The sequence below is a fragment of the Papaver somniferum genome, chromosome 10 (assembly GCF_003573695.1).
Source record: "Papaver somniferum cultivar HN1 chromosome 10, ASM357369v1, whole genome shotgun sequence".
NCBI classification, from domain to species: Eukaryota; Viridiplantae; Streptophyta; class Magnoliopsida; order Ranunculales; family Papaveraceae; genus Papaver; species Papaver somniferum.
In genome coordinates, this window is record NC_039367.1 from 93,348,971 (window position 1) to 93,421,059 (window position 72,089).

At 37.8% G+C, this 72,089-nt stretch overlaps 4 protein-coding genes across 5 annotated transcripts; 3 read left to right on the forward strand and 1 right to left on the reverse strand.

The window, feature by feature from the left end:
* Positions 1 to 6,743: 6,743 nt before the first annotated feature.
* LOC113315959 lies at positions 6,744 to 10,698 on the reverse strand. Its single transcript, XM_026564197.1, has 3 exons — positions 10,624 to 10,698; positions 7,497 to 9,172; positions 6,744 to 7,389 (listed from the first exon to the last, which is right to left on the reverse strand). Exons 1-3 carry the CDS (start codon positions 10,696 to 10,698, stop codon positions 6,744 to 6,746), a joined length of 2,397 nt encoding a protein of 798 aa, XP_026419982.1.
* Positions 10,699 to 29,034: 18,336 nt separating this feature from the next.
* LOC113315960 (F-box/kelch-repeat protein At3g23880-like) lies at positions 29,035 to 30,381 on the forward strand. The gene has a single exon (XM_026564198.1). The coding sequence runs from the start codon at positions 29,035 to 29,037 to the stop codon at positions 30,379 to 30,381; it is 1,347 nt and encodes a 448-aa protein (XP_026419983.1).
* Positions 30,382 to 46,315: 15,934 nt separating this feature from the next.
* On the forward strand, positions 46,316 to 47,100 carry LOC113315961 (F-box/kelch-repeat protein At3g06240-like). Its single transcript, XM_026564199.1, has 2 exons — positions 46,316 to 46,361; positions 46,466 to 47,100. Exons 1-2 carry the CDS (start codon positions 46,316 to 46,318, stop codon positions 47,098 to 47,100), a joined length of 681 nt encoding a protein of 226 aa, XP_026419984.1.
* Positions 47,101 to 50,785: 3,685 nt separating this feature from the next.
* Positions 50,786 to 52,583, forward strand: LOC113319259 (S-adenosylmethionine synthase). 2 transcript variants are annotated; one of them, XM_026567525.1, is made up of 3 exons: positions 50,786 to 50,948; positions 51,074 to 51,118; positions 51,226 to 52,583. In XM_026567525.1, the coding sequence occupies exon 3, from the start codon at positions 51,236 to 51,238 to the stop codon at positions 52,409 to 52,411; it is 1,176 nt and encodes a 391-aa protein (XP_026423310.1). In that variant the 5' UTR covers positions 50,786 to 50,948; positions 51,074 to 51,118; positions 51,226 to 51,235; the 3' UTR covers positions 52,412 to 52,583. The 2 variants fall into 2 exon arrangements, with proteins under 2 accessions (XP_026423310.1, XP_026423309.1); XM_026567524.1 differs by lacking the exon at positions 51,074 to 51,118 and having other exon boundaries at positions 50,787 to 50,948.
* The last annotated feature ends 19,506 nt before the right edge of the window (positions 52,584 to 72,089 follow it).

Below are 72,089 nucleotides of genomic sequence, written 5' to 3' on the forward strand. Positions count from 1 at the left end.
ATTATGCCGCGGACCCTACAGAACGCTTCCATCTCTACCTAGGTGGCGGTCCCGTCATCCGGATTCTTCCTCAGACTTGATGGGACGCTCCCACCAGAAGAGGGGCCCGAGGAGCTGGGCAATGCAGCAGGAACGGGACGACGAGGGTAGTTCTTCACGAGACCATGTTCATTCCTTAGGCCAAGCTCTATCCTCTCCAGCATCTTGTTCGTCTCCTCAGCCAATTGACAACGAGCCTTATGTTTAATAACTGCTGTCCGCTGTCGGGCTTGGGATAATAACGAGGATAGCCGATTCACTTCTCTGGAAGCAGCACCAACGGCCTCCTCGCGGGTGGCTGCTAAATTCTTGAAGTGATTGGTTTGTTCCTTTTGCTGTGCTAAGGAAGATTGAGCCTTTTCAAGTTCTTCATTTGTGATGCGAAGCCGTTCCTCGAGCCCTGAAAAAGACAACACCACGGAGTTAGCGTAGAAAACTAACAAGATCACACTCGATGAATTGGGATTATACCTTCGACACAAGCCGAAGCCTCTTCATATTCATTAACAACCGCATCTCGCGCTTCATCAAGATGATCATATTCCGCGGATAATTTCTTATAGTCTAGTTGAAGGTTGGTGAGAGTAAATTGACAGGCATCTAATTCTACCTGCTTCATCGAGTCCATATGACGAAGGTGGTCGACCTCTTTATTTATCTCTGAGACCCCTTTGCTGAGTCTATACATGCACACTTCAAGATTCCTCTCAGACTCAGCAAGACGGGCTACATCGGCACGAGACGCGGAAAGAGCATTGCTGAGAGCATAGACTTCAGCACGAGCATCATCTCGTTCCCTGGCAAGACCAAGCATATTATCTTGGACCCCTGAAAGAGGAATGGACCGCGCCGTCTGTAATTCTTCTTCCAATAGCTGAATCCTAGATTCCAACAAGGAAGTACGCTCGCGGGATTCCCGCAGATTATCACTGGTCCACAGCAGTGTGCCATCAAATAAAGCACGATCATGGTTGTACAGATTTTGCATGTCGACCATCTGAACATGCCGCGCGCGCCATACTTCAGCCCGAGCATCCCATTTCCTAGCCTCACTCTTAATCTTCTCAACCAAATCTCTAATACGAGATTTTTGCCGAGCTCTTTCGTTTCGAAGCCATACCAACTCGGGGATGCCACCCACTGGACATAGGGTGGGGAGACTCAGACAGAACAACTAAGAGAAAAGAATGACGACAAACGGCGAAGGAAAAGGACCAAACCTGTGAAAGTGGAAACTTGGCTACGAGTTTGCTCTAACTCAGCGCGCACTGCAATAAGTTCTGAACGAAGATCAGCCTCTGCTTCACCCAGTCTTTCTTTCTCCTTGAGGCTTTTCTTCAGCTCTTCTATTTCCACCTCCGCCGCAGATAATTCCTTTTCCCGATGACTAAGCTTAGCCTCGAGCTTCAGAGATTTTGCTTTAAAGAACTGATATAGCACGTGGTTGCAATGCTCGCTCCTCATCATCTACACATCAAAATGACAAAACATTATTCAACCGAAGCGTCCTATTCTCACGAACAAAAATGTACGAAAATATACCTCCAGCACACGCTGTTGCGGGAAGCCATATTGATACCCGTCGGCAATAGCCATCATATCGGCAACAGAAGTAGGAGGCTCCGGCACGAGGGTAGCTTCGGGAAAGGTCAACCTTGTTCCCCAGGCTTCAGACACCTGCGCCTTCGAAGACATCTCCATCATACGACGGGTATACGCGGTTGATTCCTTTTCCCCAACAACCACAGGAGCAGGATGAGAGACAAACAGAAGATTCTTCTCCTTGAACCAACTCATGATGGCATCCTCACCCTCAGACATCGGCGACTGGGGAAGACTATCGGCGGGCGCGTCAACAACAGATTTTCCTTTGACCGACTCGACCCCCTCAGCATGAACGTTGGCATGTTCTCCCGCGCCTACATGCACAGCAGGCTCCTCCGCACCAACACATTCTACAGCAGCATCACCATTACCATCACCACCAAGAACATCCCAATTGTCATTAGGGGAAAGTAAAGAGAAGTCCTCGGGAAAATCGAGGGCTTCGTCAAAGAACTCCCCCGTGGAATACATCCGATCGAAAGAAAATTCTTGAGAAGTGGGGAGGGTATCCATGACATCACCAGCAGGGACGGAAACATCCTCGATGACAACATCATCCGCCACTACACCCTTGTTCCTTCCTCCATCACCGGCGGGACCAGCGAAGACCTCTTCTTCGGCATTGATAGGGGAGGTACCAGTACGTTCCTCCCCATCTGTAATCTCGTCCTCGGCAAACTCTTCGTTCACAGGACTAGTAACTTCTTCTTGGGCCTCAACCTCACCCACCACCATAGTAGAAGACTGCTTCGGCCTAATCTTTGTCTTCTTCAATACCTGAAACCGACACCACAAAGGAATTATTCTTCCCGTCCGATGGAAGTTATAAAAACAAAACACAACTACAATCTGCGTACCTGAGCAGCTGAGATATTCTTCGATGGGAGTATAGCACCGGAACCATCCTCCTCGTCTCCCTCTACGACATCCAGGGCATAAGGAAAATTCATGCCCGCAAAGTTCAGACGCCAGGGGCAGAAATCTCCATAGCGAGCGGGAGGAGATTCGCGCGGCTTACTATTCTCGGTTGGCCTCCATCCGCGGGAACCGGGAATCCAACCGTAAGCCCACGGACCTACTATCTCAATGACAGTGGCGTGCCACTCGTAGTCATGATCACGCTTGATCCTTTCTCGCGCGGGGAAGAGTTTCCGACGATTGGACGCCTCCGTGCCAGGAACATACTTCAGCTTGGCATCGCTGACCTCATTTAATAGACGAATCTCGCCTCGGGGAGCAGGAAGATTCCGAAGGCTGACACTCCACGGCTTGCGATTCCTGCTATTGACGTAATCACCGAAGGAGTTATTAAAATTCTCAGGAGTGTACCATTCCTTCTCCAAGGGATTGGGGACGTAGCAGGTCATCGACGTTTCCCCCTTACTCCGCAGATAGCATTCCTTCAGGGCGCGGAGATAATTCCCCGATAACTGGGATACGGAACGGCTATGAGTACTTGTGGAAGAACCCTCACGACTAGCGAGCACGTCGTAGTAGAAGGAATCACCTGATTTATACAACGGCAGCATCAGACCAGCCTCGAAGGCCCCAACCGTCGTTAACAAGTGAAATTCATCGAATTCGTACTTAGAGATCAGCTCATACGTGATATCATCCTCGGGGGCATAAAACCGAACCCCGAAGGCTTGGAGATCATGCTTCTCCTTGAATATTTCAAGATCGATATGCTTGAAGGTTACTTTTCTCTTGCTAACAGAAACACTGCGTATCAAGGGAGCAGCCTCTTCCTCCTCGGCGGGGCCGGATGAGCTAACAAACGCTTCAGACGCTTTTCTCTTCACGGGGGGATTCTTTGAAGATCCAGCCGCAGGAGCTACGCCCTTTGTATTCTTCCCATTCAAAGTTGGAGAAGACCGTGGATGATGCTCGGGCACTAACGAACGTAAAGGAGGAACGTCAAAAGCAACAGCGCGGGGAGGAGCCTGCGTACTCCGAGTCTCTTCACGAGGACGCACCATTGAGTGATTAAAGACTCTCCGTGAGCCAGACGGAATTATCGGAGGAATCTCTTCCCGAGAAGACGAGGCTCTCGCTCCGGAAGACACTCGACTCCGACGAACATCATCTTGAGACTCTCGACGCTGAGGAGATCTCGACAACCTAGAATCAGGAGTCTCATAGGTAGGCCGCGGACGGTCAGACATGGCTGCGGAAAGAATAAAATCAAGAACAGGTTACACACAATAACCAAAAATCAAAAAACACATTCATAGCAATACAACCACGACAACATAGCAACCCTAAAATTAGGATACAATCTCAATACTCCACCCTCGAAGTAATGACTGCCTTAATTTAAGATGAAGAACAGGGGCAAACTAGTATGAAAGCATCAGAAAGAGTTCTTCATCACAAACAAGGAACAACAATAGCAGAAAATTCACAATTCAACACGGCATAAAACAGTGAAATCAAGAAAAACTCACCGGCAAAAACAGCAAGTAGAAGAAACAAACAGGGGAAGATCCCAGGTGCAATAAAGACTGACAGAAGTTAAGATCACAGGTGCAATGAAGACTGACAAAGATTTTAAGGTCACAGGTTTAATGAAGGCAGGTAGGAAACTTAAAGGAAGAATGAACTGAGAGAGTGTTTAGGAAGAATGAAATTAAATTTCCTCTCTATCCTTAAAATACCCGAAAGAAAAGAGGAAATTAAGGGAGAAATAGGAAAACGTGCCCGTTACATAAGCAGTTAATGCACGAATAAAAGACGTGCCCAAGTATCTAGGAGAAGTTATTAGCAGTGAGAAGAATGTGCGGCGATAGTTTTTCTTCAAGGCACCCATTAGTCAGTTAAGCCTGAAGAAAAGGGGCAAATTGTGTACACATATATCTCACCATCGGACACGTGTATACAGAAAGGTACGTGGAAAGCATGCAAGCCAAGACATCAAAACACGATGCGTCGCGAAGCACCAAATAAACCCCTAGGAGTTGCTTTATCTCATCCCCAGAAGAGGAGCTAAGATCAATGGTGGGGAGAAAGTCAGCTGACACGTACTGACAGGGGCAGAAGACACTTGTCTGACACGAGCAGACCCCTCAACCACCCGCATTAAACACTCTGAGCAGCGCACGTGTCGACCGACCTATGGAACGAGCGAAGATGCCTCCACGGGATCGAGGGGGAAACGCAGACCTCTGCGTTATGGACACAAGACACTAGAAGATAAGGTTCCAACGGTCTTCAGAGATGGGTCCCACATTCCTACCTTATAAATACCCAATCTCCACAAAGGGGGAAGGGGATCGAAAAAACATCAGGAAAGAAATAGGGAGAGAGAGAGAGTAGCAAAGGTAAGGAATCCCATAGTGGAGAGAAATATGTAAACCCCAAGTCATTCAACTATACGTGTAACCGTGAATAATATAGCAGAACAACAAACCCCGTGGATGTAGGCCTTAGTGCTGAACCACGTAAACCTTGGTCTTATTTACATTTCAGCACTTTACATTCATTTAGTTCCGCATGCATTTACTTATATATGTTGTTTTCCTTTTATATTTGTACCCCATGCATAATCGCTACGCATGGGGAAGATGGAGGAGGCCATGATAAACCCGCGGGTTTTGAGCCAATGAACCCACATCAGGGTATCATCATCGTAATCTCTTTAGACTTTAACAATTGATTGCGGGCACTCGGATCCCGCGTAGTTCGTGTGTCCACAAGTTGAAAGCATAGGAAACACAAATCACCAAACACACCGCGAAAAAAAAACAAAGAGAGCTAATCCATCATTTGCAGCTAATAAAAAAACATACCCAAATTGAAACAGCAACCTGGTTCGGTCCCGTCCGGCAACCAGATCCGGCACCTCAGAAAGTAACTATTCGCGGCTAATTTGATGGAATGGAAAAACCTCGGTCCTAGAAAGATTTGATCAGAAAATGATTCGAAAGATCAAAGATGGTGAAAACGTTTTTTGGTGAGTCGACTCATAAACTTGAACCTGATGCTCAGACGGAGAATTTTCAGAAGTAGAACATTGAGAACTTATTTTATATCTGTAATTTTCTTTTCTTTTCAATCACATAGCTAACAGTTTTCACCTTCATCGTAGATTCTGTTCGTTTGAGTTATGTTGTGAAAGGAAATATTAGAGAGAGAAAAGTAAAGGTGTTAATGGATATTTTTTTTTTTTTTTAAACGGAAAAATATTATTAATCATCATCAACATACCCGACAAATTTCATGATTCAGTGGATACCACGTACCCACGACAAATTGTAACCTAATCTCATATCAATAAAATACATGCTTCAAAAAAAAAATATTCATGACGTACTCCACAAAACACACTCAGGACAAAAAAGAGTGTTACTGAGTTTCACGGTATGCCACATATGGCTGGCTAGAAATGAAATAGTGTACAAAAGGGAAAGATAACATCCAAGGAAAACATTCCATATCATAATGATAATGTATGAAGAGTATCAATGAGCACATGAATATATGGCTCCGATCATGGCCAATGGACCGACAATTGCAAGATTACAAAGGAAGAGAACGACTACTTCAATAATCTACATAGGATGGACTCCACCGGAAATAAATTGGATCAAGGTAAATACAGATGACGCATCCAAAGGAAACCCGGGACCGGCAGGAGTAGGGATCATATGCAGAGATAGTGAAGGGAATCTGCTGAAGGCAATGGCAGCACCACTGGGGATAACCACTTCAATTCAGGCGGAAACATAGGGATTACTACTTGCGGCAAGGATATCTACTCAACACCAATGGCAGAAAATCTGGTTTGAAATCGATTCGCAAGCACTTCTCAGTCTAATCCAAAAAAAGGAATCAATACCATGGTACCTAAACAACATGCTAACAGAAATCAACTCGCTCGTAAGTCAAATACCAAGCTACAAAATCACACACACTTGGAGAGAGGCGAACCAAGCAGCCGATGGATTAGCAAATAAAGCGTTCACAAACCAAACCAACAACACAACTGCGACAACAACTAATAGCTGGGAATTCACATGCCCATCCTTCATCCAAGAAATTGTTTTTAATGATAGGATTGGAACAAAATATCCTAGAAATGTAACCTCAAGTTTTTTACCTTAATGAAGTGGTGAAATTATTAAAAAAAAATCAACAACAAGGAGTTTACAATCATAGGATGGAAGTCTGGCAACAAGCTGGGCTCCAATCCCTTTATTGAGAACCACACCCATCGTATGAAAAAGAAAATCTCCAATAGAAACGTTCTCATCATAACTAGCCATATAGTTTCGCAACCTTTTCAGGAACTCCTCAGTATCACTCCCTAGCCCACCTAAAGTCGTGAAGGCAAGAACACCAAACCCCAACTTCTGACTCGTACATTTCTCCAAATATTTGGTCCTCTTTTTCGCTTCTATATTGTCCATAGCCCGACCAAGGACAAAGTTACACTCCCAGTTGCCAGTGAAGGGGGAAACCACCGTGACATCCAAGCACATATCGTAGCCGTTATCCCTATCATACACAAATATATTCGCATGGCATAGAGCCAAACCATCATCCGAAAGGAGCCCCAAATCCACCTCCTTTCTGGCAGAGATACTCGCACGATAACAAATGTCTGCGAAGGTGTCACGGAGTACGTCATGCATGTATTTAATCCCAACCCCTTTCTTGCAGTGCCAGGCGTGATCCCCAAAGATATCCATCCCAACACCACAAACAGAAGACAAGTCTCCATTCTCAATGAGAGGAATCCCAAGCCTATATTGCAGAACAACACGAAACTGCTGGCCCCAATTGACTGATTATGCCCGTCAATAGGAATTTCCAACAAGTAGTCCTGAGCATGGTTAACTATGTTACTATGCCAGAGAGCTGCATCCCGTTTCGACATGTTAAACTGAAAGGGTATGTTTTTCTTCACCGCATCAAAATACTTGACTGCCAAAGAACTCATAGAGTGGGGGGCAATATCATCAATGCATAAAAAAGAATCACCAATACCACATACCTGTTTGAAAATTGTCAAAGCGTGCTCAAAACTGGGACTTAGGCCCGACACCCCAGAGTGCCTCAAGATGGTGCCCTGCTGAGATCTCGTCTGAAAACAAGAGGATAAATAACAATATTGCTTAGTGTCCTCCATAGTGTACACCACCAAACCACCATCTTTGATAGGAAGCGTAGCTAATCTCTGCTGCAACAAACCAAAACCCGGCCTATCTCCCGTAACCAAGTGCCTAAGAAACTGTCTAAGATGGTCATCAAAAACCACATGCGCCTCATCCAAAAACTTAGGTTTAGTAGTACGCATGGCGAAATATAACCTAGAGACACCATAACAGTTCCTTAGAAAGAGCAACTCTCCTTGCGGGTCCTTCAACTTCTGCACATCATCAATCAAGGAAATGGTCTTCTGTACCCTCTTGGCAACCATGTTTCTGCAAAACTGGGGGTCCCGGCTAACTGGTCCACCTAACAATTTAACACCATCAGGGGGACGATGTATGTCAGGTGGAAAAACACCATCATCTAACCCTCTACTATCAACCGAAGGCCAGAAGTGCTCCGACTTAGAGACATTGAGATGCAACCCCAAGTGAACACCTTCCTGCCGGATAATGTCCAAGTCCTTGGCCACCATCAAAGTATCTCCGACTATGGTTCCATCATCTAAATACCAATCCTGGAGATCCAAGGTGCACCTCTCAGTGATCATATGTATGAGAGGTTGTAAAGTCAAAGCAAATAACATGAGACCAAGAGGATCCCCATGTTGAACTCCCTGAGCAGAAAAGAGAGTTTTATCCATATAATATAGCCTAGCGGGAGACTCATAAAAAAACTCCACCCACCTCGAGATCGAAGGACAATGCCGTTTAACCTCTCTAATCATAGCAGACCTGCTCACCAGGTTGAAAGCATTAGAGAAGTCCACCAGAAGCATAGACATGGAAGTAGAGTCACCCTTGACCTCCAAGAGCCGGTTAACTGCATGAAAAATGGATTCACCACCACAGGACACCCCCACACCAAACTGGTAGTCACCAAGATAACTATCCATTGCTTTACCTACATGAGAAGCAACAACCTTGGAAACCAGACATCTCCAAATAGTGCCTACGAAAATCGGACGGATGCCCCCACCAGGTTTAACAAGAGGCGTGAGGGGTGCGGAAGCTATAAACTCACCCAGTACTTGTGGACAACCCCTTGCGAGCCAAATGTTCACAAGCTCCGTAATGGAAGTAACAATCTCATCCGACACAGCCGCAGCGGCCCCTCCCAAAGCATCAATAAGGTGTTGGGCCCGAAGACCATCTCTTCCACACGAGGTCCCTCTAGGAAAACTTTTCAGCTTATTTAAGACCAAATATTTAGATGCGACGAGGGGTGCATGGGCAACTGGTGTAGACAGAATCAGAGGGGGTGGCTCGTATGGATGCTTAGCTTGCAACTCCAGCAAAGTGGCTTCTTTATAAGGAGCAACGCCACTTGAGTTCAGAGTGCGAATGGCGGCAGTGTATAAACCATTATCAATTTCCTACGACATACCTGAAGATTAGCCTTTTCCCTGTCCTCCTTTGTCTTAAGACGAGCTGCTCTTTTCTTTTCTTGTCTTTTTTTTTCTTTTTCAGTATGTCGTTGAGTAAGTAACCATTTTATTCTATTGGCGAAAATCATGTAAAACAAGTTTTGCAATTTGTTATAGCTCATGGAATAATCGGAGGGTCCGATGGGAGTGAGTCCCTTTTATGGCCACTTATTTTTAAAATGAAGCCTCATATAAATGTGCAATTTGATAAAAAAATATTGGAAATATTGGTGTCCACGGTTACATTTTCACTTGACACAATTGTCCCTCCTTTTTAGTCAGGTAACTATAACTCCTTATGTATCTTATTTTTTGGAGGTATAATTGGAAAGCAAACTTTAATATAACATATCTGAAAATCCGTTCTTTGGAATTTTACAAATTTTATATCGTTAGAAAGATTATAAAAAAAAAATCTATGTAATGAGTACAAACAACAAAATTTAGAGTTTTTACCAAAAATTCGGAGGTGTTTATCATTTTATGCACAATTTTAGAAAATTGAATGCATGTCAATAAACAAACCACCACAAAGGATGCATAATACATCAAGCAACCATATTTTGGTTTATGGGTCAACTAATTTTCCGTTTCAGAAAAAGTGATACTTTCAAGTTCCGTTTCAGGGAAAGTGATACTTTCGCTCATTTTCGGGGAAAGTGATACTTTCGCTCCTTTTCAGAAGAAAGTATCACTTTCTTCTGAAACGGAGCGAAAGTATCACTTTCTTCCGGAACGGGGCGAAAGGATCACTTTCTCTGAAACGGGGCGAAATTATCACTTATCTGAAACGGGGTGAAAGCATCATTTTTTTCTCAAACGGGGCGAAAGTATCACTTTTTATGAAACGACGCGAAAATATCATTTGTTCTGAAACGCGGCAAAAGTATCACTTTTGAAGATATTGAGCATATATTTTTCCATTTTCCTGTGGTTGTTACTATATTTTTTGGCTCTCCTCTGGGGTGCAGAACTGAGCATTACTTCGGTAAGAATAACAAACAAATTATAGCAGGTTGGCTTGCTGAGAAGGGTAATTATGACATCTTTAAGATTGGTAATTGTGTAATGTGGCTTTATGGAAGAATATGAATGAGAAGGTGTTTAATAACGAAGACCAGTCTATTCAGAACATAATCAGAGAAGCTATATACTGGTTTAATCGTACAGTAGTTATCAAAGACTAACCTACCTGTGAGTCTGACGAAAAAAACTCTAGAGAGCTCTCCCTAACTCGGAGATTGCCTCAGTGATAAATCGGAGTGACTCATCAAATTTTATAGTTTAATTCCTTTTCTAATCCTTATTTTCTGATACTTTTGTTAATTTTGATCTTCTTTAATCCTCTTTTATTACACCTGAATCTTCTAATGGAATATTTCATCTTTTTTAATGGGTACAGGTCTCATTGCTTGAAGGTTTCTTGAAGCTTGAGTGGTTTTGCCTATTCTTCTAGTAATCTTCCATGGATCCATGTTCGATATTTATTCCCCATGCCTTGATTCAGTTATTACTCTTTATATTGAATACTGTATTCCGCATATCAAATCAGTTATTATTCTCACACCTTCTTTTTAGGGTTTCAAGACAAAACAACCGTGTTTCACTAACTCATATTAAGTTATTGAGTTGTAAGAACACTTACAACAGGTGTACGACATTCACCGGGAAAATGAGAGGCAGTATTATTGTTAGAGCATTGCTCGGTCGAACTCGCACATTGCTATCTCAAGCATATTTGTCAATGTTAGTGATCAAAACTATAAGTCTTGATTTATAGTCTACTATAGCTAAGTCTCGGACTAGGATAAAAAGTGTAGTTGAGCTCAAGGACTTCATGGCGATTCATCATACAAGTAGAAGAACTACTCAAGGAACCGGTGGAACTTCTCGACAAAAAGGTATGTGAAAACTTGAACTTATCTGTCACTCAAAAGTCTATCTACTCTAACTCCTACTTCTTGAGACAAAAAGTCGTATGCTATATATATAGACTTAGATTATACACATTTGGTATTTCGAGCCGAGTATACCTCGCCTATCTATATCTCGAAATATGTGTTGGTAAGCTTTTCGCTTCGACCAAGTTTATCTTTACCTAGTGACGAAAGTCATGATATGTTTCAATCGTCTTGAAAATTGCTTTGACGAGAAATGGTGTAACAACTATATAGCGTCCTCTAAGAATGTTTCAATGATTGAAATGAGAGTTTAGATTACATAACCAATGATGGACATAAGCATTGTTGTGGAAACACATTTATGTATAAGTCCTATTGCTTGAACCAAAGTTTGCGAACTTTGTTGATCAAGAGAAACCGGAAGAATGGCTAGTTGCCAAGTCCGCGAACTGCCGAACTTCTCATCCAAGAAATTCTGCTGGAGTTAACAAACTAATTGCGTGAGCTAAGTCCGCGAACCCAGTCCACGAACCGGCGAAGTTCTCATCCCGAGAATTTCTTCGGGAGTTTGTAAACTCTGCCGGTTGCTTAAATCCGCGAACCTAGTGTGCGAACTTAAGAAGGTCATATATCTAAAGATCATTTCTGAACTTAAACTTTAAAAAGACTAAGGAATGGTTGATATGAAATGCTCATATGGCTAACCTTTTGGTTAACTATTGTTGAACCAACAATGTACACGTTTGGGTACGGTTAACAAACCTAGAAGCGTGCAGTTCATTTGCGTATAACAAGCTAAGTTTTCGATCTAACGGTTGAGAAATATTAGCTTGAATCTAAATCAGGTTTTCATCTAACGGTGAATATTGATTGCTTTGTTACCAAGGCAAAACCCTGATTTGAAAGACTATGTAAATGAGACATCTAGTGTTGTGCAAAACTAATCCCCACACCTTAAATGTGATACTAGTTTGCGTACTAGAGTCGATTCTCCTTTAACCTTTGGTTTTCTTCTTCTAAAACCAGGTTAACGACTTAAAGACTTCATTGGGATTGTGAAGCCAGACCGATACTACTTTTATCGTAGTTGTGTGATCTGATCTTGCATCTTCTATCGTACGAGTACAATCAAATTTATTGGCTTGAGATTTGATATCTTCGATAGGCAAGATATAAAAAGTAATCAGAAACATCTTCGTCTCAATGTTTGTGATTCCACAACATCTTGTTTCGCTACCATACGATTAAGATTTTTGTGAGGTGATTGATTAATCTAGGCTGTTCTTCGGGAATATAAGACCGGATTATCAATTGGTTCCTGTTCACCTTGATTATTATCAAAAGACGTAACAAAAACTTTAGGGTTTTTCCGTGGGAGACAGATTGATCCTTTGATAGACTTGTCTGTGTGAGACAGAGCCTGCGATTTGGGTCGTAGCTACTCTTAGTTGTGGGTGAGATCAGCTAAAGGAATCAAGTGCGCAGTATCCTGCTGGGATCAGAGGCGTAGGGAGTACAATTGTACCTTGGATCAGTGAGAGGCTGATTGGGGTTCAACTATAGTCCAGTCTGAAGTTAGCTTGGAGTAGGCTAGTGTCTGTAGCGGCTTAATACAGTGTGTGTTCAATCTGTACTAGGTCCCGAGGTTTTTCTGCATTTGCGGTTTCCTCGTTAACAAAATGTGTTTGTGTTATTTCAGTTTCCGCATTATATTGTTTTATCTTTATAATTGAAATAATACAGGTTGTGCGTTAGATTAATCAATTGGAGGATCCGACCTAACGGTTGTTGATTGATATTGATTGACACTTGGATATTGGTCTTTGGTACCATCCAAGTTATTTCTTGTATTTGATTAGTACTCGCAGTTTCTGTTTGCGGAAATCAAATCAAGAGAGAGATATAAACTCGTTGATATACTTTTAATTGATTGAGTCTTGTTGTTTCTCTTAAAAGTATATTTGAGTTTGTCCACACAGATTGCTAAGAGAAATATTGGGTGGTGTTGTTAGACCCCCGCTTTTTCAATTATTTTATCCCTGTATTTGCACCTCGTTCTCTCCTCCAAACTTTTTTTTTATTATTCCTTTCTCTTTTATTGTTCTGAGATGGAGACTAAACTATTGCAAGTCCAACAAAAGATGGATGTTACATCGATTATTGATAGATTGAGAGATTTAAAGGAACCAGAAATCTCAACTGAAGATCTGATACAGGGAGCGGTGCAGTTCAAATTTATCTTTTTAGGTAAACTCTACACCTATAAAGTTTACTCGGTAAGTGATTTGGATAAGGAGTTTAAAAAGCTCTGGCCTAAAAGCAGAGATATTTACATAAAAAGGAGGAGAATGGTTGTCTTCTCATAAAGTTTCATACTCAAGATGATTCTGAAGTTGTCCTTAAGTTCAGACCTTGGTTTCTCGAAGGCGAACTCCTTGTTCTAGAGCCATGGAACCCCCAAACACCTAGGAGTTTGGTTGACTTAACCAAACAACTCTTGTGGTTACGTCTCTACAACATACAACCAGGTTTTGGAAGTTTAAATATTGTTCATGGTATTGCTTCTGCTATGTGTGAGGTCAGGGAATTAGATCCACCAGATTGCATAGTTCCAAAAGGAAAAGTTCAAAAAGCCTTAGTTTTCTTAGATGTCAGAAATCCACTTTGCAGAGGATTCTGGATGAAAATGCAGCGGGTGAAGATGTGTGGATAAGACTATACTATGAAAAGCAACCATTTAAATTATGTGGATTATGTTACACAATAGACCACAAGGAGTTGGAATGTGAAACTATAGTTGTGTATCTTCTTCAGCAACAGAGAGGTTATCTATCTTCTACTTCTTTAATTGATCCACCATCATGGACTAACCCGGATATCAGAGGAGTCAAAACTGGAAATCAATTAGAAACTGTTGAACAAGGTGATCAAAACACTAAGGAAGACAATCAACTTCAGAATATTCAGAGAACTGAAGGTACAATGGTAGTTGCTGATTTAACATGCATGCATGCAAAAAATACAAATCTTAACTGTGTGCAATTCAATTTTTAAGTATCCAAAGATTCAATCCATTTAAACGAGCAGGATGCAGATAATACTATAAGAAATATTCCTTCGGATTCTTCCTCTCCAGTAACTGTGGTTGGCTGCAACTCTCAAGGTATGATACAAGTTCGAATGTTAAACAATCAAGAAACTGATAGTGTGGTCCATAGACAAGGAAAAAAATTTGAATTGAAGATGGTGGTCCTAGTAACACTAAAAATATTGATCATAACTTGTATCATAACCTAGGAAAAAAATATACTTGAACACATGTCGGAGGAAAATGTGGCAGAACAACTACAAATTTTTAAAGAATCTATGGGTCAGAAAGGTGGATACATGTGGAATATGGATCTAATAAAATCATATATGGAATTAGGGGAATTGGATGTCTCTTTTGATGATTTCAATGTTAGTAACATAGATCCTGATACACTCCATTCAGAAAATGTCTACAAGGAGCCTCTCCAACAACTGATTAATCAAATTGAGGATAATCTTTCCAGTTATAATTCTACTAACTGCAATATAGATCTGTCTGGAAACGAGTGTGTCAATTTGGAATTGGATTCTCCATCTCCTGATTCTTATCCTACCTTCCATGGAACAGTTTCAGAGCAGAACCACTCTAAAAGCCGTAAAACAACAAATTCGAGCACTGTTGGCCAGGTACCCTCTTATCCCACAACTTTTCATTATCATTATTTACCTGTCCTTTATTATATATTCTGCATCTCAATTCATAAATTCAATTTAGGCAATCTATATTTTCAAGTTTTAAGTCCTCAATCTTTACTTTATAATATAAATCATATAATCATCATGAAAATTTTATCCTGGAATGTTCAATGTCTTGTTGGTAAATCAACTAGGGACAACTTGAGTAATTTAATTCGTATCCATAACCCAGACATTGTCTTCTTGATAGAAACCAAGATAGGGATGGATAAAGCTAAATCATATACTCAGTTTTTAAAATATCCTAATTCCCACTTTTTTAGTTCTATAGGACTATCTGGAGGCTTAACTCTCCTTTAGAAATATGGCTTCCCCTGTGACATTGTCTGTAGCAATGATAACATGATACATCTTATTGTCAGTTCAGATCCATCTAAACAAGAATGGATTCTATCTTGTGTTTATGGATCAAGACATCAAGATCTTAAAAAGCGACAATGGGAGTTTATTAAGGAGCTCAGTGAAAATGTTTTTCAAGCTTGGGTGGTTTAATTTAGGAGATTTAAATTTTCACATCACAAACTCAGATGCTTCATCTAGTGTTACTACCATGGATAATTGAATTTTTAGTGTAGTCAATAATGCAGGTCTAATAGATTTGGGATACTCTGAACTCATCACACTTGGTCTAGTCGAATTAATGGACAAGGCCCAAGAAGAGCTAGAATTGACATGGATGTAAATAACTCAAACTGGATTAGGGATTTCCCTGACTCTAAAGTCAAACATTTTCCTTTTCTAGGTTCAGATCATTGCCCTATACTTCTTGTCACTGACTCATAGGTAATTAGACCTAGAAATGCTTGGAAATTCTATAGATGTTGGCTACAAAATCCAAATGTTTTGGATGTTATAAAAGATGCTTGGAATTGCTCTAATAAAGATAACAATATTCCTCAGAAACTCAATATTACAAGACAAAAGATCTCTAAATGGAATAGAAAACAATTTGGTTGCATTGATTTTCACATTACGCATATGAGAGATCAGTTATCTACTCTTCAATCTCTACCTTATAGTGATGATACTTCTTATAAGATACTCCCTTCGTCCTAGTTTACTTGCCAAAATTGGTTTTTGCACACAGATTAAGAAATGCATAAATAGTAGATTTTTTTTCCAAATTTATCCCAAGCTAGTATTTAAGATACATAGTTTTTATATATCTAGTTTTTTTGTCTTTACTTGAAAAATTCAAAACAAAGGATATATATAGAGAGGAGAATTTAAGATTGTGTATAGGAAATAGAATTACACAATTCTCAATACTACGACCTGATTCCAACATAGGGGTAAATTAGGATAAAAAGTGGAAAAATATGAAAATGGGCAAGTAATTTAGGACTAAAAAAATCCCCAATTTTGGCAAGTAAACTAGGACGGAGGGAGTATATCTCACTATACAAAGGCTAAAGCATTGGAAAAAGATAGAAGCTGATTTCTGGCATCAAAAATCTGGAGACAGTTGGTTGAAAGATTTAGACAATAACACATCTTATTTTCATACTTTGGCAAATAGAAGGAAAGCTCGAAATCATATATCAGCTTTAAAGGATGAACATGGACAATGACATAATTCACCTAAGGAGTTGGAATATATTTTGACTAAACACTTTTCTTCTATTGCTCAATCTTCTAATCCAATTCTTTCGGCAGACTCCTTTGAGATCATTTTACCAACAATTACTCAAGCAGACAATGAATATTTATTATTTGTTCCTGATGAAAATGAAATATTAGAGGTGCTTAAATCTATGCCTAGTTGGAACTCTCCAGGGCCGGATGGATTTCAGGCAGGGTTCTTTCGAACACAATGGTCTACAGTTGGAGAAGATGTAATTAAATTAGTACAATAGTTTTTCATTACAAAAGAAATGCCCTCTTCAATCAATCACACAGTTACTTGTTTGATTCCTATAACTTGGCATCCATCTTCATCAAATGATTACAGGCCAATTGGCCTGTGTAACATCATCTATAAAATAATCTCAAAGTTAATAGTTACTCGAATGAAGCCTTTAATGGATAAGTTAATGCCTCCTACGCAAGCTGCGTATGTTCCAAAAAGATACATCAATGACAACATTGTTATGGCTCATGAGTTAATACATTCCATGAAGAAGGCTAGGAAGAAATTGGGTTTGGTAGCTCTTAAATTAGACATGTCGAAGGAGTTTGATCGAATAGAATATGCATTTGTGGATCACATGCTGAATGCTATGGAATTCTGTCAAGAATGGAGAACCATCATACATCAATGTATTTCAATTACAACTGTTTCAATTCGTTTGAATAGTAATCTTTGTAAGTATTATACTCCAACTAGAGGTCTTAGACAAGGGGACCCCCTTTCCCTTTATCTTTTTATATCATCTCTATGGAATATCTTACAAGATCACTTTTAGATGCAGAGGTGAAAAATAAATTGCGTGGAATTAGAATTGCAAAAAAAATCAATTTCCATAAACCACCTACTTTTTGCGGATCACTGCATTTTGTTTTTTTCAAGCTGACAAGGAAAGTATGAATCAAGTTAAAATTTGTCTGAGAATTTTTAGTAATCTTTCAGGACAAATGATTAACTTCTGAAAATCATCATCTTTCATTGCAGGAGATATATCTCAACAAGCCAAGCAATCCATTCTAGACCAACTAGGAGTCAAGCAACTTTGTACTTCAAATAAGTATTTAAGCTTGCCTATTCTTATGGTAAAGTCGAAAAGTTACTCTTTCAAATCTGTTAAATATGCTAATGAGAATAGATTTCATGGTTGGTGCTCTAACACACTTAACCAAGCTGCAAGATCAACTTTGGTCAAGTCAGTTCTGCATTCAATTCCTTCTCACTATATGAGTAATTTCAAACTCCCGAAAAACCTAATCCAAAAATTAAACTCAGCTCAGAGACAATTTTGGTGGGGTCATAAAACAAATAGAGGTCTTAATTTAACTGCTTAGAATTCTTTATGTACTTCTAAATATGTTGGAGGTTTGTCCTTCAGAGACTTAGAGAAATTCAACATAGCTTTAATCACCAAACTTGCGTGGAGGTTGTGTACTGAGGAGGATAAAGAGTGGATTAAATTCATGAAAGCTAAATACTCACCATATTGTAGATTTATTCATCTTCAAGAATCCCCAAGTAATTCTTCTTGGATTTGGAAGGGAATAGAAGTAGGTCTACAATATGTCAAGCAATTTCATATATGGAAGGTTAGAGACGGAAAACAAATTTCAGTATGGTTAGATAAATGGGTTATAGGGTTGAATGCTCCTCCGACTCCTAGAGACACTTATCTAGAATCTGCAAGGATAGTTTATGTTTCTGATCTAATCTTAAAAGACCCTAGAATATGGAATGAAGAATTAGTTTGGTCTTTATTTCCAGATGAAGTGGCAGAATTAATTCTCAGAATGTAACTAGTTCAACAAGGTTCATATAACTTGTATGAGATCCAAATAGAATATGAGAATTTTCAGTTAAATCAACATACAAAGCACTAACACAACACAGTCATGTAAATTCTAGTTATACCCAAATTAGGTGGAAAGGTATTTGGAAATCTGAAGCGCCACATAAAGTCAAATTTTTCATCTGGAAATGTCTCAGGGGAATAGTTCCAACAAGAGTTAAACTACATTCATATAATCCAACCTTGAGGTAACATGTCCTAGATGCTCTCAATATGCTGAAACTTTGCAACATCTTCTCATTGAATGTGATCACTCTAGGTTAATATGGTTATCAATGAATATACGACTCTACAAGCACAACAAGTTAAAATCTGCGACTGGATTGCTAGTTGGTTTTAGACAGATTCAACCTCTTCAATTAATTCAGAGGATAGACAATTATGAATTCTGACTCTCATGATTACATCTTGGACATTGTGGAAAAACAGATGTGCCAAGGTTTTCGAGAACAAAAACCAAAATATACTTTATACAGTTCACTCCATAAAATCTATGGTGAAACAATGCTGTTCAATTGTTAAGTTGCATAAAAACAAATCACGTGAAATTTGGGAACCACCTCAACTTAATCAGCTTAAAATTAATCTAGATGCCTCTTTTGATGATGATACTCACTCTTTTTCCATTGGCTTGATTATTCGTGACTCATCAGGGCACTGCAGGGGAATCAGAGGCAAATATTTCAATGGAGGAATAGATGCAGAGCAAGCGGAATGTATGGCCTTGAAAGAAGCTATCATATGGGTCAGAGAAAGTGGTTTCAGCAATGTAGTCTTGGAAAATGACTGTCAGAATGTTACAAACTCTATAAACACCGCAAATCTTTGGTTCACTAGATGAATCAAGGCCTTGTAGATGAAATAAGGCATATGCTATATTTTGCTTATAATATTTCGGTAAAGCATGTAAAAAGATCTTCAAATACCACTACGGGAAAAATATACATCTACAACTGAAGATTTACAACTCTTCGCTAAACATCGTAGAAAGTCCTATGTTTTACAACTGGTTTCAAAGGAAGAGTTGTCGTATATCATCACTGCCAACCCTTAGGAAACAAGGGGTTGCGCTAAGAAAAAAAAACGACAACTCCTTAAGCAAAAGAGTTGTGACGATATTTAGCTATAACAACTCTGTTCCATAAAGGAAGTGACTAAGACTATCATAATTTTTACAAGAGTTGTTGAAGAAACCCAAAATATGATGATGAAAAATAGTGTTAGAGGGGAGATTTGAACATGAAACTACTGCATGGAAGTCTAGATCATCAACTATCCTTAAAGTTCACAAGTTTTGATTTGTTTTTCTTTTTTTTAATAAAAACATATAACGACACTTATAAGTGTTGTTGAATTAAAAATATAGAATGTTGGAAAAAATGAGGTTAGAGGGGAGATTCGAACATGAATCTACTGCATGGAAGTCTAGATCATCAACCATCCTTATTGTTCATAATTTTTGGCTTTTTTTAATAAGAATGTATAACAACACTTATAAGTGTTGTTGAAGTAAAAATATAGAACGTTGGAAGAAATGAGGATGTGGGGATTTGATCCTCATCCTCCTGCATAGAAGTATACACCACTAACCATACCTACACTATCACATGTTCTGTTAAGTTTGTGGTTCTTTAATACACTAACTTTATGACAACCCTTCATAAAAGTTGTAAAACAAAATGTAATGCTCAAAAATAATGCTCAGGTGACTGAGCCGCAAACAGCGCGAAGCCTTCTCTGTAAACAATCACATACATGCCTTCTCTGTAAACAATCACATACATGCCTTCTCTGTAAACAATCACATACATTTTTCTCTGTAAACAATCACATACATTCTTCTCTGTAAGCATTGGCATCGCATAAGACAAATACTTCTCAAACTGCTCTCCTATTGCTTGGAAAAATCTGGCACATTCTGCAATCACAACAACTTCACCAAAGAGGGTTAAGTTCAAAATGTAACTTCCCTTCTAAAACCATATAACTCAAATTTCAAAACACTAAGTTCCAAAGTCAACACATATCCTCAGTAGATTACTGATCGATCTGGGTAATAGACCCTTTAGATGGAAATGGATGGTTGTGATGAAAGTTTTTCTACATCCCTTTCCACAACTCTTAAGAAAAGTCGTCGTAAGGATACGACAAATTTTTCTCACTTCTGCAGAATTTTTCTTACTTCTGCCAAAAATTTCTCACTTCGGCAAAAAATTATTTTGTTATCCGGTTCTGCAAAAAAATTTCTCACTTCTGCAAAAAAAAAAAAAAAAAGTTGGGTTAAATCACTAACTTAGGGTTATTAAGATTGGTAGAAATATCCGAAAATTTTCCAGGACCAAAATCGTGAACCTGGAAGTTCGAAGTTATTGAGAATATTCTCATGGAATCTTACCAGTAAATGGTTGGATTCATCGTTTTTGCGAACTTTCAGACTTATATAGTAGTCCGCTCCTGACCAGGTTTCGATCTCGGAGGCATTTTCTTTCTCGATGTTGACGAATTTTTGTGTGTTTAAGGTTTCTGAGAATATTCCTATGGAATCTTACCCATGAATGGTTAGATTAATCGTTTTTACGAACTATCAGACTGATATAGTAGTCCCCTCCTGGCCAGGTTTCGATCTCGGAGCCATGGTATGCATAAAATATGCCAAAATAGGGTTTTTTTAAGGTTTCGGGAAATATTCCAGAGGAATGTTACCTGTAAATGGATGGATTCATCGTTCTTACGAAGTTTCCGACTTATATTAGTCCACTCACGGCCAGGTTACGATCTCAGAGCCAGGGTATGCATACAATATGCCAGAATAGCTAGGGTTTGTTTAAGGTTTCGGAGAATATTCTGAAGGAATCTTACTTGTAGGTGATGGATTCATCGTTTTTACCAAGTTTTCGACTTATAGTACTCCACTCACGGCCAGGTTTTGATCTCGGAGCCAGCGTATGCATACAATATGCTAGAATACGGTTTGTTTAAGGTTTCGGGGAATATTTCGAAGGAATCTTACCTGTAAATTGACGGACTCATCGTTCTTACGAAGTTTCTGACTTATAGTAGTCCACTCACGGCTATGTTTCGATCTCAAAGCCAGGGTATACATACAATATGCCAGAATAGGGTTTGTTTAATGTTTCGGGGAATATACTCCAAATGAATCTTTCCTGTAAATGGATGGATTCATCGTTCTTAATTACGAAGTTTCTGACTTATAATAGTTCACTCACGTCCAGGTTTCGATCTCGGGGCCAGGGTATGCATACAATATTCTAGAATAGCTAGGGTTTGTTTAAGGTTTCGGAGAATATTCAAAAGGAATCTTACTTGTAGATGATGGATTCATCGTTTTTACCAAGTTTTCGACTTATAGTACTCCACCCACGACCAGGTTTTTATCTCGGATCCAGGGTATGCATACAATATGCCAGAATATGGTTTGTTTAAGGTTTCAGGGAATATTCCGAAGGAATCTTACCTGTAAATGGACGGATTCATCGTTCTTACGAAGTTTCCGACTTACAGTAGTCCACTCACGACTGGGTTTCAATCTCAAAGCCAGAGTATGCATACAATGTGCCAGAATAGGGTTTTTTTAAGGTTTCGGAGGATATCCCGAAGGAATCTTACATATGAACATATGGATTCATTGTTCTTATCAAGTTTCCGACTTATAGTAGTCTACTTACAGCCAGGTTTTGATCTCGGAGCCACTTTCTTTCTCTAAGTCGCCATAAAAGGGTTTGCTTAAGGTTTCATCATTCTTACGAAGTTTTCGACTTGTAGTAGTCCAAGTTTCGAGCTCGGAGCCACTTTCTTTCTCGAAGTCACCAGAAAAGGGTTTGTGTTAAGGTTTCAGAGAATATTCCATGGAATCCTACCGAATATTGGTTAGATTCGTCGTTCTTACCGGAAGCACAAAGAGAAAGCACAAAAACACAAAGAGAAAGCACAAAGAAACACACCAATTATCAAATTCATTTTTTCATTTTCCTGATTCATTCTTATACATTTTTTGGATATTTTTATATCAGAATATCGATAACAATGTCATAAATTTATTAATTTTTTTTTTGGATTTTTTTCCATGTGGAAGGTTGATAATTAAACCAAAAACATGAGTTCGTACTAACACAAAGAGAAAGCACAAAGAAAACACACTTTCCTTGATCCGTATGACACTCTTAAATCAAATCTTTACCATCCAAAAATCTTGATAATCCGTATGACACTCTTAAATCATATCTTTCACCGTCCAAATTCTTATACATAAATAAAAGTTTTTTTGCTCTCACTTCTCTTCACTCACTTTTGTTTCCTCTCTTACCTTCCGTCTCTCTAAAACAGAAGAAAACCCTAACTGTCGGATGAAAAAAAACTCCATTAAATCTATCGGATTTCAAAATTTCAACAAATCTATCAGATTCTAAGAAATTGGATCTAAATAAGAAAGACATAAACAGATGAAGAAAATCATTTCCTCTATTTCCTCCTCTTTTCTACTCCGTTCTCTGTCTGATGTGATGACTTTCAAGGGTCTGAGGTGATGTTGATTATGGTGGAGAAATGATTTGAAGAAGGTGATTGTTGCTGATTTTCATGGGAATGATTCAAGATGAGTATGGGGGTTTTGAGATTGAAATCAAGCCGAGATGTAAATCGTTGCTGCAGCTGCTGTTAAGAAGATGAGAAACGAGTGATGAATAGAGAGGATTGAATAGGGTGGAGATTTTGTCATTGCTACTGCTACAGATCGAGGTGAAGAGAAGGATTGCTCTGAATAGAATCTAGGGTTGGTGTGATTCGATTTGACAGTGACGATTTGAAGATCTGTTGGTTTCCATCAAGAATAGAAAATATAGGGTTTGTGTTTGCTGTTGGTTTGTGATGAAATGGATGGCTATTTGAGAGTCTGAGAAGGAATTTATGATATTAATGGGTTTTTGCAGTAATGAATTTGAAGTTGCATCCAGTGGTTGATTTGTTGGTGGTGATACCAGATTGGGTGACGGTGGAATTGAGATGGGTTTTATATGAATTTGCAAATGTGGTTTGTGGTTCTGCTGAGCTAGAAATGCAAAAGAACCGCAAAAGAGATGATTGAGCTCATGGTGCAGTTGCAGCTAGATGCTTAGATTTATGGGAGAGGATGCTAGAATTAGTATTCGAATGTGAGAAGTTGTTGTAATTGCTTTCGTATTCTTTTATCTGGGACAACATTGGTCTGATGGATACCAACAAATTGTTTTCTACACCAATCAACAACAATTTATAGAGAACAATTGCAATACCATATTCCTAAAGTTAAAATTAGCAAGTTTTCTTTCTGTTCTGAGGGTTTCAGAGATTATATTCCTTGTTTGGATAATGTTGAAGAGATCAATAAACTTAGTTCAACTGAGAAATAGGAGAAATTTGAATGGCATTGTCCTCGAATAGATGATCGATAAGCTTAGATCAACTGAGGTTGAATTGTTTAGTTCCGCCACCGGAAGGTTATAAAACATCGATTTCATAGCTAAAAAGCTGAGACAAGGTACAACTTATCAAATGGATGAAGTGTTAGTTTAACTGTTTTAATCTAGTAGCTTAACATTTGACAAAAATGTTATTATGATTTTACTCAACTCAGATTTTATGTTATCTTGTCAGATGGTTCCTGAATTTGCATTTGGTAATCATACTCGAGTTGTATTGGATGTTGGATGCGGAGCTATAAATAAAGCAGTCACATTTGGAGCTTTTTTGATTTCAAGAAATGTGACTGCTCTATCTATAACACCAAAAGAGTTCATGAGAATCAGATTCAATTTGCTCTCGAGCGTGACGTGCCGCAATGGTGGAAGTTTTCACAACACGACGTTTGATGTATCCAAGCCAGGCTTTCGAGTTGGTACATTTTTCAAGGTGCAGAATCAATTGGACTCGTGATGGTAAGTCATTGCACGATGAACTACTATAAATTAAAACAGAGAAATGTGATTGTTGCACTTATATAGTATGACAGTGATGGTTACAAATTGTTTTCCTTTGTTTCCTTGAACTCAAGAGTTGGTGATCTCTAAAAAATCTCCACTAAGATATCATATTGGTTTCCTACTCATCTAGCTAGAAAAATGACAAAGATGTCAGACTGAAATTGGTCTTTCAAATTTGTCATGACTTCAGATTTTTATACTGATAGCAATTTTTTTCTCTTTGGTGGAGGATATTTTGCTTGGGCAGCATAGACGGTCTATAAGCATGAATTGCCCTTGCAGGAACAATGGAAAGGTATCATCACAGTATGTAATTATTGATGTTCTACCTCGAATGGCTAGTTATTTTTCTTAACATGACACGTTTTTGAGAAGTATTTTTCTCAACCTTACGAATTTTCTTTCTTTGCAGAAATGGAGGAGCTTACTACTCGTCTTTGCTGGGAGCTTGTTAAGAAAGAAGTTAAAGAAGTCCCACTATAAGATGATGATTAAAGAGTGTCAAGAATCCTATAAAGCATTGAGTGATCGAGTGGTGCAGCTAGAGGTGAGAATTTAACTTGTCTTTTATTAGGTCTCCTTTTCTTGATAAACTCAAACTCGATAATGCCCCTCATACTGCTGATTGGTCTTAATATAGGGAATGAAATCAAAATGTGTCTGCAATGGAGTCTTACCCTCTCACATGTTAAGTCCCAGCAACAATCATGAGGCTAGCACTAGCAGAAATGTTATCTGTAATGAAAGAGACTCAACTGATACCACTCCAAGTCATGTCAGGAAACAAAATGAGGTTCAAGTGCCAAAGAGATTCCAAGTTTGTAAGTTGTTAAGATGGTACAAGGAGGACGAGGTGGTTGCAGAGGCTGAAATTGCTGAAACAGATCCAAGTAAGCAGATACATGGAAAACCAATCGGTCTTGGAGCCTACACTGTATGTGTGAAGGTTTCTTGTGTGGATGATGCTCTTGTCTACCAAGCTACTTCAGAATTCAGAACTGTTCATGATGCTGTTTCAAATTTTATCACATGGCCCAAAGATAGAATAATCTACCAATAGACTTCTTAATCTTCTGTGATCTTTTTGGAGACTTAACTTTTGGTAACAAACATATCACTGCCACTTTTTTGTATGTTTTGTGTATATCACATTGGTATGTGAATGCTTTAACTCTGGGGTTGGTTTAATTTGAATGAATCTTTCAGTTTAATCCAATTGTTTATTTACATTTCAGTTTAATCTAGTTGTTTCTTTACATTTCACAAATAGTAGTGACAAAAGTGAAATATATATTCTGAAATATGGGTTTGATCTTATTCACAAGTATTGTAAAATAGTTTATTTACAATCATAACTATGTGTTGTCCAAGATAGTCCTACTACACATAGTATAGTTGTATCAAGGTACTTCTACAATGCTAACAAGTGTACTAACTGTAATATTCACAATACTAATAAGAGTTATGTTAGGTTATCAAAAAAAATCGAAAGAGAATCACAACATTGACAAACTATTGTCGAACCATGAATCACATCACCCTTTACAATATTTGTCAACCATTGTAGAAAAACTTGGACTTTCTACAATACCCCCGTTCCACAATGCATGAAATAGAGTTGTCGTAGGGATACTGCAACTCTTATCTTGTGTCGTCAATGATGATTTTTCCCGTAGTGTACTGCTGCTCATGCTATAGCAAATTTATCAAGGTCTGACAGACTATCTTTTGCTTATGATCAAGACATCCCTGATAGATTCTTAGATATAATTAGGGATGATCAACAAGCCTGTCAGCTTAAGCTATGTACAAACCTTAAGTTATAATATATATCTTGTTGGTTTGCATCAAAAAAAATATATATATACTGGTTTAATTGTTCTATTCCTTTACTACCAGAGGAAGAACATCATTCCCTAGTCATACAATCGAAGAAGTCGACTAATATATGGATTCAACCTGATACTAATTGGACAAAGCTCAATATGGATGCTTCCTTTGATAATTATAAAGGTGGATGGGCAGTGGTGTCTAGAGACTCTGAAGTTAATTTTACAGGGCGTGGCACTATGTCTCATGACGTTTTGAGTCATGTTGAAGCAGAAACAAGAGCTGTGTTGTTGGCAACCGAATTTGCTGAACAAGTGGTCAGAATGCTAATAAAATAGAAGGTATATAAACCTTGGAGACTGAATCATTTGATTCTTCAAATTAGAACAATGTTGAAGAAGCTAGCTGAAGTCAAGATAGTTTTTAACCAAAGGGATGGGAACATGGTGGCCGTGCCATGGATAAATACGCTTTATCCAACCACTCCAACATGTGGTGGATTATTTTCTGCTCATTTGTCCACCATGACTTGACCCTTATGCTTATCGCACGTGCCCTGTCAGTGCATTTAATGTCATGATTCCCGATACTCATCACATCCGACTCTTTTACTTTACACGTGATCGTTCCACATGCGCCTGGTAAATATCTCTTTTCTTGTGCCAGTGTTATAGAGGATGATTTAGTGCTTCGCTCTGCTTCATTTCTGGTGGGTTGCCGTCCGAGATCATGCCACATACACTTGCCAGTTATTTTGCTACTACCAGGGCCGGTTCTGAAGGGGAGCAAGGTGTGCTCCCGTACAAGGCGTACCATTTGTGAAGGCGTATTTTTATGCAGTGTTCAGTATTGGGCCCAGCTGGTTCACTATTTCTTTTTGTCGGAATTGAACTAAAAATAGCACATTTTGGATAATTTAACTTCTCTTAAATCTAATGAAAACCATATAAAGCAATCAACGGGCATCTTAAAACAAAATTGAAACCAGAGAGACAAGAGAAAATAAGTTTTCTAGCAAAAACGCAAGGCGAGCGAAGTTTAAATGACTATGGACATACAATTAATAAGAGGTCAGTATTTAATACTACATGTTCTTGTTCTTCTATGTTAGCAATATCATTTCAATTTTTCACTGCATAATACATTTAGGTCAGTAACTTTCACATTTGTTTACATGTATATCCCCTACAACACCAATTTATTATTATAGTTGTACAATTTTGCTTACACCGTGCATTTCTACTACTACGTTCTATTATAGTCTACTTTCCGAGAGCAACGTTTTTCATTTTAGTTTCCTTGTTTGAGCTCTTTTCTTCCTTTAATGCAGGTATGTCAAGAACTACGTAGAGCAGGGAAACAACATCGCAAGTTTTAAAGTGAAATAGTATTTGTCTGATGGCTATTTGCTTCAGTCTGTTTCAGATGTAGTTTAGTCCTCAAATTTTATTTCTGTTTAAATCTGTTAATCAACGTAGTTTAGTCCAAAGTAGTTATGTGTTTGTTTTCATTTTTGATGGAAAGTTCCTAATACTTTTTACCATACGTTCTTCTTAAGTTGTGCGGCATAAATTACTTCGTTTCAATGCTATTAAGTAGATTTTATTTATGTGTGAAATTTTTTTTTGGATAGAAAGGCGTTCCCCTCTCTTTCGCACAAGGCCATTGAAACTTCAGAGACGGACCTGGCTACTACAATCTCTACTAAGAGCCTGAAAATCCCCAGAGTCCTTCCATCTCATCCATCTAAGGCCTTATTAACCAAGTGCATCCAATATACTCAGTCTTTTGGAAAATATAGTCCACCTGCCATCTGCTTAAGAACCATCTATCTTGCCAAAATCTAATCATTTTCAAATTATTGACCTTGAGCTCGACATGAACCTGAAGGTCCTTCATAGACTGCCGCATATCTTTGTCACGAGAATGTTTAGTTATCACTGGATGTTAAAACTTGCTAATAGCTTGCATCATTTCTTGTACTTTGAACTATCCATGGTGCACCCTTCTTCTCCATCCTCTCAATAACTGAATCCCGCACTGCCAAAATACTCTTTTGCAAAGCTTTCATAGATAAATCCAAGTATAATATAGGAAAATTGGAGATTCTACAACTAATTAACATTCAGGAGGTATGTAACTTCAAAAAGAGCTCTATAAAATTGTGCGATGTAATGTGTAAGTTAACAAGCACTTGCAGAAAGCAAACCTACTCTTAATAAAGCAAAAGCATTAAAGTTAACAAAATTCTATAACCATCCGGATTACTGAAGTACGGTACTAGCAGCATGAGTAGTTTCTGTCAATGCTATCTTGGTCAATCTTTGATCTTCTCTGCGACTTTGTTTACCATCATGTCATAAAACTTAATGATTTCGGAGATAATGCCTAAAATATTACTACCATCATTTTGAGCAAGGTAAATCTCAAGAGTAGTACGTACTTGCTGCTAAAATTCAAGGAATACCAACTGATCGACACAAGATAGGTATTTGAAAAAGGACGTATTTGAAAAAGAAATAAAAAGTAATATTTAGAAAAATCAGTAAGATGTAGTTAAAATTCCGGAAGTAAAAAGCTATTAGATAAGTTCAAGATTTGATGACTTCACATCCTATTCATCCGACGGTGACGGAGATGCTCGTTCAAATTTGCTTGCGCGCGCACGGTCAATTTTTTTCCCTTATTTGTTTGCACAAGATCTACCACCTACCTAGAAATGAACGTAGATGCACAAGTTCTACCTACTACCATGATTAAATGCACGCGTTTATACTTTATAAGTACTACTGTTATACAGCAAGCAATACTACCCCAAAACCCTAATGAGAAAAACAAATACAACTATGAAGTTGAATAACCAAACCCTAATGTCAAAACAAGCTTCCAAACAGAAGAACAAGAACCAGGAGAATACGATGCAGCCATTGCCAAGTCTTCCCGAAGATATGATCCATGAAATTCTTTGCAAGTTACCAGCGAAATCTCTCTCTAGATTCAGGTGTGTATGCAAACCCTGGAACATCCAAGTCGCCGACCCAATTTTTTTTAATTCTAGCAACAAATTTACTTTCATTGTGAGACATGGCATAAATAAGTTATATTCTTTAGAATATGATAATTCATCAACACCACTATCACGTTTTCAAGACGAGGGTATTAAGCAGATTCGGCATCCCTTCAGTTTTCCTAATCATAACATCATTCCTAATATCATTGATGTTAAGATTTTGGGTTCTTGCAAGGGGCTGGCTTGTTTAAGTTATTTTTTCAATTCTTGTCATTTACCTTGCATTTGGAATCCGTATACTGAAGAATACAAAGTAGTACCCATATCAACTGCACTAAATCCATATCGACAGTATGTAGATGTGCGTGCAAATGGGTTTGGGCATGATGATAACGCTAATGAGTACATATTCATTAATTTTACGGGTTCTCGAGTTGGCCGTTTAGGTTACCCTGGATCGATTGTCAGTGCATATTCATTGAAGTCTAATTCATGGAAACAGTCACTATATATCCCTTATGAGTTTCCTTTTGATAAGAACACCCATACAACACCAGGGCTTTTCTGTAGTGGAGCTTTTCATTGGTTTGCAAAATCAATTTTAGAAAAAAATGCCTCCTCCTCTGAAGTATTAATTGCTTTAGATGTTGGAACGGGGGTTGTCCAAGAAATTCCACAACCAGGAAGTCTGGACTTTGATGATAAATATGTGGATGTGTTGGGTGGTTGTCTTGTTATTCTTTGCAGTACTAAAACGGAGAGCTTTGAAGTATGGCTGATGAAGGATTATGGAGTGAGGGAATCTTGGATAAAAATTTATAACATTCCTAGATTGATGTTGTTTGATGTGGAACCAGTAGTTCAATGCTTGAGGAGGATTAAGTGCTTAAAAAATGGACAGATTATACTAGAGATTGAATACTACAAGACCAAGAGGAATACTGCAACAATTTTGATTTTGCATGACTTAAAGGACGGCCATCGTAGAGCTTTGAAGTTCGGTGAAGATATTTTCAATTGTGTATCATACAAACCATTAAACCTGGAGACTTATGTGAAGAGTTTGGTTTCCCTTAAGTGGAACACCTACGTGGGCAATATAGAGCAGGAAGCACAAGTTGTAAATGAAGAATTAGCTTTTAGCAGACAAATTTACGAGGTTCTTATTGGAATGCATAATTAAAGTGAGAGGATAATAACATTTTTGGTTTCGTCAGGCCCGCGCCATACAGATGAAAATTAGTTATAAGTTACTTTCTGAAGACAATCTTCTTGTTAATAAAAAGTAAAGGCAATAAGTGTTGTAATTGTGCCATATCTTTCTTTTTCTTTTTACTTTTTTTTGGTTGTGTTCGAGAGTTCGTTTTGATTTCTTTGGTTACTTCTTTAGCATTTTTTGATTCTTCAGTACATCGAGCAACAGAAAATAACAATATGAGCGTCATTTAGTAATCTTTTCTTTTCCATGTTCTTGTCTTCCTAAAGCTTACATTCTTTTTTTTTTTTAATCGATCAAAGAGGAAATTCATTGAAAATGGGGTACTTAAGAGGGGTACCTCAACCCAATGAAAACAAACAAAAGCAACAAGAAAAGGGAGCGGAAAGGGGATTCGGCAACCCACAACAAAACCAAATCAAGATTACGAAGGCCGGAATAAAGAGTCCCAAAGTGCTATCACCATATTCTCCGTTAGACCTAACATCCTTGTGTTCGACTCCGCCCAAAAGAACATTTGGAGTTTAACATTTCTAATAAGGCTTACCAAATTTTTCTTTTTCCTTTCGAAGACTCTTGCATTTCGCTCATTCCATATACATCACCATATTGCAATCGGGATATTATTCTATATTCTACTAAGTCTTTCATCTCCCCAATTAAACTTCCAAGATTTCACCGTTGTGATGACATTCGAATCATAAGTCCACCGAAATTGACATCCTTCAACAAATTAATTTCATATTATTCGGATCCTCCAACAATCATAGAATAAGTGCGAGCTACTTTCATCATTTTCCTCGCAAAAACAAGAAACACTTGAAATATCCATGCCCCTCCCTATAAGTTTATCCGCCGTCATTATTTTATCATGAGAAAGGAGCCAAAGAAAGAAGTTTATTTTACAAGGACACTCACGACTCCAAACAACATCGATTGGAAATGTTGGTTCATCTTGTTCTCCTTCTTTCTTTATACCATCCTTCACCTTATAGTGATCATGTTCACTTCCAACCCAAATTCTACTATCTAAAACACCTTCTTGAATGGAGATGGAAGAGAGAAGATTAGATATTGTGGAGACTTCATTTGATATGATTTGAGGGTATCTTCCTCTAGACGTAAAATTCCACCTTATACCACAATCCCTAACTTCATACATACTAGCCACCACAAAGTCTTTGGTCCTTGAAGCTTCATACGCCAAAGAAAACATATCGCATAATCTTCCACCACTTAGCCAAAAATCTTCCCAAAATCTAGTTTCCTTACCCGTCCCAATTTTGAATCAAATATTCTTGTTGAAATCTTCTAACTCTTTATAGATATTAAACTACAAACTACCTCCTTTTGATCCCTTGGGTTGGAGAGTTTCCCATCCGGTGGATGTTTCACCAAATTTTTCAACCATCATCTTCCTCCATAAAACATTTTTCTCTAACCCAAAACGCCACGACTATTTCTTTAGCAAGGCCGAATTCACTTGCCTTGTTCTTCGAATTCCAAGACCACCCATTTCTTTTGTATTAAAAACCATTGACCAACTAATATCATGTACTCTTTTCTTATTAGGGTCATCGTCCCATAAAAAATTTCTTACTACCCTATCAATTTTCTTTTGCTTACATTCTCTTTTTGTTTTGTATTCCTGATTGATATCAAATTACAGAAGAAAGAAACCTGATCAGTCGGTTGCAAAAATTCATATACGCCCCCCAGAGTTTAAGACAGCTAAATATTCTCACATTCATATTTTCAAAGTATAAATTAAGCCCTTGAGCATAGGCATATTTGCCACTCAGCCACAATGAAACTGTACAAATTCATTAAACAATATCTCATTTATGTTTTGGAAAATTTGTCTCAGAGATCCTCTACAAAATATACTCAGTTTTAACCTCCCCAAACAAATTAATGCTACACACTAGTACTAAAGCAAGCACGATGAGTGCCTCTGTCCACGACGACGTTATATCATTTATAACGTGGCACATAACGGGACCCTGTATTCTAATCGAACTAGAAATGCCATCCCTTCGTACTCGTTAATTTTTTTCAGTTCACTATTGTTAGAGTAAATGTGTGACTTACTGTTTTACTTTCTACTGTCTTAGTCCGTATCATGATGAGTCACAGTTTTATCTTCACTTGTACTGTGACGAGTCATGTTTATCTTTATTTTGTGATGAGTCTGTCAGTACTTAGTTTGTTCTCCAAACAAAACTTATCTATATAAAGAGAAGTACTCTCATGTGAAGTCTTTATGAAAACAACTCATCAATATATCAGTTCATTGAATTCTGTCATGGTATCAGATTTCCTAGGGATATGATCTATTCAGTTTTTGAAAAATCTAAGGGATGTCCTTCACTTTGCTTCCGCTGTTGCCCTAATTATAACACCTTATACTTTAACAAACTTTATCAAACTTCACTAAAACTTCAACATACCTTCTTCAACAACTATGACGCCACCGCCTACATCTCTTCACTATGAAGTTACTACAGACTTATCGTTTACTTCAATCATACACTTTATTTCTCTCAAACTTGACGATACAAATTTTTTAGTATGGAAATCACAGATATCTTCCTTCTTGATCATTACAGATCTATTTGGATATCTAGATGGTTCTTTAGCACCTCCTGCAGCTACTACTGGTGTTGGTGCTGAAGCTGTCTCAAAATCCTACATATCTAAAGTGGTTAAAATGGGATCGATGTGTTAATAGCTGTCTCAATGCTACCTTCTCACCCTCAATTACAACAGTTGTTCTTGGATGTACTACAACTGCAGAGGTTTGGTCTTATCTCAACACTAAATTTCAAAATCAATTCTCTACTTGTAAGTCTTTACTTAGAAATCAGCTATACAGTATGAAGAGAGGTTCTAAATCTGTGAGTGATTATATTCAAGAAGTTAAAGTCATCACAGATTCCTTAGCTGCTATTAATGAATCTGTGTCTGAAAGTGATATTACTATGCATGTTCTACAAGGTATTGGTAGAGATTATCATGATTTTATTGTTGCTATTCAAAATAGTGATACAGAACTTTCTTTTGCTGCTCTTACATCAAAACTTATCAACCATGAGTAGTGGTAGAAAATTCAAGAACTTGAAACTACAACATCCTTGGATCTTGCTTCATCTGCTTTCTTTTCTAAGAAGACCTTTAATTATGGTTCTACTTCTGGTTCTAGTTCTGGAGCTAGTTCTAATTCTTACAGATCCAATGCTCCCTCTTACACCTTTGTGGACTATGATTCTATGGAGTGTTAGATTGGTTACTCTGCTAGTGTTTGCAAATACAGATATACCCCATCTCGTTATTCAAACCCAAAGAAACCAGCATCAAAGAATTTTAAACCTCAAGCACATACTTGCATTCAGGTAAATGCAGCATCTTTCTCTAAGATGTCTGTCTATCCAGCTGCCACTGATTGGTTACCTGATTCTGGTGCCTCTCACCACATTACAAATGATGCTTCTCTGTTTACAAACACTACAACTTGTGATGGGTCATCTCAAGTGATGGTGGGTAATTGACAATTTCTTCCTATTATTCAAATGGGTGATTCAGTTCTTCATACTTCCACTGCTTATTTTACCTTGTCAAATGTGTGTTTTGTGCCTACAATTCAAAGAAATCTTATCTCTATAGGACAATTTACAGATGAACATAATTGCACTATATCATTTTCACCATGGGGCTATGAAATCAAAGATATTGGTACAGAACAAGTGCTAGCTGAGGGTCTTAAAACAAATAATCTTTGTCCTATCACTAGCTCAACATTTCAACCACCTACAGCCCTTCTCTCTGTTACTGACTCTTCACCAATTTTGAAAAAGCGGGGGTCTAACAACACAACCCAATATTTCGCTTAGCAATCTGCATGGACTAACTCCAAAACACTTTCTAGAGAATCAACTAGACAGTCAGACTCAATCTAGGTAAAAGTATCTCAAGGGGTTAATATCTCTCTCTTGTTTTGGTTCACGCAAGCTTATAAAAAATCAGCGAATCTATCATCAAACACAGGGAATAACTTGGACGGTACCAAAGACCAATGTCCAAGGACCAATCAATATCAATCAACCACCAAAGGTCGGATTTCCAATTGATTGATTCAAACACACAACCTGTATTATTTCAATTATATAAACAAATATAATGCGGAAATAGAAATAACACAGACACCAGAATTTTGTTAACGAGGAAACCGCAAATCCAGAAAAACCTCGGGACCTAGTCCAGATTGAATACATACTGTATTAAGCCTCTACAGACACTAGCCTACTCCAAGCTAACTTCAGACTGGACTATAGTTGAACCCCAATCAGTCTCCCACTGATCCAAGGTACAATTGTACTCCCTACGCCTCTTATCCCAGCAGGATACTGCGCACTTGATTCCCTTAGCTGATCTCACCCACAACTAAGAGTTTCTACGACCCAAAATCGCAGTCTTTAACAATAAACAAATCTGTCTCACACAGACAAGTCTATCAAAGGATCAATCTGTCTCCCACAGAAAAACCCTAAAAGTTTATGTTCCGTCTTTTGATAATAATAAAGGTGAAGAGGAACCAATTGATAATCCGGTCTTATATTCCCGAGGAACATCCTAGATTAATCAATCACCTCACAACAATCTTAATCGTATGGTAGCGAAACAAGATGACGTGGAATCATAAACAATGAGACGAAGGTGTTTGTGATTACTTTTTATATCTTGCCTATCAGAGAACTTTCACGATATCAAGCCAATCAATATGATTGTACTGTTACGATAGAAGATGCAAGATCAGATCACACAACTACGATAAAAGTAGTATCGGTCTGGCTTCACAATCCCAATGAAGTCTTTAAATCGTTAACCTGGTTTTATAAGAAGAAAACTAAAGGTTAAAGGAAAAATGACTCTAGTACGCAAACTAGTATCACACGTAAGGTGTGTGGATTAGTTTTGCACAATACTAGATGTCTCCTTTATATAGCCTTTCAAATCAGGGTTTTGCGTTAGTTACAAAGCAATCAATATCCACCGTTAGATGAAAACCTGATTTAGATTCAAGCTAATATTTCTTAACCGTTAGATCGAAAACTTAGCTTGTCATACACAAATGACTGTACGCTTCTAGGTTTGTTAACCACATCAAAACGAGTATATTGTCGGTTCAACAATAGTCTACACAAAGAGGTTAACCATATGACCGTTTCATACCAACCATGTTCTTCTTCACCATAACTAGTTCAATTGACTCAAATGAACTAGTTAAGATCGTTGTTCAATTGCAAGGAAATCTTATGCAACTACACAAGACACAATTGAAGCAAAGATGATTTGATTCACTCGAACCGGTTCATGAACTTTAATAGCCACGGTTTGCAAATGCATTCCTTAGTATTTTAATATTAAGTTCAGAATTCATCTTTAGATATATAACCTTCTCAAGTTCGCAGACTAGGTTCGCGGACTTAAGACACCGGATAGAGTTTACAAACTCCAGCAGAAATTCTCGGGTTCGAGAACTACGTCGGTTCGCGGACTGGGTTCGCGGACTTGGCTCACGCAAGTAGTTTGTCGACTCCAGCATAAATTCTCGGGTTTGAGAACTTCGGCATTTCGCGGACTGAGTTCGCGGACTTGGCACTTGCCATACTTCCGGTTCTCTTGATCAACAAAGTTCGTAAACTTCGATTCAAGGAATCCATTTGTTATGTAATCTAAACTCTCATTCCAATCATTGAAACATTCTTATAGGACGTTATACAGTTGTTACACTATTTCTCGTCAAATAAATTTTCAAAGTGATTGAAACATTCATGAATTTCGTCACTAGGTAAAGATAAACTTGGTCGAAGCGAAAAGCTTACCAACACATATTTCGAGATATAGATAGGCGAGGTATACTCGGCTCGAAATACCAAATGTGTATGATCTAGTCTATATATATGTATATAGCACACGACTCTTGTATCAAAGAGCAGGAGATAGAATAGATAGACTTTTGAGTGACAGATAAGTTCAAGTCTCCACATACCTTTTTGTCGAGAGGTTCCACCAGTTCCTTTAGTAGATCTTCTACTTGTATGATGAATCACCATGAAGTCCTTGATCTCAACTACACTTATTATCCTAGTCCGATACTTAGCTATAAGAGACTAGAAATCAAGACTTATAGTTTTGATCACTAACATTGACAAACATGCTTGAGATAGCAACGCATGCGATTTTGACCGAGCAGTGCTCTAACAATCTCCCCCTTTGTCAATTTTAGTGACAAAACTATCAATACATATGGAATACAAAAAATATAATGAAACTTTAGTGGATCCTATTCAAGATGTCTAATCTTCAACATTCCTAGAAATCTTCGTCACTTCCAAGTACTCCAATGATCCCAAAGGTGCTAAGTTTAGCATCACCGTTGTTGAAGATCCGTAGGTATAACAATGAGAAAGCATCGGTCTCGATCATTGTTATATAGTGTCAAAGTCCAATTATATCACAACTTTAACAATAATACTATGGTGATATGTATCACTCCCCCTTAATTAGTCAATACTCCATCTCACATAAAAACCACTCCCCCTTACATAATGATCCGAAAACCATATGTATTTGTAGTGTGAACTACATATTAATTCTCCCCCTTTTTGTCGATAAAATTAGCAAAGGTACAAGAACGGGATCATAATGAAATTTCCGTAAGAGACATTTCATGACTGAGAGAAAGAAACATACATCATCTTATTTAGATGCAATCATATAGCCGAAGCTAACATCATTCATCAAGGAGTTTAACGATACAAGATAACCCCTCTAAAATTATACAACCGCACACCCTTAAAGATATGACCATTAAGCACAAGTTCAAAAGAACTCTCCCCCATTTGATGTCATTCCCAAGGGAACAACAACGAGTGACCTTAATTTCAAGAGAAACGAAGGATTTTATTGGACACCAAAACCATGAGAATGATTTTTATATCCAAAACTCAATCAAATTATTCATAAGTAAACCCATGAATAATCTAATTGGAATACATAATCAAATTAACCACAAAAGTGATCAATTTAATTCATTGTGCTCAACATAAGTAAACTTACGGCACATATGACTAACATAACCATTAGAAAATGATTAAGATAGCCGTTCATATACTCAACACAAGAAAAACTCATGAAATATATGAAAACTCAACTAGACTAATTACAAGAGATCCCATAATTAATCTAATTGGAACACACAATCAAACTAATCACAAACGTAATCAATTTAATTGTAATTTGTTTTTTTCGACATAAGAGAACTTACGGAGCAATAACTAAATAACCAAACAAGATGATTGATTTAGTTCACAAATGATCAACATAAAGTATCTTACGGAACAACCAACCAAGCTAATCAAAAATTAATCAACTTAGTTGTATCGTGCTCAACATAAGACACATCACGGAACCTCACAGTAATACAAAAAGGATAGATCAATGAAGATCTATACCGTGGAATACACAGGGATTCATTCTTTTGCACAAGCATATACAATAGCAATAATCCTTGGATACAAAAGATTTTAACCTATCTTTTGTCAAGGGTTGACAATATAGGCTTAACTTTTGTAAATGTCAAAAGTCTATTCATTCTTAAACCAATACATGAATACGATTGTGAACGACTTTACTTTTGACAAAATATGAGACAACAAAGTTCACGGACGTAAACACAAATATCCCATAACAAGTTGCAATATAACAAAATCAAAAATATTGCAAAACATCATCCTCCAAATTGTTTTAGAATTTTAAACCAAAAAACCTAAAAACAAGAAGATGAAAATAATAGCTATGTGTAGTCACAATCATCGCTATTCAAAGCACTAGTTATTCTTACAACTAAGCCAAAAAGAAGACATACTAGGCAACAATGTCTTTGAGAAATTCTTTATCATTCCCGATCTCCTTGTCGTCAACAGCCATTGGTACATAAGGTTCGTGAAGATAGGAGTTAATATCAACAAACCGTCTTGGCTGATGATGTCGAACCAGGGCTTTCTGAATTTCCAAAGATCTTCAAACACAAGCTTTTATACCACGAATCTCCTTTCTTACCTCCTTCAACTCATCAAGAACATCAGAAAATTTCTGAGAGTTAGAAGGAACAACCCTTGGCTTTCTTGTATTCCTCCTTTTTCATTTCAAGGACAAAATTACTGGAGATTTTTATTTTTCCTTGATTGATGGCTTAACAATCATGTTGACATCCTTTCCATCCAAAGACATGATGCTTATGAGAACAGTTATAACCAACTGATTTTTGTGATTGGAATTCACAATCTCAACAAGCAGTCTTGGAATATAAAGAATATCAAAGAGGAAAAAGGAATGTAGGGTTCGAAACCTTTAAACAGGTTCGTGGATGTCCAATTCTAAACCCTATAAAGAGTAGAATTTTTGAAAGTAACCCTTCCTTTTATTTGATAGACAGGAAAGAATAAACCTAAGAAAACTTTTCTTAAAGCCTGTGCGTTCACAACCTTGTCTCTTTTGAGCAGGCACATGAGACAAGATTTACCAAACAACACAATTAATTTGTGATGTGGTGAACAATGACTTGTCCACCATTTTTCTCATGAGAGGAATCCTCTGAATTCTGTCTATCAAAGTGATTTGACCATACTTTCTTCTCAAATGGTCTTGTTTTGTCTTTGGAAACTAACTTCTTAGTCGAAGATAAAATCCTACATACCTCAGCGGTCTTTTGAGGAAGTTTAAGTTTCCCTGCTAACTGATTTGCTCTTCGTTGAAGTTTGTTGGTGTGCCTCAATTGATGTTTGTACTTGTAACATCTTGAAACATGACCCTTCTGAGAACAAAACGAGCACGTCAATCTTGGATAATAATCATGCATTTGTGGTGCAACAGCAGCTAAACACACGGTAGATCCTGAAACATTACAGACAGGGTTTCCAAAGGTTGGGTCAATTGATTCTTCCAGCATGATTGGCTTCTTATCTTCATCGAAACCATCAAGATTGATATATGTATTGCTACAGTTATCAAAATCAATGTTTTCACATAGAAGACCGACACTTGATTTCCTATCTTCATCAGAATCATTGATCTCAGACATCTCATCAAGTGTTACAGAAAGACCTTTGTTCCCAGTGTATTTTATACGATTTGGGCACTCGTTTGCAAAATGACCAAAACCTTTACACTTAAAGCACTGTGGCATATCCTCGTCATCAGCCCTGTTTTTAGGAGGGACGCGATTGTGAGGTTTATCTGATGACCTAGGTTTGTCTCTTGAAAACCGTTTACTTCTCTTCAATAGAAGATCCCTAAACTATCTTGTGATCAAGGAGACTGATTTGTCAAGATCTTCATCCGAAAAATCATCCTCAGACTGATCATCCTCAGAGACATAAACACTTTTACTTTTATCAAGTAATTTAGTGTTCCTTTGTGCTTTAAAGGCAACATCCTTTCCGATTTTGGATGTATGCTCATGATCAAATATCTTTATCTTTCCAACCAATGTATTTCTGGAAAGATTATCAAGGTTATTTCCCTCAACGATGGAATGCTTCTTAGACTCGTATCTAGATGGCAGCGATCTGAGAATTTTAATCACAATGTCCTTTTCAGGAATAGTCTTACTAAATGAAAACGATGAATTAACAATCTCAGACACTTTGTGATTAAATTCATCAAACATATATTCATCTTCCATACGAAGGTTCTCTCAATCGGAATTCAGGTTTTGAAGCCTAGCTTCCTTTTCACTGGAATTACCTTCGAATACGGTTTCTAAGATATCCCAAGCATCTTTAGACCGAGTGCAATTAGACACATGGTGATGAAGATTTGGGATAATGGCATGTATGATGGCATTCAAACCCTCAGAATTTTACTTTGCAGCATTTATTTCAGCAGGGGTGTATTCACCAATAGGTTTGGGAACGTCTACATATCCAACTGCCACAACGGGAGCATCAACCATTAACAACATATACCCATGATTGGAAATTACGTGATTGAAGAAAAGCTCGCATAACAATTTTACACCATAAGTAATTAGAGCCATCGAAGACTGGTGGTACGTTAATAGAGATAGCACCTCTGTCCATAGAGTCAGATCGCTACAAACACAGACTTGTAAGGTCTAGAACGTGTTTGCCTGCTCTGATACCAATTGAAAAAGCGAGGGTCTAACAACACCACCTAATATTTCGCTTAGCAATCTATATGGACTAACTCCGAAACACTTTTTAGAGAATCAACTAGACAGTCAGACTCAATCTAGGTAAAAGTATCTCAATGAGTTAATATCTCTCTCTTGTTTTGATTCACTCAAGCTAATAGATATCAGCGAGTCTATAATCAAACACAAGGAATAACTTGGACGGTACCAAAGACCAATGTCCAAGGATCAATTAATATCAATCAACAGCCAAAAGTCGGATTTCCAATTGATTGATTCAAACGCATAACCTTTATTATTCCAATTATATAAAAAAATATAATGCTGAAATAGAAATAACACAGACACCATAATTTTGTTAACGAGGAAACCGCAAATGCAGAAAAAACCTGGGACCTAGTCCAGATTGAATACACATTGTATTAAGCCGCTACAGACACTAGCCTATTACAAGCTAACTTCGGACTGGACTATAGTTGAACCCCAATCAGTCTCCCACTGATCCAAGGTACAGTTGTACTCCCTACGCCTCTGACCCCAGCAGGATACTGCGCACTTGATTCCCTTATCCGATCTCACCCACAATTAAGAGTTGCTACGTCCCAAAATCGTAGGATTTAACAATAAAAAAATTTGTCTCACACAGACAAGTCTATCAAAGGATCAATCTCTCTCCCACAGAAAAACTCTAAAAGTTTTTGTTCCGTGTTTTGATAATAATCAAGGTGAACATGAACCAATTGATAATCCGGTCTTATATTCCCGAAGAAAAGCCTAGATTAATCAATCACCTCACAACAATCTTAATCGTGTGGTAGCGAAACCAGATGTCGTGGAATCACAAACAATGAGACGAAGGTGTTTGTGATTACTTTTTATATATTGCCTATCGGAGAACTCTCACGTCAAGCCAATAAATATGATTGTACTGTTACGATAGAAGATGAAAGATCAAATCACACAACTACCATAAAAGTAGTATCGGCCTGGCTTCACAATCCCAATGAAGCCTTTAAGTCGTTAACCTGGTTTTAGAAGAAGAAAACCAAAGGTTAAAGGAGAAACGAATCTAGTACGCAAACTAGTATCACAACTAAGGTGTGGAGATTAGTTATGCACAATACTAGATGTCTCCTTTATATAGCCTTTTAAATCAGGGTTTTGCCTTAGTTACAAAGTAATCAATATCAACCGTTAGATGAAAACATGATTTAGATTCAAGCTAATATTTCTCAACTGTTAGATCGAAAACTTAGCTTGTCATACACAAATGACTGTACGCTTCTAGGTTTGTTAACCGCACCCAAACTGTACATTGTTGGTTCAACAATAGTCTACCCAAAGAGCGTTTCATACCAACCATGTTCTTCTTCACCATAACTATTTCAATTGACTCAAATGAACTAGTTAAGAGAGTTGTTCAATTGCAAGGAAATCTCATGTAACTACACAAGACACAATTGAATCAAAGATGATTTGATTCACTCGAATCGGTTTATGAACTTTAATAGACACGGTTTGCAAATGCATTCCTTAGTCTTTTAAGATTAAGTTCAGAAATCATCTTTAGATATATAAGCTTCTCAAGTTCGCAGACTAGGTTCACGGACTTAAGAAACCGGATAGAGTTTACAAACTCCACCAGAAATTCTCGGGTTCTAGAACTATGCCAGTTCGCGAACTGGGTTCGCGGACTTGGCTCACGCAATTAGGTTGTCAACTCCAGCAGAAATCCTCGGGTTTTAGAACTAAGGCAGTTCGCGGACTTGGCACTTTCCATACTTCCGGTTCACTTGATCAACAAAGTTCAAAAACTTCGGTTCAAGGAATCCATTGGTTATGTAATCTAAACTCTCATTCCAATCATTGAAACATTCTTAGAGGAGGTTATATAGTTGTTACACTATTTATCGTCAAAGGAATTTTCAAAGTGATTGACACATTCATGACTTTCGTCACTAGTTAAGATAAACTTGGTCGAAGTGAAAAGCTTACCAACACATATTTCGAGATATAGATAGGCGAGGTATACTCAGCTCGAAATACCAAATGTGTATGATCTTGTCTATATATATATAACATACGACTTTTGTCTCAAAGATTAGGAGATAGAATAGATATACTTTTGAGTGACAGATAAGTTCAAGTCTCCACATACCTTTTTGTCGAGAAGTTCCACCGGTTCCTTGAGTAGATCTTCTACTTGTATGATGAATCACCATTAAGTCCTTGAGCTCAACTACACTTACTATCCTAGTCCGAGACTTAGCTATAAGAGACTAGAAATCAAGACTTATAGTTTTGATCACTAACATTGACAAACATGATTGAGATAGCAACGCATGCGAGTTTGACCGAGCAGTGCTCTAACAAATTTGGCATAAGCGTTTCGGACATTCATCTCACAAGATTGTTCATAAACTCAGTGACACAGATCAAAATAAGTTACTCCATTCAGAGTTCGATTCTATTTGTCATCCATGGCAGCTGGGGAAGAGTAAACGCTTACCATTTAAAGCTGCAGATAGAAGTGTTGCTGCTCCTCTTGCATTAATTCACTATGATGTGTGGGGACCTGCACCAGAATTGTCTAAATTGGATTATAAATATTACATACTCTTCATTGATGATTTCAGTCGCTTCCACTAGATTTACCTCATGAAAGATAGAACTGAAAGTGCAGCTTGCTTCAAGCATTTCAAAACCATCGATGAGAATCTTCTTTCTTCAAAAATCAAGGTATTTTAAACTGATGGAGCTTTTGAACTTGTCAAGGGAAAATTGAGAGATTACCTAGATGAATGTGGTATTACTGTTGCAATTTCATGTCCAAATACACCACAACAAAATGGCTTGGCTGAGAGGAAGCACAAGCATATTAATGAAATGGGAAACACACTTTCCATGCAAGCTTGACTACCAAAATCTTTCTGGTTTGATTCATTCATCATTGATACTTACTTAATCAACAGAACACCAGCAAGATTGCTTGATTTTCTCACTCCATATGAAGTCCTCTTCAACAAGACTCCAGATTACTCTCTGCTCAAGGTATTTGGTTACACATGCTACCCTTTTCTTGGTGATTACAGAAAAGATAAGCTAAGTCCTAATTTTCAAAGTGCACCTTCATTGGATACAACACTAGTCACAAGGGTTACAAGTGCTATGATAATGATTCCAAGAAGGTCTACATCTCCAGAAATGTTATATTTGATGAAACTTCATTCCCCTTTTGCACCTGCACACCTTCATCTACTTCACCTAGCGCAATCATTGAACCCTTACCTAAAACAACTTCATCAACACCTGTTACAACTATTTCAGATTCTTCTACTACATCCTCAACTTTGGATTCACTGGGTGAGTATACTGAAAATGAAGATGAAGTCATCTCACAACCATTGGTTCTTGTTACTCATCCAATGCTTACAAGAGAAAAGGATGGCATCACTAAATCAAAATGCCTCTCTGACTTTGTTACTCATTTTACAACCCCTCATGCTTTCTGTACCACTCTTACAAACTCTATTCCAACTGAACCTAAGAGCTACAAATCAACAATTAAAGATAAAAGATGGACTGCAACTATGCAACTTGAGTTTGAAGCTATTCAAGCAAACAATACTTGGATTCTAGTTGAGCTAAAGCCTGGAATGAATGTTTTGGGTTCTAAATTGGTTTACAGAGTTAAGTTGAAACTTGATGGAACTGTTGATAGGTGTAAAGCTCGTCTTGTTGCTTAGGGTTTTCTCCAACAAGATGGAATTGATTATAATGAAACCTTCAGTCCTGTTGTGAAGTTCACCACTATTCGAGTTATTCTCACTATAGTTATCTCCAAAGGTTGGATCATCAAACAATTGGATGTCTCCAACGCTTTTCTTCACGGAAATCTCCCAGAAACAGTTTATACGAATCAACCTCAAGGTTTTATTGACTCAACTAATCCAAACCATGTATGTTTGCTTAAGAAATCATTATATGGACTTAAGCAAGCCCCTCTGCTTGGTATGAGAAATTCAGTGGATTCCTTACACAACAAGGCTTTGTTAGAGCAGAAACAGATCACTCAATGTTCATCTATACCTCTTCTACAGCTGTGACGATTCTCTTACTCTATATGGATGATATACTTCTTACATGAAACAATGCTGAGTTTATTGCTTCATTACTTTCTAAACTCAATACAAAATTTTCAACGAAAGATTTTGGAGAACTTCATTACTTTCTTGAAATTGAGATAAACCTGACTGCTTCTCCTGATTCGGCAATCTTAACTCAGAAAAGGTATACTCTTGATCTTCTTGCTAAAGCTGACATGCTTGACTGCAATCCATGCAACACACCAGTCACTACAGATAAAAGACTTTCTTCTCTTGATGGTGTCTTGTTATCAGATCCTCGCCAATATCGCAGTCTAGTTGGAGCTCTTCAGTACCTTACTCTCACGAGAACAGACATTACGTATGTTGTGAACTATGTCTCACAGTTCATGCAAGCACCTCTTGACTCTCATATGCTCCTTGTCAAACGTATATTTCTTTATCTTAAGGGGACAATTGGAGAAGGCATAATCATGTTTGCTGGAGATGTTTCTTCTATTCATGGGTACTCTGACTCTGATTGGGCTGGCTGCCCAGATACGCGTCGATCCACATCAGGTAACTGCATCTTTTTGGGATCATCTCTTATCAGTTGGTCATCTAAGAAGCAACCTACAGTTGCAAAGTCCTCTACTGAGGCAGAATACAAAGCTGTAATTCTGCTCTCCAGTGAGGTACTGTTGCTCTCCCAACTGCTCAATGAACTTGGAATCACTCCAACTAAGCCAATTTACCTCTACTGCGACAATCTTGGTGCTCGATGCCTTGTCAACAATCCAGTGTTTCACGCACGAACAAAGCATATCGAAGTTGATTACCACTCAGTTCGTGAACTTCTTGCCGCATGAGATATAAGTGTTGAGTTTATCCCTACTGTTGCTCAACTTGTTGACATCCTCACTAAGGGGCTCACTTTTACTCGTTTTGATACCTTGAAGTCAAACCTGATGCATTGCTTTCCCCCTGCTCAGGTTTGAGGGGGAGTGTTAGAGTAAATGTGTGACTTACTGTTTTACTTTCTACTATCTTAGTCCGTACCATGTTGAGTCACAGTCTTATCTTCACTTGTACTGTGATGAGTCATATTTATCTTTACTTTGTGATGAGTCTGTCTGTATTTTTCTTGTTCTCCAAACAAAACTTCTCTATATAAAGAGAAGTACTCTCATGTGAAGTCTTTATGACAAAAACTCATCAATATATATATCAGATCATTGAATTCTGTCAACTATAACCCTTGGGTAAGTTATGCAACGCTGATAAGCTGCAGACTTGCAGTTGTTCAAATTGAAAAAAAACATACGGATTATTCCGAGTGTGTAGTCGTGTAGCAAAAGTCAAAACGATGTTTTATATATATGCTGGTCACAAGGGTGCTTTAGTAAATGAATGTCAATGCACAATTTTACCATAATAAAACAGCCAAAACCCTAGTAAAACTAAAAAAGTACTACTCCTACAATGAAGTTGAAGAAGCAAACCCCAGTGTCCAAACAAGTTTCTATCACGAAAAAAATTAAAAAGAAGAAGAAGAAGCATAGGAAGCGACCATTGCCAAATCTTCCGGAAGAAATCATCCATGAAATTCTTCGCAAGCTACCAGGGAAGTTTCTCTGTAGATTCAGGTGTGTATGCAAACCTTGGAAACTCCAAATCAGTGACCCTAATTTTTTTAATTCAGGCAACAACTTTACTGTCATTGTAAGTCTTTGAAAATCATATTCTGTAGAGTATGATGATTCATCAGCATCACCATCACGTAAGAAGGAAACTCGTCACCCCTTCAGTTTTCTTAAAACCGTTTATAGTAAGATTTTGGGTTCTTGTAATGGATTGGTTTGCTTAGGTTATCATACCCTTGATTCTGGCCCTTTATATTGCCTTTGGAATCCGTATACGGAAGAATACAAATTAATACCAAAAACAACAAAACCAACAGCACTAGCTCGATATCTAACGCGAAAGGTTTCGCATGGATTTGGCTACGATGTAATGACTAATGACTACAAGTTTGTGGCTATTACGAAATCAAATCTCCCTGGATCAAGAGTTGATATATATTCATTGGGATCCAATTTATGGAGTAAACTATTATATATCCCTTTTGAGCTTCATACTTATGCAGCACCAGGGGTATTCTTTAATGGATCTCTTCACTGGTTCGCATACTCTGGAGTTCTAATTGCTTTGAATATTGGAGATGGGTCTGTCCTAGAAATCTCACAACCGGAAAGTCTGGACGTTAATGATAAATATGTGGATGTGTTGGGTGGTTGTCTTGGTATGCTTGGCAGTACCAAAACGGATGATTTTGAAGATGATGAAGGATTATGGAGTGAGGGAATCTTGGGTAAAGATGCATAAGATTTCTAGACTGAAATTGTTTGATGTTCAATCATTGAAATGCTTGAGGAGGATAATGTGTTTAGAAAATGGTCCGGTTCTATTAGGGTTTCAACACGATAGTGGTGAGAAGACTTTGGTTGTCTATGACTTGAACAATGAAAGATGTAAAACTTTGAAGCTCGATAAATTTGGTGTGGAAAATGTATCATGCGAAGCATTATTCCTGAATATTTATGTGAACATCTCAGTTTCCCTCAAGTCGGATACGTATGTGGGTAGTACATTATACCTGGATATTTATGAGAAGAGCTTAGTTTCCCTTAGCTCGGATACTTATGTGGGTATTAGGGAGAAGGAAGAAAAAGCTCTTAATGACGCATTACGAGCCATTAAGCCCGTGATTTGTTGTCGTATAGGCTACCTTAGCTGTAGAGGTTGAGAGGTGAGGTTAGCATAACCTTCTAGATCCGGACAATGACGTTTTTGGCACAATGAAACTCAATTATAGTGTAAGTTTTTTTCACTTTTTTTTTTTAATGTTTTTGGTTCTTTTTACCATAAGGATGATCTGCTCATTACTCTAGTATTTTCTTTTTGATTTTTTGTTTCTTTTTTCTTTCTGAAGCATAGTATTTTTATAAACGTGCTGTTATAATTCTTATTTGTGCTCTAGAATTTGTCTCCTTTGTTGTTTGTATCTTTAGCATTATGATCGGTATATATATTAACAACCGAAGAAGGCAAATTTTCCAGAGATCCTCTAGAACCCATTCGCTTTAAAGTATCTTCGAGTTCATGGAAACCTATATTGTCTCCACATAATTGCATTTTCTCATTCATTTAGAGAAAATATCTGTATTATCCAATCCCCTTCAGTCCTTCCAACATGCGAGGAAAACATATCCCCAAACGAATATTAATTCCAGAATACATAGAGGTCAAATCAAGCACCACGATGAGGACCTATATGTGTCTCACATCGTTATATCACTACGTTTCTCAGTTTTAATCTATTTAGTTCAGAAAATGCATTTCTTCACCCATCCGTAACTCCGTCGTATACTGCATATTGTTTCTTCACTGCGGAACATTTGTGGAACCAATCTGGATGGATTTATGATATCTATTGTGTAGTGTCACAACATTGCTAACATGCAGTGTGTGGCCTGAACCAATCAATAGGCTTAAGACTAGTTTGGTGAGTGTTAAGGCTTTTTGACTTCTAGCTGGCTCATTTTTCTCACAAATGCAACGTAAACAAACAAACATGTCTGAGTTCCTAGACATAAGCTGCGTTTGCTTGTTATAGTTACTTGTGAAGTGCAGATTATTGTCAATAAAAACAGAAATTCTAACGATGCAATCAGAATTTTCCCAACGATTACTCAAATATTGTCCGAAACCTCAATAGATCACATGAATTTTATACTTTGTATCTTAGAATCCATAATCTTTGTAGGGGATTTTAATAAAGTGCCACAATTCCAATTTGCAGTTCAAGAAAATGCCACCGTTTTTTTCAGAGTTTATTTAATGCCACACATTTGACCTTTTTCATCCAAAAAAAATGTTGCCATCAGTTAATGCATAGGTGGCAGTTATCCAGCTTAATAAAAGACATATACACCCTCAAATTCATAGTGTACCCGTCTATAACCAATTCAATCACCATTGCGTTGTTCTGTTGCCATGAACCATCATGAGAACGACGAGACTCCATACCAATTTCTCGACTTGCAGATAAAGCCCAACAGACTGCAACGTCTTTGTTTACTACCAATTGCTTCTCGACCAAGACCAAAATACCCCATACAATCCAGCCAGGTAGAAAACTCAAATACGATTTTGGTTTCCATCTCGTCACCACTCTACTTGAACCATCATCCAGCGTATACACCTTGCCTCTCTCCGTCTTCTCACTTGGACGGAACAACACCTTCAACTGATCCGGCTGATTTGTGAGAAAGAGAACGGCAGAATGAGCATCTTCTTCCTTGTATATTTAAAATTCTTCATCAGTTAGTCTAAAAGCTCATGGATCTAATATCCAGTGAACCCCAAATTCTATCCTCCTTACACTCGATCAGCCATAAGAACAATCAACACCATTTTCAGATCAAGCCCATCGTAATGCAAGTGAACTTCGAATACTACTTGCCACCCATTGATTCTCATGTCTTCTAATTCGCAAGAACAACTTCCATTAAACCCAATCTCAGCCACCGTCTCCTGTAATTCATGACCACCATTTGATCAAAACCAAATTGGGCAAAAACCCATCTTCAGATTACATCAAAACCCCCGATTCAATTCCTTGGTTGCTGTTTGAAGAAGTCCTGTATAGGAACGGTAGGCATCCACCATTTGATACTAGCACTGCCTCAATCGACCGAGACTCAGCAGAGAACGGCATCCCAATTTATTCAACTCCACGAACTCAAACCATTGCTTCAAATTGAAATCGACCCACCAGTCACAACAGCTCAATTCATGTTTAAATCCCGATTCAAACCATCTGCCACACTTGTAAATCCCAATTCAAAAAATTGAAATCGACCATTGCTTCAAATTGAATCGGGATTTAAACATGAATCGACCCACCAATCACAACAGCTCAATTCATGTTTTTTCTGTGGATACAGCTCAATTCTTCAAATTAATACTCAAACCATTGCTTCAAATTGAAATCGACCCACCAATCGGGATTCAAATCAAAGACATCCTAAATTATCTTTTCTCCACAGAAAAAACCCTAGCTCTTCGATTTATCTTCAAAATGGTTTCATAACATTAATTAAACTTCAACCCCTTTGTTCTACATCTGACAACAACCCTAACTTCAGAACTCCTATGTTCGATCTACAGCAGCAACTCCATCCTCTTCATCCCGTGCTCAAACAATCACAACAGCATCACCGACAATCAACTCTTAACGTTTCTCTTAAGTTTCTGATATCATAATCACAAAATCTTCTCACGGAAACACGAGAAGAGAAGAAAAGGGGAAAGAGGAAGAAGAAAGAACTAACGGGGAAAGACGGTGAACCCATGACTAGTATAATAGGGTTTTCAAGGGTAAATATGTAAATCGCGACAGATTATTTTGACCGAGTCAACGAAAAAGACCAAGTGTGTGGGTCCTGACGAAAAAACTAACGGTTGTGGCATCTAATAAACTCTGGAAAAAACGATGGCATTTTCTTGAATCGGGATTTGCAAGTGTGGCAGTTTGTTAAAAATCCCATCTTTATTGTAGTATATTTTTTCTAAATATGCATTTATCCGCGACAAAAAAAAAATACCCCAAATATTCAACTAAGCTAAGAATGAAATACTAAGGGAGAAATACTCCAACCGAACACAATACCAACCTCACCAACTCCATGGATTGTTTTAAAATACATTCATCATGTTGTGCGGCACCCACTTTCAAATAGATTAATTAAGAAGTACTTTAAGGGGAAAAAAATATATTTTAAGCTTAACAGGAAACTAAAAGAAATGTAGCTTTAGAGGTAACTATGACTAGGGAGAGGTCTCATATAGTCACATATGCCGCCACTATGTGATGAATCTTTAGACTTCTTTCTTAAGTTAGTGTTTTATTGCCTCGTGATGAATATAAATTAATTGACCGAAAGGACATGGTTTGTTGTACTAAACAGTCCGCACATTTATAATTTATACTGAATCAAGTTTAGTGTCAACACCAAATTGTTAGCACATTTATTAAATGCTGAGTCTATAAATAGCGAACTGAACTGAATTCTGAAATGAAAACTTGCAAGAGTTCAGCAAAAGGAAGAAAGAACTAAAAAAAGAATTTGATCTTCGAACTTTCTTTGAAGGGTTTTGCTCTTATTCAGGTATTTTTTTAGTTTGTCGTCGTGGGTTTTCATTTTTGTATTCTGTTTCTTCTCGACTCATCTTCAATTTCATTAAGACTAATTCAGGTTTTTTACACTGTTTTATCATTTTGACTGTTTTGAAGTTGTGATTCAGTACAATTCAGATACTGTATACCTATTCGCTTACTGTACGTAGTCGATCAGTTTTCTCTTGATAAATTGTGTAGTATTTGAGATTGAACTGAAGTACTTTGGCACGAAAATGACATGAGTTTGATTGTTCTGATTTTGATAGTTTGGAAGAGATGGCATTGGAAAGTTTCCTGTTTACCTCTGAATCCGTTAATGAGGGACACCCCGACAAGCTGTGCGACCAGATCTCCGACGCTGTTCTCGATGCCTGCCTTGAACAAGACCCTGACAGCAAGGTAGCCTGCGAAACTTGCACCAAAACCAACATGGTCATGGTTTTTGGAGAGATTACTACAAAGGCTGATGTCAACTATGAGAAGATTGTTCGGGATACTTGTCGTAATATTGGATTTGTATCTGATGACGTCGGTCTTGATGCTGATAAATGTAAGGTTCTGGTTAACATTGAACAGCAGAGTCCTGATATTGCTCAGGGTGTCCATGGTCACTTAACCAAACGTCCTGAGGATATTGGTGCTGGTGATCAAGGCCACATGTTCGGGTATGCTACTGATGAGACCCCAGAGTTGATGCCCCTTAGCCACGTTCTTGCAACTAAGCTTGGAGCTCGTCTAACTGATGTTCGCAAAAATGGTACTTGTGCTTGGTTGAGACCTGATGGTAAGACCCAAGTCACCGTCGAATACCAAAACGACAAAGGTGCCATGGTTCCCATCCGTGTCCACACCGTTTTGATTTCCACGCAACATGATGAAACTGTCACCAATGACGAAATTGCTGCTGATCTTAAGGAGCATGTCATCAAGCCAGTCATTCCCGAGAAGTACCTAGATGATAGAACCATTTTCCACTTGAACCCATCAGGTCGTTTCGTTATTGGTGGTCCACATGGTGACGCTGGTCTTACTGGACGCAAGATCATTATTGACACCTATGGCGGTTGGGGAGCTCATGGTGGTGGTGCATTCTCCGGAAAAGATCCCACCAAGGTGGACAGAAGTGGGGCATACATTGTAAGACAGGCAGCAAAGAGCATCGTCGCTAGTGGTTTAGCTAGACGATGCATTGTCCAAGTTTCATATGCTATTGGTGTTCCAGAGCCTTTGTCCGTATTTGTTGATTCTTATGGAACAGGAACGATCCCAGACAAGGAAATTCTACAGATTGTGAAGGAGAGTTTTGATTTCCGGCCAGGAATGATCTCAATCAACCTTGATCTTAAGAGGGGAGGAAACAACAGGTTCTTGAAGACAGCAGCTTACGGTCACTTTGGTAGGGATGATCCTGACTTCACATGGGAAGTGGTGAAGCCACTCAAACAGGCTTAAGTTAAAGTTTGTTTGCAGAGGTCCGCCTTTATATGTCTCGGGTGGTTGTTTACTAATAAAAATATATGTTTTGTTTGTCTAACTTCAAGTTAGATCACGAGTGTTTGTTTCTTTCTTGTGTGTTTTGTGGGATTCGTCTCCTTTCAAATAATGTTAATGGAATTTGTTTGAATTTATGATTTCAAATGACAAAAACAATTTGGTTTGACTTCAAAGCTATAAAACAGAATCAAACAGTAATAATTAAATGAAAAGCTAACCACAGATTCTCAAAGACTTCAACAAAAAACACTATTGAGTAGACAACAGTTTCTTTCTAGCTCTGCTCCGTCACTGTGACGTTAGCCAGAAATTTTCTACCCATACAGTTTAGTGTTCATCCTGCCAAAATCAACAACTACAGTTGCTTGTTCTTGAAATTACTCATCCAATTTGCTATTTTGCTCATCAATCTGAGTAATTATCTTACTAGTTCTAGTACCAGAAATATTCATAGAAGTGAAAACAAGTACAGTTACATTCAAATCAACCACCATGCCATTAAAAATATCACCAGTTTGTCTGCCATAATTACAAACCAAGAAAAACAGACCTTTCAACGACATAAACACCGAGAAATTCAACTTACGAAAACCACTAAAGCCCTAGAACAAGACTTGTTTGTCACCTCCTGATGTGTCGGAGAACCAACTTTAATTAACCGCAAGTCTACGGTGCACTATATGTGAATAGTGGCAAATAGGAATCGTTCCCACGAGGAGAGTTAAACTCTTTTTCCAATCAATACTAGTAACTTTCAAGTCAAGAATATTTCAAAGTGGAGATTTCAGAATTCTTATAAGCTAACAAATTGAACCAAAACAAAATAATTAAGATAGTAATCAAAGATGTGGAAGTATTAGGGCTAGGAATCCGTTGTAAGTTATGTTTACTAATGTTCTATCACAAGGTCTCAAATTTACTCATGCGAAGTTGCAAACCTAGCTACTAACGCACGGAGGATATTTCATTAAGGATTTATAGGCAAGAGTTATCATAAAATATTGTTTGTTCTCAACCTAGAAGTTAGACATCCCTAGTACTAAGTATACATGACATACATAGTCTTGGAATAATCATAAAACAATCGATAACAAGGTTCAGTGAGTATTTCTATCAACCTAACAATAGACTATACATGGCATACAATATGAGAAATTGAATAGAAGATAAATCATTGTAGAGAAACTCAAACAAATGACATTAAGCTCAAAGTTGGTAGAAACCCTTATTTTAGAACATGAATAAAATAAACCTACAAGTTCATCCTTCACCCTAATGAGTAGCTTAGCTAGACATGGTTATGTTCAAAGCCATTGAAAATGATAAAGAGAATATCAAACTAAGCATATGAAGAAAGCAAAATCGCAAAATAGCAAAACATAGTTTTCTTCCCTGTAAACGGCGTCCCCCTTTCAAGTCTGCGTCAACTGATATATGTAGGTGCTGCTAAGACTCCACACTGGACCAAACAAATACTAGTTGAAGCCTAATCCAAGCACAGACCATGACTTCCAATCTCAGGCCCTTCCCAAACTTCGGCCACATTGCAACCAGTTCACCCACCAAGTACAACAGCTCAACATTTCAGACAATGCTAACCAACCTCGATTCAACTGAGGCCTGTCACGACAAACTTCAACTGCATTACTCTCTTCATTTCTTAACAACCACCACCAGAAATCCTTGTTTTATCGCTGCCACACTGAACCCTCAATTTTGTTGCTGCAAACACTGGAAATTGCACCACCAGTTCTTCTTCAATTGTATAGCTCGAGCAATTCCTCACTTTCTTCATCCCTGCTGTGTACTCTTCTTCAATCAGAACTTCGATTTCACTCTAACTGCAGACACGTCTTCTAGTAGTATTCTTGTTGCTGCTTCGTTTCACAACTGAGCACTTTCCTTCACCGGCAGAAGACAGTTCCATTATCCCCAAATTCCGACAACTAATCAATTCCATATTCAGTACAAATAACTGCCAGTACCTGATTCACCCCATATCGAACAATCAATACACCATCTATATATTCCCTCCATCATATGTATCTTGCAGTTCCATAGAGTTGGATCCATCTTCATTCACAATCACTTCCATTGACAAATCAGACCCTAACTTCTTCCTCTCAAGAATTACTTCAACTGATGATACTTCTAATCACAAATGAACCCCTGAATGCACCCAATCCAGCTGATGAACGGACCCACTTGGTTGCTGCAATTTCTTGTCGGCAGATAGAAAAGAAGATGCCAAGAATTACTCTGTTGTCGTCTTCATCTTCTCCCTCAAAACTCCATTTCTGAGATGTCTTGATCTAGATCTGGCACCAATTGTTGTTAACTGCCATGGACGGAAGCTGCTGAATGACAAATGAATTTCTTGTCTATGTCGAAGAAAAAATGATGCTGTCTTATGACCACAGAGAAATGTGGTAGAGAATTGTCCACGTCTACCCTTTTCTCTTTAGCCACTGCTGGGTCGGGCTTGAGTGGTACTGATACATAGAAATATCGGGCTTGAGTGTTTTGTTGTCGCAAAAACCATTCACCTCCTTGTTTAGCCAGTTATTCTCCTGGTGAACGGGTTTCACTTGTAATTTCTGTAATTAACTTAAAATAATATTATTAGTTAACTAACGAGACCTAACTCGTATAAATGTGGGTATAAAAGTGCCGTATTTACTGACTTATCACCTCCATCACAAACACCTTTTCAACATCAACATGAAACTTTAGAAACAACATCAAAAAAACTAACCAAAGAAAGAGACACCACAAAACAAGACCCACCATCACCCATCAGAAGTTTAAGAGGATTGGAAGCAAGCATCGAGAATGCCATTTTGTTAAAACATTGCTGATCATCCTCATACTTTTTTCAAAATCTAAAGATTTAGATGCTTTCGTCGCTCCAAAAGAGGAACTTAATAGTCTTCCTCATCGTAACTCCAATTTTCATCCTCCTTATACCACTAGCTACAGCTGCTACCTGATGACGCAAGGAAAGTATCACTATCTCCAGATGATGAATTCTCGTCATCACTGCTTTCTTTACCATCTTCATCTTGGGAAACTTCAGGAAGATATTCATCAGAGGCACTGGTTTCTTCCACAGGAGCAAGTCTGAGATATATCCTTACAAGCGGCTTCTTCGCAATTTTGGGTTCACCCTCCTGCATGGTCCTGACAAATATTTTGGGATTTGCTCTCTCAAACTCGAACCGCCTGCGCAGCTTCGAATCAAGATATTTTTCCATCTTCCCTTTTTCTTCATCAACATATGATCCCTCATCACTGGTGTTCACCTGTTCAATTGGATACTCAATTGGATACACATGCAGCAAATAGTGAATCAATTTCTTCTTATTCTCTCTTGTTTCTCTCTTTCTCATTCTTTTTTTAAGGTTCAAACAATATAAGCAAACAAAACCCTTTTGCCGTTTTCTCTATCCTCAGTGTCTGCGATTAATATCAGTACAGTACCATCAACAAAATCCTTTCTCTACAACTGCATTTTATATTAGTTATCTGTAACACTGATCTCGATCAAACTATTTTCATAAATATCCAATTCTCTTACCTGATGGAACTCTCAAATTCTACAGATAACCCTCAAAACTTAGACCACATGGCCGTTCCTGGGGAAAATTTGCCCCGAAGTGAACTTCGTTTTTTTTCCCCTAAAAAAAAATTTACACAAATTCAACTAATAAATATCATCATTTGTCTCTAATATGAATAAATAAAATGAAAACTTACAAAGCCTTTTTAATGTCTTTAACCTACGAGTATTCTTAGACTCAGACTCTCTAATAATCAACTTATAATCTATCTTTTCGGCTATGGCTATTTCAATAGATTAGCATGCATTTCACTGTCACTTATATCTTGATTCATATTCACACCATTGATATTCTCATTTTCTTCACTTGCATTGCCCCCATCTCCAACCATACTATTGACATTTTCATCATCACTAACACCATTTAAGTTTCCATTTTGATCAATATTTACATTGTTTGCAATATCATCAATGCCTGCAATATCATCGTCATTCACATTCACATTTACATTCTCCTCAATTCCTGCAATATCATCATTCACATCCATATTCACTTCACTCACATTTACATCTTCTGCCAATATTGGTGCAGTATCTCTAGTCACATATCTATCAAGAGATCCAGCAAGGGATTGTTTTAACTCATTTCTCTTCTTACACTTCTTCCTGTTTTGGGATCCTAATTGTTGTTTTCTCTTTAGTGGAGGCATACCTGCGACGAATTAGAAAAATCTTCAGTGAATATTGAACACACACAATCACACCTTGACATCCATTAAGATCAACACTTAAATCTATATGGATATACCTAAAAGATCAACACAAATTCTAAAAATTAAATATCGTTTAATCAAATTAAAGATTGACAACATCATAATTACTACGAATTACAGAAGCCCATCAATCATCAAGAGGTCAATTCACAATAGAAACATAAATTAGGGGGGGGGGAAAATAGGGCAAAAAAAAAGAAGCAACAGTACCTTTTATCCTTGTAGAAACGTTCAATTAGGGCATCAATCCAGATTCCAGACTTCCAATTGATTGTTTTTATGGGTTTTGTAAAGATGAAGAGGAAAGAATTACTCTAGTGCATCGTGATTTGGGAAGAATTGGGGCAGTAGAGCCGTAAAGGTGAAGAGGAAAGAACGATACGAAAGAAACTAAAAGACGTTTCTTCGAAAAGTTCAATTATTCAGATAATTTGTTTTAAACCCTTCAATTTAATGTAAGTAACAATTCAGTCCAAAAAAATTTGTTTTTAATAAAACCACTATTATCACAAGGCTTTTTGTTGCCCCTGGATTTTGTTGCCTGCAAGCTCCAATTTGTCTACTTCCCTATCATGCCCTTCCCTGTAGACCAGGATATTCAAACCATGTCTGCCCAAATGGCTGAAAAATTAACTCTACTATCCACTCTTGCTGAACCAGTGTTCATCAACAAAAAAGTTGTTCTAGCTGAATCTGATAGTAATTGGAAATGGTGTATGGTGGGATACTTTTTCTGCGAAACATTGGTTCCTACATCCTCAATTTGTTTCTACATATGCAATAATTGGCCTTTAGCCCAACCTCCTACCGTCACCACATTTAGTGGATTGAGAAACAAAGTTCTTATTTGTTGCTTAGCTGAAGATGATTTCAACAGAATCAATTCTCAGAGACCGTGGTTTGTTTGTGGTTATCTAATGGTGTTAAAAGTGGTTCCTGAAGCATGTCCAACAAATCATCAACTCTACTTTGATGAAGAAATAATGTGGTTTATATTATGTAACATTCCAAATGAATGTATAGAATTTGAAGATCTCCAGAAACTAACATTCAAAATGAGTGAACTCATTGAAGCTCAAGATCTTTTTGGTAAATATCCTCTGAAGAAGAATGTAAAGGTGTGTCTCAGAATTCCAGTGCAGAAAGCATTATCAGTAGGAATTCCCCTCTTTACCAGTGGTAAAACTCAACCATTTCTGATTAGATGTATATGTATCAAAGTTCCAAGGTATTTATGCACTTCATGCCGTGTTCTTGATCATAAAGATCAAAACTGTCCAGCTTGGAAATTAAAGCAGAAAAAATTAAAGAACTTGCAGCTTCAAGCAGTAAGTATGTTCTCCCTGTTGTATCAAGGTTAATGATGCCACCACCAACGGTAACCAAGGAAGTAGATTCTTCAATTACTACTACTACAGATACTGTCATGCGACAAACTGAGACAGTGCCAGAAACTCAAATTGACTCACCTGCTAGCACAATATGCAACAAAGGAAAAGCTAAGGATATTGACCAGAGAATGGAAAATACTACTCAAAAAGGTTTATCAAACACTTTTCAGATAGGTCCCTTTGTAAACGGATCTACTACTCTGAAGATCTTTGATGTCGGCCATGTTCAACAACAATCGACTCAGCTGGATAATCGTTTACCAATCATCTTCAAACAAGTTACTACTCAAAATGTTACTGTCGAACCTTCTATATATGGTTCCGAGTCAACCCCTAGTGGGACGATTCGCACTACCAACTCCTCAAGAAGATTCAAGACTGTTGTTGTCCCAAATACCAACCCAATTATCACTAGAGGATCTCTTAATTCAACTGAGCATGATGCTTTAGCTAATCTCAAAAGGAAGATTAATCCCAAGGATGATTTGAGGAAACGTACAAGAGCTAACTCTAGATTGGAAAGTATCATGGTTATCCCTGAAGAACAAGACACTACTGAACCTGATTATGCTCAATTGTGTTCTCCAATTACCAAATTGAAGGATTTACCTACTATCGATATTTTTACTTGTTCTTTTAATACCCAACCAGTGATTAACTTTTATGGGAGATACAATGTACCTGCTTATAATTCCCCAAACAACAATGGTGTCCGCAATAATTCTCTTCTCAATGCTGCTACTTCTAGTCTCGATTCCTCCCAAAATGCTTCTCAAAGTGGTGATGATAACAGTGCTTCTCTTGGTGGTAGGTATGACTCTACCACTCGGGTAAATCAACCTCACCCAACCCCTTTAATTGATACTGCTAATAACACTATAAACCAATTCTCTGTCAATAACATCAATCTGATTGCTTGGAACATTGGAGGATTTGGAAAAAAAATCTACAAATAAGGAACTTAGTCTACTATGTAGGAATGTCAACCCTGATATTATTTTTCTCTTTGAAACAAAAATGAAAAAAGATATGGATGCTAGAAAGTTAAAAAAACATGGGATTCCCTTGTACCTTTAATATCCCTAGTGTTTGTAGAAGTGGTGGCCTTGCCCTTGCTTGGAAGAAGGAAATTCATCTCAACATTGTTTCATCCATTATGAGGGGTATCTATGTTACTTCTACTGACATCATTCACTCTAAGACTTGTCATATTCATTTTATGTATATGGTGAACCTAATAGTAGTTTAAGACAAGTCTTCTGGGAACAACAATGCCAGCAATCTAATGATCCCTTAGACGAACCTGTTTTCTTTATAGGAGACTTTAATGCTCTCTTAGGAACTGAAGATAAAAATGGTGGCTTAGAAGTTGATGATCATGATTTTTAAAACCTTAGAAACTTCTGCTCTGTGTTTAATTTGCATGATCCTGGTTTTTCTGGAACTAGGTTTACGTGGTCCAATATACAACAAGGCCCTGATTTAATTCTTAAAAGATTATATAGATGTCTTATAAACCAAATTGTTGAAGATATTTGTCCTAAACTTTGTGTTAACAATATCCATAGGGATTCTTCTGATTATTGCCCAATGCATATAGGTTTTAATTATGAGGATATTTGTATGCCTAGACCATTTCATTTTATGGCCATGTGGATAAAAGATCCTACTTGAGACATTATTGCTAATTATTGGTCTGTCTATGTGGTATGTTCCCCTGCTTACAAGCTCAAAGCTAAACTGTTAAGTACTAAAAAAGGTCTAAGGGGTTGGAATAAGTCTTCTTTTGGTAATATTCAAACTAATATATCTACCATCATGAAAGATTTAGTTGATCTCCAACTCTCTAACCCTTCTGATACCAGTAATACTTCTAGACTCAAAGCTAGACTTGAGTACCTTTATAACTTAGAAGAGTTATATTGGAAAGATAAATCTAGGGAGGTTTGGTTCATGGAAGGTGACAGAAATTCGCCATATTTCCATAGAGTACGTAACTCTCTTTAGGAGAAAAAGAAATGCCATTAGCTGGATTAAGAATTCCTTGAATACTATTCTAACTGATAGAGATAGTATTGGAACTTCTTTCATAGAATATTTCAAAAATCTTTATTCTTCCCATCCTCAGCAGTTTCAGGATGAAATCCTTGCTGATCTCCCTACTAAATTTTCTGCTGAGCATAACACACTTTTAAATATGCCGTTTTCTCTAGAGTAAATTAAGAATGTTGTCTTCCAAATGGGGGGAAAAAGCTCCTGGACATGATGGTTTCACATGTCTTTTTTATCAAAAACACTGGGATATTGTGGGAGATGCTGTCATTGATATGACACAAACCTGCTTCAGAACTGGGCATATTGTTAAGATATTTAACCATACTAATATTTATCTTATTTGGAAAGTTCCTCTTGTTGAATTGGTGTCTCAATAGAGACCAATAGGGCTCTGTAAATTTATTTACAAAATTCTTTCAAAAACTCTGGCCAATAGACTTAAACCCTTTATGAACAATATAATTTCCCAAAATCAAAGTGCATTTATTCTTAAGATGAGTATTTCTGATAATATTATGTTAGCCAATGAGGCCATATACGTTGTCAATCATAATGATAAAGTTGAAGGCCATATATGTTGTCAATCATAATGCTATCAAACTTGATATGTCCAAGGCTTATGACAAGCTTTAATGGGATTTTCTAGAAAAGGTTTGAACTAAAATGGGTATGTCTATTCACTGGGTTAAACTCATAAACCAGTGTGTTTCTACTGTCTCCTACTCTGTCCTTCTTAATGGTAGCCAAACTGGTTTTTTCCAACCTGAAAGAGGGATGAGACAGGGAGACCCCCTTTCCCCTTATCTTTACATCATTTGCTCTGAAGCCTTATCTTCTTACATTTATAGTCTCCAAAATAAGAGTGTTTTAGAAGGTATCAAAGTTTGTAAAGATGCTCCTGAAATGACTCATCTTTTGTTTGCTGATGATTCTCTCCTTTTCTCAAAAGATACTTCTCAAAATTTTCAAGTCATTAAAGACTATCTTCAGAAGTACTTCCTGAATTCTAGGAAAGAAATAAATTTTGAAAAATCTGGTATTTTATTTAGTAGGAAGATTCCTGAGCATAGAAAGGCTCTCTTGGCAAACATTTTAGAAATTCAGAGCATGGATTTAGGAGAAAAATATCTTGGCACTCCTACTGTGTTCCAAGCCTCTAAAATATAGACATATATGGGTATTCTCCAAGTTGTTGATGGCAGAATCTCTATCTGGCTTCATAAGCTCTTGTCCCAAGCTGCTAGAACTACTCTAATTAAACATATTGTCCAAGCTATTACCCTTTTGCAATTGAGAGCCTTTCTTATTCCTAAGCATCTTTGTAAATAAATGGATTCCCACCTCTGAAAATTTTGGTGAGGTGAAACTTTAGACCCAAAAGATAGGAAGTTGCACCTGCTTGGTTGGGACATTTTATGCTCCCCCAATGTTGAAGGTGGTTTGGGCTTCAGGAAGGATGGACTTAATAATCTGGCTATGCTAGCTAGGAATGCATGGAGAATCCTAGAAAATCCTAATTGCTTACTGGCCATTGTTCTCAAGGCTAGATACTTTCCTAGAACTATTTCTTGAATGCCAAGTGTACTGGTAAGTGCTCTTGGACTTGGAAGTTTCTTCATGCCATCAAAGAACTAATCAATCCTTTCATTTCTTGAATAGTTGGGATGGTTAATTTATTGACCCATGGTGTGATAAATGGATACCTACTCTGGGTTCTGCTTCACCCAACCCTCTAGTTCCCCCTGATCCTAGTATTAAAATGTCTTATTTTATTGACTCACAAACCATAAGTTGGGATGTGTCTAGACTTAACACCGACTTTGATAATGCTTCTGTTCAGAAGATTATCACAATTCCCTTAAGCCAGTTTTGCACTCCTGATATGAGGGCTTGAGATCTTTCAAAGAATGGCAAATTTTCTTATAAATCTGCCTACATGGGACTCATAGGTCTTAGGCCTGTAAAAATCTTTGGAAGCGTATCTGGACAGTTAGAGTTCCTTACAGAATTCAAGTTTTTATTTGGAGAGCAGCTAGAAATGCTTTTCCCTCGAGAACTATCCTTCACACTAGAATACCTATGGATAGTGTGGATTGTCCCAGGTGTACTGACCCTCATGAAACTATTATGCATGATTTGGTCCTTTGTCCCTATGCTAGTTCATCTCTGATTTCAACATAAACACCCAATTTTTTCAAAACAAGTCCTTTATTGATTGGCTTCTTTTTTGGTTAACTGATCCCCAATCTAAGCTCTCTGATTAAGATCAAAGTCTTTTTGTTGCTATCTTATGGTCTCTTTGGACTAGTAGAAACAATTTCATTTTCCAAAATATATCTGAAAACCATTCTACTGTCCTAGCTAGAGCCAGAGATATGCTCCTCACTAGGAAAACTAGTTTGACTGTCTCTTATACTACTAATGTCAGTATTTGTGATAAATGGATGCCCTCCCTCTTTGGTTGGATTAAATGCAATACTGATTGTGCCTTTGATGATACTTCTGCAGAAAATGGTGCAGGTATGTGATGTGAGACTTCTCAAGAAAAGAAACCTTTTGTGCGTCCTTAGTCTTTGAAGTACATTCTGCTGAAGAATGTGAAACGATAGCCATATGGGCAGTACTGAAGAAGGCCTTGGAACAAAAGTTAACTCACATCATCATAGAAAGAGATGCAAAATCTCTCATAGACTAATTTTCAGTTGGGAAATTTGAAGGGGATTCGCGTACATATGTTATATTTAAGGATATTCAACTCTTCTCTTCTAAGTTAGTTGCATGTATTTTCAGTTTCCAACCTCGTTATTGTAACTCTGTAGCTCATGAACTCGCTATGTGGGATAAGAAAAACAATTATACCGTGTACTAGTCTGTTCCTCCTGTTTTGCTTCTACCAACAGTTGAGGAGGACCATTAAAAAAAACTACAACAAAACCACAAAGGAAACTGATTCAGCTGGATGTTTCTAAGCCAGAAACAATGTGCCAGTGCTCTCCCGAACTGCTGAAATTTGGGTTTGGATGGAATCTGGTCGTCCAGCCCAGGGGTTGTTTATCCTCAAACTTGTCTAAGATTTGTAAGATTCAAAATTCCCTCTGATAAAGTTCCTAATAAACTCTCACTAGGAGATCCTCTGCAACAAAATAAAACCCATCAAAAACCATGTCCCTGGTATCAAATTCTTTAGAGATTTCAAAAAACCTAGAGAGAAAAAGTGAGAGACTTTACAGACCAATGACAATATTTTCAGAAGGGTAGTACACCTTGGCAGTTCTAGACGTGATGACAGCTCTTTTTGTCCTATATTTTACTAGTGGATTTCCCGTGCCATTATGGCACGGGGCGAAAGGGGTACTGGTAGAATTTGTAATGAATATCTTTTCAATCGATCAAATGAACTGGATATCAATTCCCATTTACCACTTCACCATATTGAACATTGTTTGACTTGATAAACAAATATTTCAAACCAACAGAAAAAGGAAATACAATCAAATTGAAAAATCCAGACCGGGACGACTGTAATCCCTTCTCAATCGGTCTACCTTCTAAAATGCAACCAAACAAAGAACAATTTAAATATAAACCGTCCCCGTAATTCTAAAACTCGTCTCTGGTGTTAGACCTGCAACAGGTAAGCCAGCTGCTACTACTTCAGCTAGTATCTTAACTGTTGAAGCCTTTGAAGCCAGAGTATATTTGGAAAATCCACCCCACCCTGGTGAATTTAATTAGTTATATATAGAAACGCCAAGAGTTCCAAATCCAGGAATAAAGAATTATATGGGAAAAAAGCATAAATTATTACACAGTAAATAGGGAGTGATGCTAGGTTGACGCCCAAAACAACCGTGGGAAATCCCGTGAGAGGGATCGGATGGATGAGGGTAAAACCCTCTAGCATTGGGATCATCAAGGGGAAGATGTGGGCCCAATGTTTGTGAGTCACGGTACATATCACGGGATTTTCTCCCGGTATACAAAGCATTACTAGTAAATAGGAGGGATATCATATCCCTTAACAGAAAAGGATTAAAACATTCTTAATCACACCTATATGGGTCAAGTTAAATGATGGTTTTTCTGGATGAACGAATCATTTCCATACCAAAACCTCTTAAAGTGAGCGCCGAGGTCAGTCGAAGTATAATATAAATATAACTAAACCACCACAACATTTTAATGATAAGGAGACATAGAGCGAAACCGTGAAAACAAACCTTCATTTCCGTGTTCTTTAACTACTCTACCATGTGAATCTAGACGTTGAACACGATCTTTTGGTAGTTTCTGTCGAATAGCAACCTCTCATGGCATCTACCTATGGAACAAAATGAACATCAATTGACAACCAAATGAGCCTTGAATAGACACTGCGTTGATATTCCTACCTGTGTGGCATTTACACAAATAGGTAATGCTTACAAATGTAATCTTCCTTTTAGGTACTTACACAAACAGTTAAGAGGGCTGTAAAATATGAGATTGTGAGTGAAAGTGAAATTGGAAATATAAGAGAGAATGCGGAATAATATATGTACCTGGTTGTACCTGTAATGTGGTGAGCTTTATGAATTGTAATGTGATGAGCTTTATGAACTGTTGTACGCATACGAATGTTACGATAGTGGTGGTGGTGACGGTGTTAGATCATAGCTCGGTCGACCTCGCATGCGTTGATATCTCAAGCATGTTTGTCAATGTTAGTGGATCAAAACTATGAGTTTTTATTTCTATCCAACATAGCTAAGTCTCGGACTAGGATAGAAAAGTGTAGTTGAGCTCAAGGACTTCATGGCGATTCATCATATAACGACGAAGATCTACTCAAGGAACTGTCGAACTTCATCAACAAAAAGGTATGTGGAGACTTGAACTTATCTATCACTCAAAAGTCTATCTATTCAATCTCATACTTCTTATGAGACAAAAGTCGTATGCTATATAGACTGGATCATACACATTTGATATTTCGAGCCGAGTATATTTCGCCTATCTATATCTCGAAATCATGTGTTAGTAAATCGTTTCGCTTTGATCAAATTTATCTTCACCTAGTGACGAAAGTCATGAAAAGTTTCAATTACTTTGAGAATTACTCTGAAGTGAAACGGTCTGTGAGTAACGGCTATATAACGTCATCTTAGAATGTCTCAATGATTGGAATGAGAGTTTAGATTACACAACCATGTATTTCTTACTCCGAAGTTTTCGAACTTTGTTGATTGAGAGAAACCGGAGGAATTGGCTTTGCCAAGTCCGCGAACCCAGTCCGCGAACTAACGGAAGTTCTCTTACCGAGAATTTCTGCGGGAATTTTCCAAAAACTTCTTTGCGTGTTAGTCCGCGAACTGGTGGTAAAGAGTATTCACTACTTATCTTTTTCTCGAAATCGTGTGTTGGTAAAGAGTTTCGCTTTGATCAAGTTTATCTTCACCTAGTGACGAAAGTCATGAAAAGTTTCAATTACTTTGAGAATTGCTCTGACGTGAAACGGTCTGTGAATAACGGCTATATAACGTCCTCTGAGAATGTCTCAATGATTGGAATGAGAGTTTAGATTACATAACCATGTATTCCTTAATCCGAAGTTTTCGAACTTTGTTGATTGAGAGAAACCGGAGGAATTGGCTTTGCCAAGTCCGCGAACCCAGTCCGCGAACTGACGGAAGTTCTCTTGCCGAGAATTTCTGCTGGGATTTTCCAAAAACTTGTTTGCGTGTTTAGTCCCCGAACTCAGTCCGCGAACTTAGTCCGCGAACTGGCGGAAGTCTCTTTGCCGAGATTTTCTGCTGAGTTTGGAAAACTCTGCCGGTTGCCTTAAGTCCGCGAACTTGTTTGTTAGCTTAAGTGGTTATGATCTAAAGATGTTCTCTAAACATGAAACTTAAATTACTAAGGAATGCTTTATGCAAACCGTGGCTATAAAGTTCATGAGCCGATTCAATCGAATTGAATCAACTTTGTTTCAATTGTGTCTTGTGTAGTTACATAAGATCTCATAGAAATTGAACAACTCTCTAACTAGTTCATTTGAGTCAATTGAACTAGTTATGGTGAAGAAGAACAAGGTTAATATGAAATGCTCATATGGTTGACCTTTTGGGTTATTATGTTGAACCAACATACACGTACACGTTTGGGCATGGTTTTAGAAAACCTACTAAACGTCTACCCAAGTGTGTATGACAAGCTAAGTTTTCCATCTAATGGTTGAGAAATATTAGCTTGAGTCTAAACCAGGTTTTCATCTAACGGTGAATATTGATTGCTTTGTAACTAAGGCAAAACCCTAATTTGAAGACTATATATAGGAGACATCTAGCATTGGGAAAAACTAATCCCCACACGTTTGTGTGATACTAGTGCGCTCACTAGAGTCGATTCTCCTTTAACCTTTGGTTTTCTTCTCTAAAACTAGGTTAACGACTTAAAGACTTCATTGGGATTGTGAAGCCAGACCGATACTACTTTTATCGTAGTTATGTGATATGATCATGCATCTTCTATCGTACGAGTACAATCTATTGATTGGCTTGAGATCGTGAGAGTTCTCCGATAGGAAAGATATAGAAGTCACAAACATCTTCGTCTCACTGTTTGTGATTCCTCGACAAACCTCCTGTGTAGTCAGGAAGGATTGTAGAAAGGTGATTGATTAATCTAGGTTGTTCTTCGGGAATATAAGACCGGATTATCAATTGGTTCATGTTCACCTTGATTTTCATATCTTAAGACGGAACAAAAACCTAGGGTTTTTCTGTGGGAGACAAATTTATCCTTTGATAGACTTTTCCGTGTGAGCCATATTTGTTTATTATCAAGTCTGCGATTCTGGGTTGCAGCAACTCTTGGTTGTGGGTGAGATCAGCTAAGGAATCAAATGCGCAGTATCCTGCTGGGATCAGAGGCGTAGGAGTACAACTGTACCTTAAATTAGTGGGAGACTGGTGGGCCCGGGAACGTGTATAAAATTGAGCGCAATGAAACGCGGGCCTACAGTAATACCGCAAGTGCACGGTCGTCAGTTGTAACTCGTGCAAGTACGGGTCGATCCACAGAGATTGGGAGTGTTTTGTAGTGTTTAGCTATTTGGGCTCTAAATTGCTATTGGGCTCTAAATTGCTATTGGGCTTAGTTGGTTTGTTTGTAATGATGAAGTGCTTTAGGCCTTGGGCCTTTGAATTGAACTGAGCCTTGGACTCAGTTGGTCTTGAAATGAATTGAACTGGGCCTTAATAATGAACTTGGGCTTGGAGCCTTAATGAACTGGGCCTTGGTTAAGTTCAGTGGACTGATGGGCTTTTGGTTTCAATGAACTGAACTTGGGCTCAGTGTTGAAGTGAGCTTTGGGCTCAGTTGGCTTTTGGGTTTGGGCTTGACAGTGACAGGCCTTAGCTTGGAAAGTGAACTGTGAGCTGGGCTTTGGAGAGGAAGCAGCAGCAGAAGGGTTGCAGCAGCACAAGGCAAGGGGAAGAAAAGCAATGCAGCAGTGCAAGGCAAGGAAAAAAAGATAGCAGTGAAGCAAAGACAATGAAGCAAATGAAGAAAACAAAAGAACAGCCAAGAACTAAACAAAGCAAATACTAGACAGCAAAGAAAGATGACAATACAAACCAAGGCCTAAGGCCAAGGGCAGGGATGTGGAGATAGCTAAGGAAAATGAATAAGAAAAAGAAACAAAGCCAAGTCAATGGCTCTAGGCATTCTTCCAGAGTGGGAAGAGAACTAGCTTGCTCATTGTCACTAGTGAGCACTAGTTTCTCCCCACTACTCAATCAACACAATGCACCCAGCTTTTAATCTAACAGTCCATCACTTAACAGTGCACAAACTTAACACTAAACATTTACAGTGAATTAACATGACACTAACATGACATTATCAATGACTCTAACACATAAACAAGAACTGGAATTAAACATAAAAACAGGTGAGAAGAAACACTAAACAGTTGAACAAAATACTAAAACAATTAAATAACAACATGAAACATAACTGAAATTAAAACAAAAACATGAACTGACTAACAATTGAAACATACTGGAATTGAACTAACATTTAAATTGAAATTATCAGAAACCCTAATTTGATTTGAAATTAAAAACAGAAATTAAAACTAAGGTATCCCATATTAGGGGGTATCTCGGCTAACCCAAGCACACCCTGAACTTGCTCTACACACTCTCTATTTATAGCATACAAATACCCAATTTTTTCAAACCCTAAAATTAGAAATTAGGGTTTTTCAATTCCTAAAATTTCTCACCTAAACTTTGAATTGACGTCGACCCATGTCTCTTTTCTTCTCTCTCGGTCCTTCTCTGCCTCCAATTGCGTCAATTGCTCCCTAATTCGAGGTGTTTTATCAACCCTCACCTAGGTCAGTTGGTGAGAGGAGTTAAAGCAACTCGTCTAGGGGGATGGTGTGGTGTCGGGTGATGATGGTGAAGAAGTGATGGCGCTGCAGAGGTGAGGTGGTAGAGATGGTGGAGCAGGTGGTGGCAGGGATGATGATGGAGTTGCAGACGAGGGTCGGGAGAAAGAAGAAGAAAGAAGGAGGAGAAAACGATTTGGGTTAGGGATCGTTTGTTTTGGGGTATAGATATTAGGTACTAGTGTGTTGAGCGGACGCATCAAATTTTGATGTTTTGTGACTCTGAGCTGCGGGATGCGAAGATGGTAGGTTGATCTAACGGATAAAAGTGAAGATGCTGGCAGCGACCGTTGGATGCAGATATACAACGAAACTAACGGCGACAGATGGAGTTAGGTGTTGTAGTGTTAAACGGAAGTATCGAGATTTGATGCGCAGGCAAAGAAGCGACCGTAGGATCTAAATGTGATCTAATCTGAAGGCTTGGAATTTAGGCACTATGGTGTTTTGCAGGAGCTTCAGATTTTGATGCACGATGAAGGAGCGACCATCGGATGATGAGATGGATCCAATCCGACGGCTGAAGATGGAGGCGGTTTTGGTTATAGAAAATGGGTTTGGGTAAGGGTTGTGGGCCTTGGGTATGCCAAGCCCATATCTTCTTTAAGAACAATTCTTCCTTCTTGGGCCCATTCCTAGCTTTTTGGACGTGCGCTCCGTTCTTTGCGGCTTCCTTGCGTAATTTCTTCCGGCTTTTCACCACTCTTCAATTCTTTTCCGCTCCGCAAGTTATCCAGACTTTATTTATTACCTAAAAATGCAAAATTAAGTAAAAAAAATATTTATTCTTGAAAACAATGAAAATACAGAATATGGGATAAAATGTAGAATTACTGCACAAAAGATGAGTTAAATGCCAACAAAAAGGGATAGATATATACATTATTTGGCACTCATCAAATACCCCCAAACCTGAATTTTACTTGTCCTCAAGTAAAACAAAACTAAGGAAATCCTAACTATACCACTGTCGCTGGTCTCTCGAATGCATTTAGCGTATGCACTAAGCCTTTTAAACCACTAAGTGTCCCTAGTGGACGAGTTGAAGTCTCGTGAAGGTTTGCTTAGAACGTACCTACAAAGTTCTAGGTCAAAATATAAGCTCAGATTCCATCAAATGTGACATGTGCAAAACAGTTTAAGCTCACAGCAAAATGGAGATGTAAATCTAGCTATCAAAGGCACAATCCTAACACTGATAACAAAAAAAGACATGTGATAAGAGTGTAAAGTGTATCTACACATGTGTAAAGAAAGATCTGAAGTTATGACTACTAATCACCAAGAGATAGTTTCTCAGGCTAAGAACTGAGGTCGAAATCTAGCTAGCTGTCCGGACTTTACGAAAATTGTGAATGAGTTGGAGGTATTTCACAATTACTCGCGTTGTACATCAATGGCATACACCCTCCTTGCTTATTACAATGAAACAACAAAATGACAATTTACATGACTCTTATTTACATTGACTATTCTCTTTTTATTTTTGGAACAAGAGAGGATGGAATTGATAAATACTTGATTTTTTTGTATTTTTCTGATATTTTTTTTTTCTCTTTTTTTTCTGAATATATACATCGTTTTTTTTTGTTTTTTTTTTTTTTTTTTTTTTTTTTTTTTTTTTTTGAACAAGGAAACACTTTTGATACTTATACAAAAGGAAACAAAAGATTACATGACACTTTGCAAGAGGTAGCCCTTTTTGATGCACCCAGTTAAATTCGATGGTTGTCTTTCTTAATGTAACCTCCACCTTCTATCCCAACCAACCAAAGAACAAGCTAGTCAAGTTTCGTTCAGTATTCTAAAGTGATTGGAAATCGTAACTTCCTATCAAACACCTTGAAGATCGAGGCCATACATGTATTGGTAGATCGTGCGCGTGCAAATTTCTTATCACTATGTGAATTGTGCTAGAATCAGGGTGCCTAAATATCTAGACTTAGACTCCTAATAATTACATATTTGCACAAGAGTCAACATTTCAAGGTAAATGAGCTCCATTTTTTATGATTTTTTTAATTTTTTATTTTGATTTTGATTTTTCAATTTTTTTTGGAATTTTTCAATTTTTTCAAAAAGAAGAAGGAGTTCGTTTTCAATTATGGAAAATTATCATGGTATCTACTCTATACCCCCAAACCTAAACTAAACATTGTCCTCAATGTTTCAAAATATGGAAAGAATTAAAATGCAACATATGGAAAGGGACATGCTGAGTAGAGTAAAAGGAGAGAGAATACCCGATTTCGGCGAAAGCAGAATTAAAACTCCGTTATTCAAGGCAAAAAAAATCCAACATATTTCAGCCGAGATCATATTGGATTAGCAAAATATATACAAAAGGAACAAAAGGGTTTTTAAGAAATTTTATCTACTGGATTATATACAAAAAATTCACCATACACTAACAATCTAAAGAGTTGAGGATCAACCCAAAAGACGAAGTGTAGACATTTCAACAGCTTCACACAATAATAATATGATAGAAACGCAAGTGAAACTGTGGAACAAAATGAGCTGCCCCCAAACCTGGATTTTACAGAAGATATAATTTCGAAAACAAAATCGCGCAGTTTCGGGGGTTCATCATGCAAAAGGTCTAGCTCGAAATGAACTGTGCTAGGGACGGGCAAACATGCAATTTCCAACTGTGGTTCCTCAAAGATATTATACTTAGAAGTGAAATAGTCCAAAAGGACTTGGGAAGCACACAGTTCCAAACCTAGATTAGGAATTTTCAGAAAAATCGGTTTTACAATATCGGTACAAACCAAATCTAGGTTGGGTGGAAGGCCATCAGATTGTGACTTAGGTAGAAGAATAGGCATATCATTATCAATCAAATCAAAATCTTCTAACTCATCTACACATGTCACATCATGCTCACAATCATCAATCAAATTGGCAAGATCACAATCAGAATTATCAACATCATCAACAGATTTATTCTCGTGTATCGGCAAATCAGGAGAAATATCACAATGTGACCTAGGTAGAGAATCAGACACATCAAATATATTTTCATGCATATTAGTGTCTACAGAAGATTCAACTATTCCTATGTCATGCTCATCTTCACAGAATAATTGTACGAATCCCATGTCAATATCAAAATCATATGAATTACAATGAGTATTAGAAAGAACAACATTCATGAAGGTCGAGGGCGAGAAGCCATATGTTATTGAACCAACAGATTCCACAATATTTTCATGTTCTTCTAACATATCATCATAATCATCATAATCATCATCATGGTAGCATGCATATTGGTCCTCATTAACAGTGGTGGTGTCATTAGTCGATTCATGTTCCTCTAAATTAGGTTCATATTCAACATTATTTACATGAATGGGACTAGACACTTCATTAGGGACAACATACATTTCCTCATGAATTTCCTCCTTTTGTCGGTGAA

What these genes read in the sequence shown, in the direction of transcription:
- LOC113315959 (XM_026564197.1), bottom strand. Translation starts at nt 10,698, where the DNA reads ATGGATCCATGGAAGATTACTAGAAGAATAGGCAAAACCACTCAAGCT. An exon ending in ACCTTCAAGCAATGAGACCT is followed by an intron (nt 9,173 to 10,623) that starts GTACCCATTAAA and finishes GGTATGTCGTAG; the next exon opens with GAAATTGATAATGGTTTATA. An exon ending in AAACGGGATGCAGCTCTCTG is followed by an intron (nt 7,390 to 7,496) that starts GCATAGTAACAT and finishes TCTGCAATATAG; the next exon opens with GCTTGGGATTCCTCTCATTG.
- LOC113315960 (XM_026564198.1), top strand. Translation starts at nt 29,035, where the DNA reads ATGAAGTTGAATAACCAAACCCTAATGTCAAAACAAGCTTCCAAACAG.
- LOC113315961 (XM_026564199.1), top strand. Translation starts at nt 46,316, where the DNA reads ATGAAATTCTTCGCAAGCTACCAGGGAAGTTTCTCTGTAGATTCAG. An exon ending in AAGTTTCTCTGTAGATTCAG is followed by an intron (nt 46,362 to 46,465) that starts GTGTGTATGCAA and finishes CATATTCTGTAG; the next exon opens with AGTATGATGATTCATCAGCA.
- LOC113319259 (XM_026567525.1), top strand. Translation starts at nt 51,236, where the DNA reads ATGGCATTGGAAAGTTTCCTGTTTACCTCTGAATCCGTTAATGAGGGA.